Raw genomic sequence first — 62,254 nt, forward strand, 5'->3', positions numbered from 1 at the left:
TCTTAGAGTGTATGATAGGACCGTCAAGCATAAACCAAGGACACTTCATCAATAAACACAAAGAAATCAATAAGATCTTTTTTCTTAACCCTAATTCCTCTCTCTCTGAGACTTTGAGGTCCTTTATAAAGGATGCCTCCTTCGACAATGAATGGCCCATTCTTATGGGATGGAATGAAACTTACCCTGAGGACAACAGGTCACGGGCGATGAAAGCTCTGTCCTGAGGAATCCGTGCCTCTAGCCCCAACGTCACCTGACCCAACCTGCGGGCCCTAGGTTATTCGTGAGGGACGAGGAGGATTGCAACCTGGAAGAACGGGCGAGAGAGAATGGACTCAAGGAAGCAGATGCTTGTCAAGAGTCATGTATTTGGGCACCAAGTGCTTATTTATAATACATTTCTCAAAGGGAGGGGTAAGAGGGATCCAGGTGATGGGAAAGTACAGAATCTTCTTGGCCTGCGCCCTGAAACAATGGCGGTCCAACTGCCTACTTCAAAAGATACGGTACACTGCTTTACATCTAAAAATCTATTTGTAACTATCAAGCAGAACCTTGTGGTTGCTAGGGAGATGAAGCTGCAGGAGACATTGTGCAGGTGGGGAGAAGTAGGGGGTGAGGGTAAGAGGCAAGGGTCCTGGCTTCTGACAAAATCTTACTCTTTTTTTTTTTTTTTTAAGACTAATATCTTGATATGTAGTCCAGGCTAGTCTTGTACTCCCTATAGACTTCAGGCTGACCATCTCTTGGCAGTCCTCCTGCCTCAACCTCAAGTTCTAGAATTACAGGTTTGTGTCACAAAGCCCACCTTCGGAGTTTTTTTTAAAAAAGGCATTAGTATATATGAGCGGTTTGTTTGTCCACATATATGTATGTTATGTCTGTGCTCGGTGCAGTTAGAGGTCAAAAGAGGGTATCAGATACCCTGGACTGGAGTTATAGACACTTGGGAACCACCGTGTATGGTGGGACTAGAACTCAGGTCCTTTGCAAAAGTAACAAATGCTCTTAACTTATCTCTCTAGTCCCCATCTCCAGGTCTTATTTTCAATTCTGGTGCAAAAAGATTTAAGAAATGTTTACTGAGTGCCTGTTACATATCAGGTATTGGTACGGGCCCATGCCACAAGTGGCTTCATTTTCTAAAAATAACTACACTACAAATCCACTGGTGGAGGCTCCAGTCAGCGGCCACAGAGAGGCGCTACAACAGAGAGGCGCTACAGAGCAGGAGGGGGTGAGCTGGTCAGGTGCTGTTCATGAGGAGTGGGAAGAATCATCCGTGCGTGTCTTTGCTTTGTTTTGCAGTATGATAGTGCAAACCCAAGGCCTTGCTCTACCGTGGAAGGATACTTCCATGTCCAACTTTGCTCTTTTTTTTTAAAAAATCATTGTCAGAATATTCTGCAGAACCACAGAACATCCACTTTGTTCTTCACTCCACATGATTCCTTTTTTTCTTTTTTTTCTTCTTTCTTTTTTCTTAATTTTTATTTTATTTATTTATTTATTTATTTATTTATTTATTTATTTTGGTTTTTTTGAGACAGGGTTTCTAAGTGTAGCTCCTGGCTGTCCTGGAACTCACTCAGTAGACCAGGCTGGCCTCAAACTCAGAAATCCGCCTGCCTCTGCTGGGATCAAAAGCGTGCGCCGCCACCACCACCCGGTCGACACCACAAGATTCTTATGTCACTTCACTGCTCTTTTCAAACTAAAATGCCTGATAGTAGGAGTTAGCAGGAACCCTCATGGGCTCTGTACAACCCACTAGCCAAGACAAGTTTTTTCGTTTTTAAGTGGTTAGGAAAAAATAATCATGACACATGAAAATTACCTGAGGGTACAATTTTTAGTGTTCCTTAGTAAATTTTTACTGTGATGTGGCCACACCCATTCATTTACATAGTGTCCACTCTGAAGATTGCTACAATAGCAGAATTGAATACTGGCTTCCTGGCCCCCATTGCTTGCCTTAGCTAAATATTTACTCTCTTGCTCTTTATAGAAAGCTTGCCAACCTCTGCTACAGAGTAAACACATTGATACAAGCCTTTGAAAGCTTAAAGTTTTATCGTTTGTCACAAACGAATAGTAAACTAGAAAAGATAATTTTAAAACCAAAGTACAAATAAGTAGTGACTAGGAAAGATAATTTTAAAAGGAAAGTAAACCATTGGTACATCCTTTAGTGGGGCCTAAAGAGGCACTGCCAAGCACATTGGCTAGGTAAACTCCTTTATTCTGGCTGATAATGAGAGCTGCAATAAAGTAGTTCATAGTCTAATGTGAACAAGGTTCAGGGCTTTACATACTAGGTGCTGTCCTAGCCTCCAGACGCTTGACTGATACAGCTTGCTCAAAGTCACACCAGTGGAAAAAAGACACCTTCAGGATATTTACCAGGTTTTGGAATTTCAGGACTATGGCAATTTAAACATTAACCCACCATAATTTGACACACTGTGTGGTACCAAGCCAAAAAGCCCAGTCCTTAATCTGTTCTCAGAAGAACTCATGGACAGGTTCTAGGCAGAGAGTGAACATACACAGAGTCCTGCTGTACTGTGATCCATCCGTGCAAGCTAAGCAGGAAAGATATGACGCCATCTAGGGGTGCACTAACAGGTTTATTTTCTCTCCCAATTAAAGAACTAAATCTTGGGGAGCCCTGGCAGAGCCATCACATGGTACTGGGGAAAATCCCCTCTTAAGGTTCTTGGTCTCAAGAAAGAAAGAAAGAAAGAAAGAAAGAAAGAAAGAAAGAAAGAAAGAAAGAAAGAAAGGAAGGAAGGATGGATTCAAACATAAGCCTGCGAACAGTTTATTAGAGTTTAGAAGAAAAGTCTCAAGGCAGGCAAGCAGTAAATCTCACAGAATATGGAGATGCTAAGCCAGTTTGGGAGCAGCTACATGGCTGCAGGAAGCCACACAGCCAGGAAGGGAGCTCAAGAGAAAAAGAAAAGAAATCCACGGATACACCTCCATCTTATCGTGCTGACACACCACAGGCTCAACACTCAACCAGTCTTAGAGGGGAGCCTACAAAAGGGCTCTTTAGTTTAAAAGCATATGTAAGTTCCCACCAGCATCGGAAACAAAAAGAAAAAAGAATAGTTATGCCCTTCTGAATTAGTACTCAGGAAGACAGGCCAACCCAGCTGAACAGTATAGATAAGCAGAAGACCTGGGTATACCATCACTTAGGAGGCCGAGGGAGGAAACACAGAAGTTCAAGAGTGGCCTGAGTTATATAAAGAGTTTCAAGCTGCCTTAGGTTACATGGCAAGACTCAGTCTCAACAAACAAACAAACACCAAACCCAAATAACCAAAACCTTCCTTCCATCAGGTTGCTTCTGTCGAGTAGTTCATCGCAGTAATTCAAAAGTAAATAGGATGACTTATTTGTCAGGAAGGCAGTTTTTCTCTACCACCCACTTCTCTTTTTAGAGTCAATCCAAAAAGAACATTTGCAAAAAAATTTTCCCTAGCTCTTGTGTGTTACACCTGGTACTAATGTCCTCTCTCTCTCTCTCTCTCTCTCTCTCTCTCTCTCTCTCTCTCTCTCTCTCTCTGTGTGTGTGTGTGTGTGTGTGTGTGTGTGTGTGTGTGTCCTCCTTATTTTTGGATGGATACAAGAAACACAATTTGGCCAGCATCACCTCACTTTTGTTCTTGTTTACCTTTTGATTAGATATAAGGATTCTTTAGATAGCTTGCCTAGGATAGCAAGCATCCCGCCTCAGCCTCTGAGAATTGTGATTGCAGGCACATGCCCTGTATCTAGATATTTCTTCTCTTTAAATGTCTACACATCTTTTCTCTGTACCTGAATGGTATAGAAACTATGACTTCCATGAGTTTTGTTTCAGCACAGTGTTTTCATTTAAAAAAGAAAAGCAGTCAAGTGTGGAGGAGGGGCAGGGGATAAGACTTCATGCCAGAACTCCAAAGGTCATTTCAGATTGCTCAGTGATGTGCATGCAGTGTTTGCGCTGTGGCCGGGATTAGGACACACAGAAAAGCCCCTGATGTGACCATACTATGCTGGACAGCCAGTGCTCAGGGATGGTCCTCCATGCTTTCAGAGACAGTTCCTTGCCTTTTCATTTTGACTTGAGCCACTGCCTTGAAATGTGTGCCCATTTCTTGTCACTTCAAATTCTTATTTTCTAGTCCTTAAAGGGAGGCTGCAGGATAAAGACAGACTAGAAATAGAAACCCAGATGTCATGTGTTGGGGATATCTACGACTCAAGTTTTTGTTGTTGTTTGTAAGTTTGTTTATTTTGTTTTCATGGTACTGTGGCTGGAATCCATAGCTTCTCTCATGCTCACAGGGACTGCTACCTGTTATGCCTCTAGAAGCCAGGATTCTGTTGTTTTCCTTGCTTTACTACTTTGTTTTCTCCCTTTCTTTTTCTTTTGGTTTTCTTCCCCTTCCTTCCTTCTTTTCCTTCCTTTCTCTCTCTCTCTCTCTCTCTCTCTCTCTCTCTCTCTCTCTCTCTCTATATTTATATCTTTATATCTACCTATCTTTTTGAAACACAGTTTCTCTATATAGTCCTGATGTCCTAGAACTCACTGTATAAAACAGGCTGTCCTTGAACTCAGGAAGAAAAATCTGCCTGCTTCTGCCTCCCACATTTGCTGGAACTACAGATGTACACCACTAAGTGGTTCTTTCTCTTTGTTTAGTCTAGTTTTTTTTTTTTTTAAAGGCCTGGGTGTGTAGCTAGTTCTTGATTCTTTGTTTCTAGCTGTTTCACAATTACTTTTTAAAAAGAGAGTATCTCAAGCAGCCCAATGCTGACCTCAAAATCACAAAAGTAGCTGAGGGTGATCTTGAACTCTGTTCTTCCTGACTCTACCTCCCAAGTGCTGAGATTACAGGAGTGGAATACCGCAGCCAATTAAATGTTTTTCTAAACACAGAGAAATTAGTGGGCCCCCATGCCAGGTTTATGTGTTCCTGTTTCTTACCAGTAGCAAAATCTCCTCCTGATTACTTCCACCCAATAAAATTAAATTTAGTAGAAAAACAGATATTTACATAAATAGATTGGAACTATTTCATCACCCCTGACATAGCAAGATTTTGACCAAACGAAACAAGCAAAGAATTCGGTTACAGAGCCTGGAGAGATAGCACAATCATTAAGATCACTGGCTGCTCCTACAGAGGACCCAGGTTTGGTTCCCAGAATTTACAAGTTGACTCACAACCACTTGTAACTCAGGTTCAGGGAAGCTGATGCCGTCTTCTGGCTTCTGTGGGTACTGCATGCACATGGTGCACACACATTCAGGCAAATACACAAAAACATAAAACAAACAAAAATAAATTTAAAAAGAAGAGAAAGGAGCCGGCTATGGTAGTATATGCCTGTAATTCCAGCACTTGGGAGGCAGAAGCAGAAAGATGAAGAGTTAAGGGCTGGATAGATGGCTCAGTGGTTAAGAGCACTGACTGCTCTTCCGGAGGTCCTGAGTTCAATTCCCAGCAACCACATGGTAGCTCACAACCATCTGCAATTAGATCTTACGCCCTCTTCTGGCTTGCCTGAAGACAACTACAGTGTACTCATATATGTAAAATAAATAAATAAAATCTTTAAAAAAAAAAAAAAGATGAAGAGTTAAGTCCAACCTCAACTACACAGGGTGTTTGAGGTTAGCCTGACTACTTGAGACTGTCTCAAAATCAAAAATAGAAACGAAAGTGTAGAACAGCCCTTGCCACTAAGCTCTACATTCAGAACTGAAGGAGGGACAGATTCATTCTGTCAGATTCATAACAGTCCTTTGCTAGCATGGGAAGTGGGGTAAGGCCCGAGAGCCATGCGTGTGCAGTGTGTTCCAGCCTGAGGCATGAGGGTTTTAAAAGCCCAGAGTAGGTCCAAGTCTTATTAAGGAAAGTCTTCAGTTTAGCTCCTTCCACCCCACCCCTGCTTTTTCCTTCAGTGCTGAAGCTTGAACTAGGTTCTTGTGCTTGCTATGGAAGGCTCTACCACTGAGTTATAGCCCAGCCCAGAACTCTTCAAATAACTCTTTGTGTGACCTTTCTAGAACTGTGTTAACCCCCCCCCCCCATGAAAAGAGTGCAAGATCTGAAGAGTCCCAGTTTCCCCTGGGTATTAGGAGATGAGGCAGGACGTTATGCCCTTGGCATCCTTCAGGAGCTTGGACTGGCAGGCAGACACAAAGGGCCTTGAACTCAATGCAAGGATGTGGTGGAATCCAGGTGCTGAGTGGAAAAGAAATCAATACTGTGCCCTCTGGATTCCTGGCTGGGCCAGCACAAGAGTCCATTTAGAGTCCATTAAACTAACTGACACGGGCCCGCTGGGTGCTCCCAGTAGGGTACAGTTTCTCAGTTCTCTCCTGGGGAGGCTCACAGAAAGCCTCTCTTCATCCTAAGCAAGTGGGTCACAGGGACCCACAGAGATTAGAGTCAAGTGAGATCTGGGAGCTGGCAGAGAGAGAGAGTCAGATGGGGCAAATACCTTATACTCTGAGTTTCTCTCTCTATGAAACGAGGGAACTTCCCTGGCCCCGATTCTGTGTGTACAAGCACGTCTTCGTGGGGTAGGACGTCTAGAAAGATTCGAAGCAAGCCAACTTATGTCACCACAGTCATGATACTGCAGGTGCCATACTCTTTTCCCCATTCCATAATTAAGGAAATGTGTTCAGGAAATGTCACATGCTTCACCAAGGCCACTGTGGTTGAATGGTGATATTGAGATCTGTTGTCCCTCCCCCCCTTTTATTTTATGTGCATGTGTGGTTTTGCCTGCTTATATGCTGGGATGCCTCCACTGTCATGTAATCAGCTGCAAATGTGACTATCACTTGGCTCTGGGCTTGGAGAACAGATGGGAGAAAGTCCGGATGTTCTGCCACTGGTAGCTTTTTAATAAAGCTCTACCTCTGTTCAAGGGTCTCATGTCTTCCAGACTTCCATTAATCTATAGAGTAGCCAATTAGCCTGCAGATGAGGTCATATGCCAAACCCTTTATACTTCCCAACAAGTCACATCATGCCCAGTTCCGAGAACATACTTTTGCACGCTCATGCTGCCAGCACCTAGGGCCAGCAGCAGCCCTGAAGCCCACATGACTTAGCATCACAGTGTCTATAAGCTCCACACTACAATGATCTCATCGCTGTCTCCCCATCTTTAGAAGAGGGAGGACAATCTGGAGCCTCATCCTGCACTTTGTGCCCCCTTGTGGGTGCATATTGCTGCCCACTCTGTGGTGCTCCTGTGGAAATGAATTCTCTTCCACAACCCTGGCAGAGTAGCCTGCCACTAGTGAGGGATTTCTGCTCTCATGGGACAGAACGTAATAACTGTGCCTACTTAGTTGTATGGTAAAGCAATTTTGAACACTAAAAATAAAATGTAATTCATTATAATGTCAAAAATAAATCCTAATATCATATTCCCTTTCCCCTGTTTTATAAAGAAATTAGTGTCACCTAGGCATTTTATTCTGGAGGGAATCCATAATTGGACTGAGGTAGAAAGAAAAGAGAAGTTTGTTAAAAACTCAATCAGAGAAGGAAGTGTAGCTTACTGGTGAGTGGGTGTATTTAACATAAGCCTGGGAGTGTTTAACACCACCACCCTCAGCAAACCAAATTCATTCATTCCTGTCTATCTACCTGCCTACCTATTTATGTTACCTATATCAAATACATAGGCACACAAATGCACACACACAAACAAACAGCGTACAGGTGTAGCTCTGGGCTAGTGCACTTACCCAGCACTACAGAAAAGCACTGGCCACTTGCTGAGAAGGTGGCTGGCACACCGATGGAATTAAAACAGAGCTAAGTTTGTAGAAGAGGTGGAATTTAAGGCCTGGACACAGGAAGCTGGAGAAGGTGGAGAACAGGAACAGGAAATGGTCTGAGGGACCTGCTTTGGGGACACAGAGAAGTGGGTGCATCTGGAGAAGATGGCGTTGAAGCTGGAACCATGACCTGGAGTAAAATCAGGATGTGGCTGTGGGGAAACTTTGAACTAGACAAATATCCAGTGTATCCCGTGGAGTGTGGGCTCTAGGTACCTGCTGGAGAAGGCAGGCCACACAAGGTGACACAAGAAGAACAGGAACATGTTGGAGGGTTGACAGTCACAACAGAGGCAAAGGAGATGGAGAAAGGAAAGAGACCAGAGGGAATCCACCGGGGAAATTGTGTTCCCCTTTGCCCTGGTTGTGGAGAGACACGTGGGAGTGGCAGAAGGCCTCTGCCATCTTGTGTCAGAACAGCTACTTGGCAAGGGTATAGCCTCCACCCAAAGACTTTGTCCCGCCTTCCGAAAAGATCTGAGGGACGCAAAGGTGAGTCATGGGGTTGAAGATGTTAAATATGAGAAGCGTTTGTGTCCCTGGGTCTAATCGGATCTCACGTTAATACTATTAGGATCTGAGGTTCTTTCAGATTGGGCACCTTGAATTTTTCTGTCCCACAAGAGAAAAATCAGAGCCCCACCTTCCAGTCCTCCTTTCTTTTTTAAAAATACTACTTTAGGGGCTGGAGAGATGGCTCAGTGGTTAAGAGCACTGACTACTCTTCCAGAGGTCCTGAGTTCAATTCCCAGCAACCACATGGTGGCTTATAACCATCTGTAATGCTTTCTTCTGGTGTGTCTGAAGACAGCTACGGTGTACTCACATACATAAAATAAATAAACCTTTAAAAAAAATACTACTTTAAAGGACCAGGGTGGTCTAGAACCTAGGGCCTTTCTGCACCCATCTCTCAAATGCTGGGATTACAGGTGTCCACCACCACACATGCCTCTTCCTTTTCTGTTTTGTTTTAAGATTTAAAAAACAATGTATATGAGCATTTTGCCTTTATGTATGTGCCCAGTGACTTTAGAGGCCAGGAAAGAGTGTTGGAGCTCCAGAATTGGAGTTACAGTTATCAGATGTCATGTGGATGCTAGAAAAGGAACCTGGGTCCTCTGAAAGAGCAGCAAGTATCCTTAACCACTGAGCCACCTCTCTGACCCTCTTCCTTCTTTGAATAAAAACAAATGGACAAGTCTGTTTGCTAGGTGAAACTTTTGAGAACCTTGCCAGGCAAAACCTTTGTACTGGCATACAATAAGCAGACTTCTCATTCCATTCTACCAAAGGTGACACTCGTCCTGAGTCCACACTTGCTGCAAGGAGGCTTGTTTGTCTATCACCTTTGACAATCAGCTCCGTGACTCCACCTCTTAAGTACCCAACAAGCACCAACTCATCAGAAGTAGGCCAAGGGTCATGGTGCACACTCTTAAGCAATCGTGAGTCCAGGGCAGGGCAGCCAGGTGCTTGTGTCCTCTGCCTTCAGCATTCCTGCCTCAGATCTTCCTCAGGCACAGGTGAGGTGACCTTGGGGTCTTTCAGAATTCAAGGGTGGGTAACACCTAGGAAGGGGGCTTTGCCCTTGAACTCATAGTGTGAACCAGGAGCCTTCCTGATTGTAGTCCTGCCCCTGCCTTGGCATTCATGTAAGAATCCACTGACATTTCTCCATACCTCTTACTTGCTAATTACAGAGGTTTTGTCCACACACGTGACCAACCTCCTCTGCCAACTCTGAGGCAGCCTCTGCTAATGGAAATACTTTGAGGTAGCCAGGGTAAGGATATCATTGCACAATCCTTACCTCAGCCAATTTTTTTTTCCACTAAAAACCAATTGTTACTTAGCAACCAAGGCAATTTGGCCCGGCTCAGAAAATTATCCATCCCTAAATAGTACACTAAGGTAGCCTATACTCACTATCTCTGTCTGGGGGGCTTGGAATGTGGGTTCCTTAGAATGAAGCATTGCTTATAATCCTTGACAATTTTGCTAAAGTGGGATTAGGCAACAAACAGATAAAGAAATGTATTGTTGACTAATGAAGGTGTCTGGTTGTCTGAGAAAGAGTGGATGGGGTGTTCTGAGAGCCAGTTAAACATCATTCCTCATTTCCAAGCCCCATTGTGCATTGCTAATCACAAAAATCCTGGATCAGACAAGTGGGCATCTCGAGAAGGGGTAACACTTAACACCTCTCCCTCTACCCAGTGGTGGCCCTGAGGTAGTAGTTGTCGTGGTTGTATTCCCGAGAGACAGCAGGTAGATTGGGCAGCCTTCTGAACTTGTTCCAGGACTTCCTCTCAACACCCACACTGGCTGGAATCATTTCTCACATCCTTTGAAGCCTTGTCAAATGCTATGCTCCTATTTGGTTTTGAGCGTAATTGCTAGCCAGGTGTCGTCAGTGTAGTAGTGTGCTCTCAAATCCTTAGCAGACTGGAGCAGGAGGAGCAGAACAGTGAATTCAAAGCCTGCCTAGGCAACTTAGTTGATCCTGACTCAAACTAAAAAAAGGGTAGTGTGGAGCTGAGGGTGTAGGTTAGTTGGTGAAGTGCTTGCGTGTATGGAACCCTAGGTCAAGTCTCTGCACCACATAAAACTGATAGCACAGGCCTATTTTCATCACTCAAGAGATGGAAGCAGGAAGGCCAGAAGTGCGAGGTCATTTTCTACCAGGGGGGTTACAGGAGCCCCTGTCTCCAGATAGATAGATGATAGATGATAGATAGATAGATAGATAGATAGATAGATAGATAGATAGATAGCTGAGGATGTAGCTCAGTGGTAGAGCACCTCCCTAGCATTTGCAAGGCCTTGGGCTCAATTGCCAGAACAGAAGAAAAAAAATTAAACTAGGATTCACCTAGTCTGAGAAGCTTGACAGTACGTAGAAGAGGGTTGGTGAAGATGAAGATGTTGAAGATCTTACTACCTTCCTGCTAGGAGTTGTAGACAAGGTTGGTGGGTGCCATTTGGGAAGTAGGCAAGGAGATGGAAAAGAAACTGGTTCTTTCTGATGAAGACGTCCAGGCAGAACCAAGCACAGGCGAGATAGATGAGCAGAAGTGTCAGAGTCCAAGAGGAGGTGTGTGAGATGACACCAGATGGGGACAAGATCAGGACAATCCTCTAAGTCATGCCACAGAGCTTCTATTTTATCTCATAGCTGTTGGGGAGCCAGAAAGAGTCTAAACAAACAAGTAGCTAGGTTTGTGTCAGGACAAGACCATTCTAGTCACCAAGTTCTAGAGGGCTGGAGAGAGGCCAAAGAGGCTTCAGGGAGCCAGAGACAGGCTGTTGCAGTGACTCATGCATGAGCCAGTCTTTGCTTTGCTCATGATCTGGGTGTAGAAGAAGGGGAAAGCTGTGGAACAAACTATGAACTGGATAGAGAGGTAAGAACTCAGAACAGATCAAAAGACCCTGGGGCGGGAGGATGGCTCAGATAGTAAAACATGAGCCCACAAGTATGGGGCTCTGTGTTTGGATCCCCAGAAGTCTCATAAAGAGGAGCAGCTGGGCAGGTGGTACATGCCTTTAATCCCAGCACTCGGGAGGTAGGGGCAGGCAGATCTCTTGAGTTCGATGCCAGCCTGGTCCATTGAGCAAATTTCAGGATAGCCAGGGGTACACAAAGAAACCCTGTCTAAGGAAGGAAGGAAGGAAGGAAGGAAGGAAGGAAGGAAGGAAGGAAGGAAGGAAGGAAGCAAGCAAGCTAAGTGCTGATGAGAGGCAGAGAGAGGGGAAGAGGATATTCTGGAGCTCACTGGCCAACTAGCCAAACCTACTTGGTGGAATTCCAGGCCATCCAAGCCTAATCTCAAGCAAAACAGAGTGTACCTTAGCTTGTACTGACTTCTATATGAAATTATGTCATACCTGCACATGTAATTCCCACACATGCTTATATGCATGCATCCCCACACATCCACATATATGCACTCCTTACATGTAGATACACATATATTCATGGACACCCCTTCTCACATACACATATACAACACAATGTTTTATTTGAGCACCAGCTGAAGGCCATGGTCCTCATTGACATGTGTAATGAACTGAATTAGCCTCCTCCAAATGTATAGGTTGAAAATCTGCTTCTTAATGAGACATTTAAGAGATGCAGTCTTTGGGAGGTGACTAGGTCCTGAGGGTGGAACACTCGCAAAGATTGATTCAAGCCCTCACTAACCCTCTTCTTCACAAGTGAGGATACAATGGTAACTTGTCAGTTATCCGCTACCCAGAAGAGGGCCCTCACCAGAACCCAGCCCTGCTGGCACCCTGATCGTGGCCTTCTAGCGTTCAAGAACTGTGAGAAATAGGTTTGTTGTTTACAAGCCACCCGCTTCGTGGCCCTTCACCATAACAACTCAGTGAAAGAGACATGGTAAAACCTAGACATGTGTGCTCAGGACGGAGTTGGAAAACAAACCAACAATAAAGTTTGAAATGCTTGTAAGAAGTTTGTAGAACTCCTATACATGCTGAAGGGAAGCTCTGAGAGTAACTTCAAAAGAAGGTAGACCCAGTCGTGTTCTCCGACTTAGTACCTTCTGTGGTTCCCACTTGCCCACGGCACTGGCTTAACCTGGCTGTGCTCTTGAATCACTGGGGAGTCCCATCCCTCCTCTTCTCCAGCCTGTGACTTAAGGCCCAGGGCTTCTGCAAGACTTACACAGTGTCAACCCTAGTGAACTGATTCCGCATAGATTTTCAGACTGTTTGTAACTTTACATTCTTTTGTTTGGACAGCTGATATTTGTACGTAGTAAAAATTCAAATACAGAGATATAACATAACAATAACTTCCCATAGAAAATCATCAAAGCAGAAAGCCAGTGCCTCTCCCTCTGACAGGCTTCTTAACCAGGTGGCACTGCTAAGCACATCTAGGATCCTGGAGTTGTGTGTCCTTCCCCAGGAAGCTCTAGATCACCAGCAAGCTACTTAGCTGGCGAGTTCTCCTCCCTTATGAATCACTTAGGAGAAAATTAAGATGGCCTGAAGTTCCAAGAAGGTATAGAAGCCCCAGCTTCTGGAGAAAGGAGCTCGCCCCAGGCAACCAGCCAAGCCTGCAGTGTGCTGGGACACTAGCCAAGGCCTACCTCCAAGGCTAAAGGCACAGCCAGAGCTGGGAAAGGAGACTGCAGCTACTCTGTCTTTTTCGATTTCTCAAAACTAGCAGGATATGGCGGCTCACCCATAATCCTAGCACAGGAGGGGTTAGGCAGGAGAGCTACTATGAGTTCCAGGCTAACCCCGGCTGCCCAGTAACACTATCAAATGTGGTGGCGCATGCCCATAATCCTAGCACTTAGTTCAGTAAGGCAAGGGAATAGAAAATCCAACCAGTCTAGGCTCCATAATGAGTTACAAGCCAGGTCAGGCTCCATAATAAAATCCATGTTAAAACAGCAAATAAAAACCATCTCAGGCCAGCAAGACAGTTCAGCAGTTAAAACACTTGTTACCAAGCTTGGTGACCAGTGTTAGATCTCTGGAACCCACACAGCAGAAGGAGAGAATTGACTCCTGAAAGTTGACCTCTGACCTCTTCCTGTGCACTGAGGTACATGTATGTGTGCACACATTCACATACACAAAATAAGTGTAAAAAGGAAATCACTTCGAAAAGCCAGCACCTCTGTCATGATTAGACCATACATACCCACAATAAAAATAAACAAAACTCCCTTTTCAAAGTATCTGCAAGGAAAGGAGATTCTTTTGTCCTGGTAAGGCCAACTGTTAAGGGGTGATTAGACTATAAAGATACGGTCTTAATCTTTGGGTTGATTTGATAGCCTTGTCGGGAGGTGGTGACGACTTCCAGAGGTGTGCCCAGTTTGAGGAAGAAGCTTGTTTTAGAGGGCTAATTTTTATTATCCTAGGCCCCTTTCTCATCTTCGCTGCTTCCTGTGTGTGTGTGGTATGCAGTTCTGTTCTGTTTCTCCCTTCTGCCATGATACCATCCCTCGTCACAGGCCCAGAAACAATAGAACCCAATGACCATGGATTAAACACTCCAAAACCACCAACCAAAACAAACCCTTCCTCCTTTTAAATTGTTCATGTCGGGAACAACAGGCTAACCAACACAGAGTTCAGCAAAATTTCTGCCAACAGCTAGGTAGGAAGAAATCTGTGAATATGGGCCAGGCCTGGCTCTATTGTAATCACTCAGACTGGCTCTCATAGCACAAGCAGTCACACACAATGTGTAAACCACTCGAGTTGTCCTTAGATGACACTGACATAGCGCCATGGAAATGGCCTCCCCTGGAGTCATGCAACACTCAGGCCATGCCTGGGGGTGACATCAAGCAGGCTTCCTCAGAATATTTATTTCATTTTAGTTATCTGAGACTGTGTCTAGCTCTGTGGTCCAGGCTGGCCTCAAACTTGATATGGTCTTGCTTCAGCCTCAACCCGCTAAGATTACAGGTGTGTGCTACCACACCCAGCTAGAAGATTCTTATTGCACTAGAACTTAAAGGGTAAATGTCAACCAGGTAGACATCTAAAGAAAGGGACTGTATTAATCAGGATTCTCTAGAGTCACAGAACTTATGGGTAGTCTCTAGATAGTAAGGGAATTTGTTGATGACTTACAGTCTGTAGTCCAACTCCCCAACAATGGTCAGCAGCAGCTGTGACTGGAAGTCCAAGGATCTAGCAGTTGCTCAGTCCCACAAGGCAAGCAGGCGAGGAAGAGTCTTCCTTCTTCCAGTGTCCTTATGTAGGTCTCCAGCAGAAGGTGTGGCCCAGATTAAAGATGTGCCTGGATCTGGAACTTGCTTTGTCCCAGATGACCTTGAACTCAAAAAAATCTCCTTGCCTTGATCTCCTGGGATTATTCATAGGCACTATGCCTCAAGATATCCATGCCAAGATCCAGGTCAGAAACTTGTATATCCCAGCCTCAAGATCAGGATCACAGGTGAGCCTTCCAATTCTGGTTTGTAGTTCATTCCAGATAGAGACAAGCTGACAACCAGGAATAGCCACTACAGGGACTTTAGGCAGAAGGAGATGGATAGGCAAAGGCACGGGGTTGAGGATCTCATACCTCATGTCAGAAGTAGACACTCTGTCCTGTGGGCAATAGGGAGCCATTTGAGGCCAAAAATGACCGCCTAAGACGGTATTCCAGGGAACAGAAACAAGATGGAGAGATGTCTTTAGAGGCTACACACCAGGCAGAGGAGAAATGGTGAGGGCCCAGGCTACACCGGCAAGAGAGTTAGAAAGGAGACAGAACGTGAGATGTTCGGCATCATCAGTTATTAGAAAACTGTCAATCATGACTACCATGCTAGTCAACACAAAACACACAGGGATGGTTACAGTTAAGAAGACAATCATTGCTGGCCAGGGATCAGAGCAATTGGAAGCCTCCTTCACTGCTGTGGAGAGTAGGCGGTGGTACAGCTACTCTGGAAGCCATTCTGGTAGTTCCTGGTAGTCAGCTGCTACATGACCTAGCAATTCACCCGCTAAGTACGTACCAAGAGGACTGAGGACACATGTGCACATGCTTGTGGATGCTGGTGGAAACATTGTTCATAATAGCCAGAAAGTGGTAAACCCATCAGCTGATGTAGAGATAAAATGTGGTCCACCCATGCAATGGGATATTATTCATCAACCGAAAAGAACACAGTGCTGTCACACTTGGGGGCGCAGATAAACTCTGGAGACACTCTGCTGAGGGAAGAAGCTGGTCACAAAATACCACATTCATGACTCTGTTATGTGAAAAGCCCCTAGTCAGCAGATCTGCAACAGGAATTAGCGGTGGCCTAGGCTGGGGGAGGGGAGTTGTACTGGGGACTGAGGGGTCACGCTAAAGCACCTAGAATTTCTTATAAGGATAAATAAAAAGGTTTTGAGTTGGCTGTGATGATGGTATCAGAACTTTCAGAATATGCTAAAAACTCTGGAACTATATTCCCTGAAGGGGTGACATGTGTAATGTGTGACTCAGGCCCCAGTACAGCTGTTTAACAAGATTACATTAACATAGCTCAAGCACTGCAATTTTCTCTTGGCATCTCCTTAAATAAATCATGGAAGCCAGTTGTCTTTTGGTTGTAAAATACACGCAGGTTTTTGTAATTTAGAGTTTTGTGTCTTGCTCATTGAATTTGATGCACATGTTTTTTTGTTTTTTTTTTTTTTGGTTGTTTTTTTTTAATCTTAGGAATGCTAGTCCAAAAATCACTTTTTAAAAATTTTAAAAACTACTTTAGGACAAGGAGATGACTCAGTGGGTGAGGCAGAACAGGAGACCTGCCACTGCACCCAACAACCTGAGATACATTCCTGGGACCCACACAGTTGAAGAAGAGAACTGACACATGAATACATACAAAACACCAAACCAAACCAACCCAAAATGTAATAGAAAATGTTTAAGTCTAGACTACTCTAGACTATAAGATATACATGCACCAGAACACAGCCAAAAATACTCTCAGCCTTCAGTTTCCCATAACCTTTATACCCAGCCAGCCTCAGAAACTTTATAAAAACACTTATTGCCCGGCAGTGGTGGTGCACGCCTTTAATCTCAGCACTTGGGAGGCAGAGGCACGTGGATTTCTGAGTTCAAGGCCAGTCTGGTCTACAGAGTGAGTTCCAGGACAGCCAGGGTGACACAGAGAAACCCTGTCTTGAAAAACAAACAAACAAAAAAACCCACTTATTTATTTGTTTATTTATTTATTTATTTATTTATTTTTGGTTTTTCAAGACAGGGTTTCTCTGTATATCCTTGGCTGTCCTGGAACTCACTCTGTAGACCAGGCTGGCCTTGAACTCAGAAATCCGCCTGCCTCTGCCTCCCAAGTGCTGGGATTAAAGGTGTGCACCACCACCGCCCGACCCTGTTTGTTTATTTTTAATGTGTGTGCTGTGTGTGGGCACACAGACCACAGTGCGTGTGTGAAGGTCATTGCTCTCTTTCTGCCTTCATATGGGTTCTGGGGTTGGGACTCAGGCTGTCAGATTTGTACAGTAAGTACTTTACACACTGAGTCACCTCACTGGGCTCCAAAGACCTAGTCTGCTGTCTTAGTGAGGGTTTTACTGCTGTGAACAGACACCATGGCAAAGGCAACTCTCATAAGGATAACATTGGGGCTGGCTTACATACTCAGGTTCAGTCCATTATCATCAAGGCAGAGGAGTATGGCAGTACCCAGGCAGGCATGGTGCTGCAGGAAAGAGCTGAGAGTTCTATATCTTCATCTAGAAGGCCACTAGAAGACTGGTTTTCACGTGTGTAGAAGGAGGGTCTCATTGCCCACCCCCAAAGTGACACACTTCCTCCAAGGCCACACCCACTCCAACAAGGCCACTCCCACTCCGAGGCCACACCTCCTAATGGTGCCACACACACTCAAACTGGGCCAAGCACATTCAAACTACCATATCTGCTAACTTTTTTTTTGATCTTGTTTCTTTAGTGGTAATAGCTTCACTGATATAATTTGCATAGCCTTGTACAGTGTTCAACCAACTGGCTTTTGATATGCTCACAGAGTTCTGTCTGGCCCTCACAATCTTGTTCGTAACAACTGGAAGACACTAATGCACATCAGTAGTCCCATTCCTTCTCTCCTCCCTCCCCAAGCCCCAGGCAACCACCAATCTGCTATCTGCCCATGTCTTTAGGGTTTTTTTTTTTCCCATCACACAATATTTTCAACGTTCTTAACTGTTGTACCATGTATCAGGACCTCATCCTCTGTTAAGATAAATCATATTTTGTTGTATATCCACACCACATTCTATCCTGTCCATTAACTGATGGTCTTTCCCACTTTGTGGTTACTATTTGTAGGGCTGATCTAGAGTAGAACTGGAATTGGTGAGTCAAGTGTAATCATGTTGCTGGCTCATAATAATGATGTTACGTTAGACATTCAACTGAAATGGACCTCTGAGTTCATTAACTCCAGAGAGAATGTGAACTCTCTTTCCTGCCAGGACTCAACCATCAGAAACCCTTCATCCTTATCTAAGGAACACACAGAAAGGCTGATGAAGTAACACTCATACTGCTATCATTTGAAACCAGAGACAAATGACCAGCGTGAAAACGTGTGTGTGTGTGTGTGTGTGTGTGTGTGTGTGTGTGAGAGAGAGAGAGAGAAAGAGAGAGAGAGAGAGAGAGGAGAGAAAGCCATGTATACCATGCAAGGCTTCACTCCTTTACTTCTGTCTCTGTTTTCTTTCTTCCTTTTTTTTAGACACCATGACCATGGCAATTTTTTAAAAATATTTTTATATTATATATATTTATATGTGAGTACACTGTCACTCTCTTCAGACACACCAGAAAGGGCATCAGATCCCATTACAGATGGTTGTGAGCCACCATGTGACTGCTGGGAATTGAACTCAGGACCTCTAGAAGAACAGTCAGTGCTCTTAACCACTGAACCGTCTCTCCTGCCCCCTTTCTTCCTTTTTTATTGTTATTTTTATATGTTTGTTTTGTTTTGTTTGAGATAAAGTCTCGAATGGTCCAGGCTGGTCTCAAACTGAGGCTGAGAATGACCTTGAATTCCAGACTCTCCTGAGAATGACCTTGAATTCCAGACTCTCCTGTCCTGGCTCCCTGATGATTATAGTTTATGTGCTACCACACCTGGATCTCACCTCTTTGTTTGTTTGTTTGTTTGTTTGTTTGTTTGTTTGTTTGTTTTTCGAGACAGGGTTTCTCTGTGTAGCCCTGGCTGTCCTGGAACTCACTCTGTAGACCAGGCTGGCCTCGAACTCAGAAATCCGCCTGCCTCTGCCTCCCAAGTGCTGGGATTAAAGGCGTGTGTCACCACTGCCCGGCTACCTCTTTTTATTTTAATTTTTACCTTGAAACATGGTTTTCCTAAGTTGCCCAGGCTAGTCTTGAACTCATCACCATTTGACTTCAGCTTTTGAGGAGCTGGGATCACATTCTTATGCAGCCACACCCAGCTCATTAACAAGACTTAAAGGGAAACTTGCCACACCACATGATGATCTCCTCTTAGCTTCTCATTCCACTTCACAATAATTACAGGTTGAGAAGTGTGCAGGCAAGCATGTCCTTCCTTCTTTGCAAGCTTGCTTGCCTCTAATCTGGCACAAACAGAACCAAATACAGGGTCACTGTAGCATACCTGCCACCTACAAGTGGCCGTCTACTGCTGCCCTGTGCTGCAGTACACCCAAACTCCCCAGGGCTCTTTCTTCAAGCATTTTTGGTCAAATATATAGAAACAATATGATATATAACTTTCAAGTGCACAAGTTAGTGGCATTAGTTACGTTCGTAATACTGCACAACTGTCATCAGCATTGTGTATTTCCAAAATTTTTCCATTATCATGTACAGAAACTCCAATTTTCTTCTTTTTCTTTTTTTTCCCTTTTTGGTTTTTCAAGACAGGGTTTCTTTGTGTAGTCCTGGCTGTCCTGGAACTCACTCTGTAGACCAGGCTGGCCTAGAACTCAGAAATCGGCCTGCCTCTGCCTCCCAAGGGCTGGGATTAAAGGCGTGTGCCACCAATGCCCGGCTCCAATTTTCTTAAAAAACAAAACAACAACAACAAAAAACCCCGTCATTTCTTCAGTCCTGTCCCTGGTGACCTCTAATCTACTTTGATGAGTCCCCTGTGCTAGACATACCACGTAAGTGGACTGTATGACATTTCTCCTTTATATCTGGCTTGTCTTGCATGGCATAGCTCCTCAAGGTCTGTCACCCATCCAGTGACACGGAAAATCCTGGTGGTATGTATGAGTCCCTCTCTTCAGTTCTCTGTGTCCTGGGGGTGGAGTGCTGGTTCAGATGGCCATGGTGTGTTTAACTTTTTTGAAGAAACCCCACACTTTTCAAGGCAGACACACCATTTTACATTCCTACGACAACCCGTACGGGTCGGTCCAGTCTCGGTCACACCTACATCAATACTTATTTCTTACATTATAAAATCCTTATTCTAATTGGGTGTGCCAGTGCATGTCTTTAATCTCAGTGTTGGGAAGCCGAGGCAGGTAGATCTCTATGAATTTGTGTCTAGCTTAGTCTTCAGAGTGAGTTCTAGGACAACCAGAACTACAAAGTGAGACCTTGTCTCAAAATCCTTATTCTTTTTTTTTTTTTTTTTTTAACAGAGCATCTTAGTTAGGGTTTCATTGCTGTGAAGAGACACCATGACCAAGGCAACTTTTATAAGGACAAACACTTAATTGGGGCTGGCTTGCAGTTTCAGAGGTTTAGTCCATTACCATGACGGCAGGAAGCATGGCGGAGTGCAGGCAGACATGGTCTTGGAGGAGCCAAGAGCTCTACATCTTGAGCCAAAGGCAGCCAGGAGAAGAGTCTCCTCTAAACTGGGCGGAGCTTGAGCTCTAGGACACCTCAAAGCCCGCCTCCATAGTGACACACTTCCTCCAACAAGTACACACCTCCTAATAGTGCTATTCTCTGTGGATCAAGCATTTAAACACATGAGTCTATGGAGACCAAACCTATTTAAACCACCACACAGGGTTTCTCTGTGGAGCCCTGGCTATCCTAGAACTCGCTCTGTAGACCAGGCTAGCTTCAAACTCAGAGATTTGCCTGTCTGTCTTTAAGTGATGGGATTAAAGGCATGCAACACCATGCCTAGCTAAATACATTCTTATTCTAAAAGTATGAGATGTGCACGGTGGACTGATTTGCCTTTTCAGGTGACTAATTTCATGTGTGAAGCCTCTTTCATGTGCCTGTGGCCAACCCTGTATCTTCGAATAAATGTTTATCAATTCCTTTGTTCTCTCTCCACATCCTCTCTTCCTCTGTGCGTGTGCGTGTGTGTGTGTGTGTGTGTGTGTGTGTGTGTGTGTGTGTACACACGCACACGCACGCACATGTGCAGGTGTGCCTGCGCATGTATGCATGTATGTTATACATATGTCTACACATGGGAGTGGGTCTGCATACCTGTGTATGCGTCTGTCTCTGCTTCCCCACCCCTGTCTGTCAGAGCTGAAATTAGATATGTACACTGCATTTATGGCTTTCTTTATTGATTCTGGGGCATCTGGACTCATGTCCTCAACATTTGTATAGCAAGGACTCTAACCAGTGAGCCACCACCCCATTTCCTTCGCCCACTTTTAATTGGCCTATTTTTATTATTTTTGTTATTTTTTTCTTCTATTGAGCTCTTTATATAGTCTGAATCCCAAACCTCAGGGTTTGAAATCTATAATTTTTCCATAATTTACTATGTATTATTTCTCATTCTCTAGGTTATCTTCTCACTTTTTTGATACTGTCCTTTGATGCACAAAAGCTTTTCACTTTCATTAAGTCCAGTTTATCTATTTGCTTGCAACTTTGTTGCTATGAGGGCTTTTTGCCACCTTCAGACTCTCCTGCAGGAGAGCCAGGCCACATAGATAGACCGCAAAAGAGTAAACAGTTTATTTAATAGCTTTCTATGTAGAAACACTTGGAAAGCTATGTGTTTACACCATTGGCTAAAACATTTCAGTAGATACTTTCCCCATTTGACAAGGTCATTTCTTATTTCATTAACTATTTAGTTCCCATCACAGTGGGCAGCTCAAAGAGTGTTTGCCTGATCCAGAAAACATTATTCTTTCTAAAAGACCTACCCACACATTGTACTCTCCCACAAGGGGGAGATTGTCTCTGGAAGCCCTATCTGTACCTCATGATCCTGTGCCTAGCCAGTCTCCAAGCTGAACAACTTTTTTCTTTTTTCTTCTTTCTTCTTTCTTCTTCTCTTCTCTTCTCTTCTCTTCTCTTCTCTTCTCTTCTCTTCTCTTCTTTCTCTTTTTTCTTTTTGGTTTTTCAAGACAGGATTTCTCTGTGTATCTCTGGCTGTCCTGGAACTCTCTCTATAGACCAGGCTGGCCTTGAACTGAGAAATTTGTTTCTTCCGTGAAAATCAATATTTGAGAGGAAAGTTTTCCTGTTGCTTCCTGCAGGGGTCTTGTCCTGCAGCTTCTGCTTCACCGTCTGCCCACAGGACCACATGAGACCCACAGTTCTCTCCAGTAACTTTCTTCTTTCCAGGTCTACCTCAGCTCACTGCACACCAGTGTAATCCTCTGAAGCAATGCTTATTCTGTTTCTTTATTTCTGTTTCTTTATTGTTTTCTCTTCTGCAACCAGAAAAGCTGAGAAACAAACTGCAGGGGAGGTGGCTTAGTGGAAACCATAGCCACACAGGAGTGAGCATGAAGTATCTGCTTTCCCCACAAGAGACAGACAAGAAGGGGTCTGGAGGTAGTGCAAGAAGGTAGGTGCTTCCCGTCTCCCTGATGCTGTATTCCAGTGAAAACAGGCAATGCGTGTGATGGAGGCGAAAGGCTTATGATCTTACACAGGATCTAAGGGAGGCTGCTGGCCCAGAGGGTGACTGATTCTACTCTCTGATGTGGCCTAGTTTTAAAATGCACTTTCTTTTCTAAAGTCAGTGTGTGAAAGCATGAGTCTTGTTATGATATACTCACACACACACACGTGCTGCTTCACACGTATTCACTCCATAACTTTCACCTTCACACCCCATAATTCTGCACATCTGATTTTTGTCTTTCTAAAGCTGGCTGATTTTTCTTAACATAACAAGCTCTAGTTCTATTGCTCCCCTTAGGGTAACATGATTTCATTCATCCCTACATTCCTGACTAACTCCCCTCCCTGGTGTGTGTGTGTGTGTGTGTGTGTGCGCGCTCGTGTGTGCTCTCGCACTCGCGCGTGCCTGTCTGTCTGTCTCTTTCTCTGCCTCTCTCTCTGTATCTGTCTGTCTGTCTCGTTCTCTGTGTCTGTTTCTATCTCTGTGTGTGTGTGAGTGCATATGTGTGTGCGTGTTTTGTCTATCTGTCTCACTCTGTCTGCCTGTCTCTGTCTGTCTCTTTCTTTCTCTGCGTGTGTGTTACTGTGTGACTGTTTCTGTCTGTTTCTCTCTCTCTCTCTCTCTCTCTCTCTCTCTCTCTCTCTCTCTGTGTGTGTGTGTGTGTGTGTGAGTACGCGCACGTGCCACATTTTCTCTATCCATTGATACACATCCAGGCTGGTTCTATAATTTGTCTGTTCTGAAAAAGGTTCAATGACTTAGATTCATTTCAATGTGACATAGGAGAGGTGGCAAAATATGGCATCAAAGGTAGCTACAAAAGACAATCTAATGAACCACCTTGGCTCTCTGAACGTTTGGGGACTCTGTTGTTTCCCTGTGTCCCAGTGAGAAGCCTCAGAGAAACTGTGAACCGGCAAAGGCCTGGGTTGAGTAAAGACACACTGAGTTAGGGATCATGGCATAGGCATTAGAGACCAGAATAACAGTCATACGTCAGTGGGCACAATCTGAAGGGCTGCTGGAGGACATATTTAGCTTCAAATTAGTGAGCACCTGTAGGGTTCACCATATTGGAGTGAACCTACTGTCTCTCACAAAACCCAATAACTTGTTGAACCAAAGAACCATCTTGGAAGAGAAAGAGCGCCCTAGAAAGGGACTGTGAATCTCTGCACAGTTTCCTACTTGGAGAGTACAGGGGTCCTGCTTTCTTGATTTCTCTTGCAGAGCATATATTCATAGTGCACTGAAAATTAAAAACATAATTTTTTTCTTTGTACACCTGCTCTGTGAACTTACTGTGATGGTTCATTGTGACAACATTTGTAATCACTTAGGAGACACACCTCTGAGCATGTCTCTGAGGATGCTTATTCAGAAGACATGTTGAAGAGGAAAGATCCACCCTGAATGTGGACAGCACCATCCTACAGGCTTCGGTCCAGGGCTGAATGTATGGAAGTATCACCTGTCAATAAACTGCTGTTGGCCTATTAGCTTCAGCAGAAAATAGGGAGGCGGAACTTCCAGTACACAGAGAGGTTTTCTGAGATAAAAGTGTGTGTGGGTGTGGGTGGGGTGGGGAGTGGATTTGTCCCAAACTCTGAGGAAGATGGTCACATGAAACTGAGAGAGAGGCAACTAGCCACGTGGCATAACTTAGGCTAGTTTAAACAGGAGAATTGAATTATGAGCTGGTGAAATGAGCCAAAGCTATTGGTCTAGGTATTTATTCACAGATAAGAGTCTCAGAGTCGTTATTTTGGGGAACTTGAGCATGGGTGGAAAAGCCTGAGGTTATACACACACAGACTCACACACACACACACACACACACTGAGACAGAGGTACAGACAGACACACACACACACAATGATTGGGGTATCACAAAGTAGAAAGGGGTAAACCCAATGACACACACACAGAGGGAGACACATACGTACACACAGATGAGAGAGAGAGAGAGAGAGAGAGAGAAAGAGAGAGGATATTTGTTGCTTTTTATGCTGTTAAGATTGGTTCTGAGTCATTTTCTCCATTTCGATTTGGAGGTAAGAGTGGTCTTCAAGAGCTGGGCCATTCTAGAATGAGCCACCATGTGGTGGTTTGAATGAGAATGTCTTCCCAGAGGCTCAAGTACTTGATCCCCAGTGGGCACTGTTTGGGGGTAGGCTATAGAATCTTTAGGAGGCTTGCTAGAGGAAGTATGTTACTGGGGGCAGGCTTTAAGAGTCTGTAGCCTCATTTTGCTTCCAGTTCTTTCTCTATGCTTTATGTCTGTGGCTGAAGATGTGATCTCTCAGCTTCCTGTTACAGGTTAGTCACGGTGCTTTATCACAGCAACGGAAAAGAAACTGGCATCCACTGTGAAAGAAAGACCATCAGAGAAAACATCCTCATTCTCTGCTTTTCCTTCAACCTCGTTCTGGCAAATCTACATAGAACTCCTTTTGGGGGAACTTAGAAATGCAGCCTTTTGTGATACAGAGCGGAGCAGGAAGAGGAAACTGACTTCCGTGCCTCTCCTACAAACTAAGGCTGCTAGATGAAGTCACTGGGAAATTGGAGACCTTCATAGAGACAGACAGCCCTGGGGGTTGGACCTTGTTTAGAGACTCACAGCATCAAGTCCCAAAGCACTGAACACATGGTTGAGCTGCCCAGGGAGCATTGAAGACAGTAGCAAGCAGACCAGGCAGAACATTGAGTAACAACAGTTCACCGGTGAGTGACCGACCAGTCCTTCTCAAATCTTTGTACTCATCCGGAAAATGACAACTGCTGGCTGTGTTTGTCCGGAAAGGCTCATTGCTGGAAACTCAGTTTCTGATGTGAGCACCCTTAGGCGGTAGACCATCCAAGGTGTAGCACTAGCATGGGTAGTGAGGTTCCAAGGACATGGATGAGTCTAGCTTCCTACAGTGAGTTTGTTCTGGTGACAGCAGCTTGTTGGACAGCAGAGCCATTCGGTTTGCCCACATGTGCACAGCCAAGGGAACCCTGACTAGATGGGACAGGTGCCCACCCGTGTGCCCAGAGAGTAGGGACAGAAAAAAAGTACCTCACAATTAACACATGAAGGAAGCTAGTTGGCAAAAGAACAAAACATTCCTCCACCACAGCTGCAAGTAACTAACAAAGTATGCACTAGAAAAGCCTGCAAGCTACAAACACCCATGAGGAGGGTGCCACGAAAATGACCTATAAAACACCATGAACCTTGAAGGCCTGTGCTTTTCAGTAGATACCCTTTCCTTGCCCGTTAGTGTTGGGGTACACTGTGTGAAGGTGTGTCTCTGTATGTTCAATTGTTAATTCTGTACCTGCAGAGAGATAAATGCTGGCAGGATCTTGGTATTGTTATTTTTATGGCCCATCACCGGCTTCACATTTTGTAAATATTCATCCTTCCTCACTACAGTCTAGAATTGTCTCTGATTGGCTGTAATAAAGATCTGATGGCCAGTAGCTGGGCAGGAAGTGGAGGACAGAACTTGAGACCCAGACAGAGATGGAGACACACATACATACAGACAGACTGAGAGAGAGACACAGAGACAGAGAGAGGGAGGGAGACACACATACACAGACAGACTGAGAGAGACAGAGAGACAGAGACACACACAGAGAGGGAGACACACATACACACACAGACTGAGAGAGACAGAGACACACAGAGAGAGGGAGACACACATACACAGACAGACTGAGAGAGACAGAGAGACAGAGACACACACAGAGAGGGAGACACACATACACAGACAGACTGAGAGAGACAGAGAGACAGAGACACACACAGAGAGGGAGACACACATACACACACAGACTGAGAGAGACAGAGAGACAGAGACACACACAGAGAGGGAGACACACATACACACACAGACTGAGAGAGACAGAGAGACAGAGACACACACAGAGAGGGAGACACACATACACACACAGACTGAGAGAGACAGAGACACACACAGAGAGGGAGATACACATACACACACAGACTGAGAGAGACAGAGAGACAGAGACACACACACAGAGGGAGACACACATACACAGACAGACTGAGAGAGACAGAGACACACAGAGAGAGGGAGACACACATACACAGACAGACTGAGAGAGACAGAGAGACAGAGGCACACAGAGAGAGGGAGACACACATACACAGATAGACTGAGAGAGACAGAGAGACAGAGACACACACACAGAGAGACACACATACACAGACAGACTGAGAGAGACAGAGACACACAGAGAGAGGGAGACACACATACACAGACTGAGAGAGGCAGAGAGACAGAGACACACAGAGAGAGGGAGACACACATACACAGACAGACTGAGAGAGACAGAGAGACAGAGACACACACAGAGAGGGAGACACACATACACAGACTGAGAGAGGCAGAGAGACAGAGACACACACAGAGAGGGAGACACACATACACAGACAGACTGAGAGAGACAGAGAGACAGAGACATACAGAGAGAGGGAGACATACATACACAGACTGAGAGAGACAGAGAGACAGAGACACACAGAGAGAGGGAGACACACATACACAGACAGACTGAGAGAGACAGAGAGACAGAGACACACACAGAGAGGGAGACACACATACACAGACAGACTGAGAGAGACAGAGACACACAGAGAGAGGGAGACACACATACACACACAGACTAAGAGAGACAGAGACACACACACAGAGGGAGACACATACGTACACACAGATGTGTGTGTGTGTGTGTGTGAGAGAGAGAGAAAGAGAGAGAGAGAGAGAGAGAGAGAGAGAGAGAGAGAGAGAGAGAGGATATTTACCAGTGGACCTGGAGATTAAATGGACCAGGGTTGACCAGAGAGCTGGAGCTGGCCATGTGGTGGGACACAGTGCCAGGATTAGTTGGGTTAAGCTAGATAGATGGTTGAGAGGTTGCCCTAGCTAAAAGATCTAAGCTTTAAAATATTAAAAAGCCTCTGTGTCATTATTTATATCCATGGTGAGTCTGAGAACGTCCCGCTATATATTAGCCCACTCTGATTCTCAGGAATTCACAGAATTGCACCTGTAACATCCAGGCTGGGACCTTCAGTTTCCCAGTGTACAGGCTGATCAAAAACTCTGTCTTCTTTTCTAATTGTTTAGTTATTTAGTTTAAATAGATGTGCATTTGTTCTAGTTTATGTGTATATGTGTTTGGGTGTATGTATGTCTACCACTCAAGTACAAGATCCAGAAGAAATGCCTCATCCTCCAGAACTGGAGTTACAGAGTTGTGAGCCACTATGGAAGTGCTGGGAATCGAACCTGGGTCCTCTGCACAAATAGCCAGTGTTTGTAATTACTGAGATTTCAGCCCTTAAAAATATATTTAATTTTAAATAATAATAATTATTAGTATTAGTGTGTGCACGCATGCTCAGAGGCCAGAGATGGTATCAGATCCCTCAGAACTAGATTTACTGGTATCTATACAACTACTAGCTTGTTAAGTGAGTATTGGGGTTTGAACTCTGGTCTTCACAATTCACAGCAAATGTTCTTAACCATTGACCCACCTGCCCAGCTCTGGCCTTAAACACACACACACGCACACACACACACACACACACACACACACACACGCACATGCACATGCGCGAGCACACACACACACCACCCTACCCCAACAAAAGGGAAGTGTAAAAAGGCAGAAGTTACCAAGAGGGTGGCAAAGAAAATGTCTTCTGCTCACCTCTAAGCTAGATGTGTGCTTGAATACAACAGAGGGACAGGTAACTGTGGCAAAGCCCTCAAGGACTGCTCAGCCCAGAGTCTTTCTCTGCTTGGGGCTTTCAACATCCAAGTTTGTCTGCCTCTCACCTCTGTCTCTGACTCTTTGATGGAGGGTGAAGCTGAACAGGTTGGATACTGAAGCAAAGCCTGTTTCATTGTGTGTGAGCTTGTTCACGAGTCCTGTAACCATTACCTGGGCATGCACTCCACCAGTCCTACTGCATCAGGGTAAATGTCTTCCTGCAAAGAAGCACCCGTCCTGGTGTTTGTTTTGTATCTTATGAATGCAAATGGAAATGAGACAATGATGTCAAAAATAGATGAGAAAGTCCCAGGGAGCTGTCTGCTGAGGCCACAGTACCCAAGCAGCCTGTTCCTCCCTGGTTCCCCTCCCCCTTTGCTCCGGCAGGCTCTGCTTCTGCTGAAGACACCAGCATGCTCTACAGTCCATTTGGCTGCTCTAGGGAGAAGTATCTGGACTGGATTCTTTTCATCTTTCTCCCCTTTGGGCTGTCTCATTTCAAGAATAGAGAGTAAACAATTGTGTGGCTGTAGAAAATTTATCACTGGTGAATATTCCTAAGAGGTTTGTTTCTTTCTTTCTGCTACTAGGGATTGAACCTACAACCTAGTGTGTGCTTAGCACGTTCTGTAGTGCCGACCTATGTCCTGCTCTCATCAGTAAATACTAATGGAGAGTAATGGACAAGCAGCGCTCTGGTCACTCTGTAAATTAAGTGCACAATTGACTGTAAGTTTATTGCTCAGTATACTGTCAAACATTTACAGAACACAGTGTCCTTTCCCTGTCTGCATATCATGCTCTCTCCACTCATTTACTTAGTACATCTCCTGCTAAACCCATGAGTGCAGCACAGATCGCTGGAAGAATGAAAAGTGGCCCAGGTCCCTCTGAAATATTGCCTTTAAGAAAGGACAAGGGCACTGTCCTGTATCAGTTCTTGTCAAGTCTGGATGTCTATTTCTGGATGCAGGTATGTGGCCTGTCCTCGTCCTCAAGGCGCTCACAACCTGTGCACACCCGGATTCCATCCCTAGCTCTGTCATCAGTAAGTCACTCAACTGTCCACCAGTAAGAAGGACTATATGTTGATGGGCAAAATGGCTAAGAAAATAGAGCAGCTGGCAGCTGTGGCGGCTCATGCCTGTAAATGCCAGCACTTGGGAGGCAAAGGCAGGGGGAGGGCAAGTTGAAAGCCTGTCTGGATTATATAATAAGACCTTGTCACAAAACAAATACCAACAAACAAACAAAAAAGAAACTGGAGCAACTGACTTCCCTGCCTGGTAGCCAGAAGGCAGGCAGGCCCCACAGGCTCGAAAAAGGCCCAGGCTGACCAGCTCAGCTACCATCCAGGCCCAGATCCAGAGCTTTGAGTTGGTCCACCCCAACATCCACTCTGTCTTTGACCTGCTGAAGTGTATGAAGGAGCCAGTCCTGCAGAACAAGAGTCACAGAATCACCACGACTCCAGGCAACAGCAGGATATCCAAGGAGAGTCTTCTTGATGGTCCAGTATTAATGGTGTGTCTGAAACCAGGAACCTTGAACCAGACCAATGAGCATAGATAGATAGATAGATAGATAGATAGATAGATAGATGATAGATAGATAGATAGATAGATAGATAGATAGATAGATAGAAGCCTCCAATGCTATAATACCACTATGATGAACAAATATGAGATGAAGAGATGAAGAGGTGGGAAGGGTGGAGGACTGGAGCGGTGCATATTTGGTGGAGAGAGGTAGAATTAGAGAGATGACCGATGTGGAGGGAAGGATGCAATAAATGGAGGAACATGGCCTTGCCCAGGAGGGTCAGCAGGTTGGTGTGCAGCAGCCTGGAGCTTTCAAGAACTGACCCCCAACAAGCTGCCCAGCCACACAGCTCTGGCTCTGATCCGTGACAGAATGTACGAGGAGAAAGATGAAGAATGGTTCATTTCCTGGATTAGACCTCCTTGAAAGACCTCCACGGTCTGTACTTCCCCCAAAGGCCGTGGTGGTATCTATGGTCAATATTGCTGCCCCAGGCCATGATGAAGCCTAAAGACCATGTGGATGTCCATAGTCCATGCTGCTGCTGAGGGCTGAGCTTAGGCCAGTGGTCCTGATGTAGCTGGGGGCTGTGTTCATGTCCATGGCCTGTGTTACTACCTAAGACCGTACAATGTCTGTGGTCTGTGCACCATCTGAAGCCATGTGGATATCCGTGGTTCGTGCCATCCCTGTGCTTCTGCAGAGGGTTGTGTCCATGGTCATGTTCAGTGCTGTCACCAGACCATGTTGTTCACAGGTGGTCACCCTTGGTGAATGCTGATACTGGAGGCCATTTGGAGATTTATGGTCCATGTTGTTGCCAGAAACCATGTGGAGGCCCATGATCCATGTTCCCACTGACTGTGAAGGGCAAGAAAGTTACTTTTGCAGTGGCATTGATGACTGCAGACTCACAGTTGAGAAAGAGGGACACAGAAGGCTTCTGTGTCAACGTCTACCCCTACCCCTACCCCATGCCCCTCCAGAAAAAAGCAACAGCCTAGAAAGAAAGCCATCAAAGAGAACTATTAAAAATTGTGATGAAGGGGGCTGGAGAGATGGCTCAGTGGTTAAGAGCACTGACTGCTCTTCCAGAGGTCCTGAGTTCAATTTCCAGCAACCACATGGTGGCTCACAACCATCTGCAATGGGATCCAATGTCCTCTTCTGCTGTGTCTGAAGATAGAAACCATGTTCTCATATGCATTAAATAAATAAATAAATAAATAAATCTTTTTAAAAATTGTGATAAGGATGCTGAAATATAGCTCTCCACAGCTGATGTCTTCTGGCAGGGGTCCAGGTGGAGAAGGACTCAGTTTTTTTTTAAGGGGCTGGCCAGTGGGAGTTTGACCATGTACATGGAGTACTCCAGTGAGTCCATGGGCAACACAAATTGGACTTATTTTTTGTCATTTTTCTTGGAGGTGGGGGAGACCATAAGGCTGAGCGTGTGAGCATGGTGGCACTGGAAAGTGAGTGTGGTCAAGGCATGTGATGTGAAATTCCCAAATAATCAATAAGAATATTATGTTAGGGAAAAAGAAAAGGCCAAAGAAAAGAAAAAGAAACTGGAGCAACTATCACAATGCCCCATCGTCTCGGTGGCAGCTTGTGCCGCTTCCTCACGTCCATCCAGTTCACAGTGTTTAGTAGCAGTGACTACACGTGTGATCCAGACCAGCATCCAACACAGCATAGGTGCGCAATCGTGGTCTGACACCCACCGTTTTCTGGAGACAGGGCTTTGTGGTGGGCTGGGAAGTAAGTCTCAGGGATCGTGGTGCTGGTGTGACCAGTTACTAGCATTTACCATACTGCCTCGTGAATCATCAGGGTGGCAGTGGTGGCAGACACAGTGGTAGTGTTATATATCACTGCTGCTGCTGAGAACAGACCCAGGTCTAGACTTTTGAGGGACGTTTTTCTTACTTTCCTGTCAAAGTAGCCTGAGGCCCAGGAGCTGGCAGGGAGTCCAAAGGCCCAACTGATGTCCAAGGGACTTGGTGAAGCCTCTGGAAGCCAGCCTTATGAGGTCTTTCTCTGGGTGGCCAAGGAAGGCTATGGGACCATTAAAGATTTCCTCTTACTCGGCTAGGCCTCAGCACCCTCTCCTGGTCCCTCTGTTGGTAGACAAGACTCTGATTACTTCAGAGTAATGAAGATTACTCTTCTGATTACTTTAGAGTGGCTGTGCTGGGTGGGTGGAGACATGGGATGAGACTCCAGCATCCTTTGCTGGCAGCAGAGGGGAAGAGGCTCATTGTTTTGCAGGATGAGAGAACTTGGCGGCAATACTGTTATTTATAGGTTAAGTGATGTCACCCTGCTTCCTTCCTACAGCCTGAAATCCCCAGAGCTCCTGTCTAGTCTCCAGCCCTCCTTTCCTCCCCAAGCATCCTTGTTTGTTTGTTTAAAATTTTTATTTCTATTTTATATGTATGAGTATTACCCTACATATATGAATCCATGCAATATACATGCGTGGTGCCTATGGAAGCCAGGAGAGGTGGTATCAGATCCCCTGGAATTGCAGTTACAGAAAGTTGGTGAATGTCACTGTCAGGAACCAAACATGGGTCTTTGCAAGAGCAGCAAGCGCTCTTAATTACTGAGCCATCTCTCTAGCCTTGTTATTTATTTGTTTGTTTTTGTTTTGTTCTTTTGTTTGTTTTTGAGTTGTTTTTGAGACAGGGTCTCTCAGTGTAGTGCATGCTGGCTTTAAACTGTAAGAACTCTGCTTCCCTCTGCCTCCCAAGGGCTGTGATTAAATGTGTGCCACCATTCTCAGCTGTTGTTTTAACAATAAAATATTGATTTCCTTAGTACCAGATTCCTCAGAAATTCAAAAGGGCCACTGAGAAGTAATAATTCAGCCACCTAACAAGTCATTTTTTTTTTTTTTTTTTATTTTTTGATTCTGTAGCCCAGGCTAGCCTTAAACACACTAAGCACCCAGGCTGGCTTCATACCTGAAATTCATTCGGCCACCTAATAATCCAAGGCAACATTTATGGGGCTAACTGTGCACAGGACCAAGTGTGCACCTAGTTCTTTCTCTCTGTTACTGCTGTGGTCCATCCAAGCCGGCATTCTTCTCCCCACTTTGCAGGTGAGAAAACTGAGGCCTAGCAAGCAGAAATCTCCTTCCCAGGGCCATGTAAGGGGCATAAAAAGCAGAACCCGGTCCCTCCTCCACAGGCAGACAGCTCAGAAAGCAGCTCCTGTGTCTGGGTGTGGGATGGTTTGTGGCTGGTGGCTGACTATTCGATGCAATGATTGTCAATGGCTGCAGAAAGTAAGTTTGTTTTGCTTTGTTTTACTGTTAAAAGTGAACCTGAGGAACTAGCTCATTTCTGCCTCTAATTACAAGCAAGATAGCTTTTCCTGCTGGTCATCTCCCATCACTTCTGGGCACGGAAGCCAGGTCACGGCCAAGGAAACACAACTCCTGGAACTTATAGTGTTTGAAGGAAGAGAGTGAGAGCAATGGAGGCTGACCTGAAAGCTCACTCCTGTCCCACTGGACCCCTTCCCAGTCATGGGGCAGCCAGGCCATGTGGGGAGAAGCCAACGTGCAGTCGCATGGGCTGTGGGGCCAGGGCTGCCGCAGTCTGTGGTTAGAGTCGCTTGCTTGTTTTTGTTAGAGGGAGTTGAGTTTGCTTTTCTGGCTTCGTTTCATCATCAGGAAAATATCCAGACCGAACCGAGGTGCTTTTGACCTCATTCAGGCAACTGAGCCCAGAATTCCTGATGCCTGAGGGGAAACAATGAAAGTGTGTGTGTGTGTGTGTGTGTGTGTGTGTGTGTGTGTGTGAGAGAGAGAGAGAGAGAGAGAGAGAGAGAGAGAGAGAGAGAGAGAGAGAGAAGGGGGGACACACAGAGAGAGAGAAGGGGGGACAGAGAGAGAGAAAAGAGAGACAGAGAGACAGAGAGACAGAGGGAGAATTCTTTTCTTGGCTTTTGCACTTCAAGGCCTACGCTCTTGTGCAAGCATTAAGGATTGTTTTATTGCTTAACACAGGGGGCACAGAGGCCCTGAAGTAGAGAACTGTGAGAGAGGAGACCTTTGACCCCCATACCTCATTTAAGCCTCAGGTTAGAAGCAATCACAAAGCTTCCTAGGATGGGGAGCAGAGGGGTCCTGCTGGGCACTCTCATGTTCCGAGGACTGTCCTCAGCAGCAAGCTCTGAGGACAGCTGGGTCATTGTGTCCTTGATAACAATCATGTGATAACAACTCCCCCACCACCAAGAAATCATAGGCAACCCTGAGAAAGAGGTGGGTACCCAAAGTTGCCCTACATGGTGTGCTTGTCAAATAACATGTCCAGAAAAACGAAACAAAACAAGACAAAAAACCCCACGTCTGTGTTGAAGATTCCATAGGTTGATTGGCTGATTAGAACTTTCCTGGCCGGAGGGTTGGAATGTTGCAGATCTAGAGCCGAGTTATCTCTTGTCTTGCTCCCAGCTGTTCATTTCTGACCTCTATGTCTGCTCTAATATCCTTTCTACTATCAGTTAAAAATCTTTGAACTGTACTAACCTACAGGTCACTAGCTTCCACCAACTCCAAAGCTAAGAATGTCATCAGATAGCATCTGAGACCACAGCTGAGAGTTCCTACTTTGCTCCACCGTGCTTGCCTGTGGCATTCATCAGTGTATCTGGTTGTCATTAATGCACTGACTTACGACTTTCCTTTTAGTGACTGATGAAAGCTCACATAACTATGTCCATGTCACACTTGCTTTTTGAGGCAACCTGAATCTATGTCCCCTAGCCATAGTCAGCTTGGAATAAATGACCTTTTATTCTATGTAGGCTGAGAGCAGTGTCTGTGTCAACATGAAAAGCTAACTTGCGTGTTAGGGGAACAGGTTCCTCTCCCCTAAGACACTACGGAGATATGCAGACAGGCAGCCTAGTTTGCTGTCACTGGGCATGGTGACATGGTGACATTTCTCTAGAGAACATACCATTGCTTTGAGGAACTGGGGTGGTTCAGAATAACCACAGAGTCTAGGGAGGAACGGCCTGTGTCCACCCAGCACAAGGGAGCTTCCCGAGGGAGCCTCCACACCACAGCCTCTTCTGAAATGCATTCTCATCTTGCAGCATCCTGTCTGCCCACTCCCTGTGTTCAGGTTGGAGAGCCACACCCCAAAGAGCAGACACCGGCAGCTGAGGGCATCCGTTCTGGTGTGTGGGACTCAGGGCTCATCCTCGTGTTATCTGGCCTTCTCCAGTTGTTCCCATACCATTGTCTGCCAGAACTTCTGTCCCACTTGGCACTCTGATACCACCTTTACAAAACTCTCCGTGAGTGTGCTGACACACCCTGCCCTCACCTGCCCTGTCTTCATCTTCCACGTCCTTCCATGTATCTCCCAGATGCCATACCCTGATGGTTCAAAGTTTAGCTGAAAAGTCAGCTCTTTTGTGACGTTCTCAGATAGACCTTTGACTTGTGTCCTCACTGTGCCAAGTTCAGATAGTTACCATAGTTCCGCATCACTGTGAAACTGGCCTGTTTTTATGTTTGTTCCTTCCATCACAAGGCTTTCAGGCTTGGGGACCAGAGAAGACCTCTAACTATTTTGCCATGACATGAATGTTTGTGGACAGGTCATGACTTTTGCACTGAAGATGGCCTTTCAAAGAAGGGAATTCTGCCATGTTTTACTTTTAAATACAGAATCATCATCTTTGTATTCCTCGTGTGCCCCCAGGACATGGAGATCTCGCTTTATAACCTCAATGGCCTCTGACTCACAATTCTCTTGTCTCTACCTCTGGGTTGCTGGGATCACAAGTGTGTAGCGCTACCTTCAGCCAGGAGACAGACTTTTAAGATGCTCTGACTTAGGATGTGAGCTCCAGCAGGGATGCCTGGTGGCCCTTGAGATCATACTCCTGTAGCCACGGTTACCCTGGCAATCAGAACTCCAGGGACACACTACAGATACTTTCCCTCCCTTCTAGCTTTGGTTTAAGTACTGTCCCTCGTGGAAGCCATTTGAGCTAATAGCATCATCAGGAGACTCCCTGTGTGCAGGGTTGGCTTCAGTTTACACAGGGTTTTCTCAGCTGGTAAATTCCACTGGGTTTTGGGACCTCATCTTTGAAAGCTCCTGAGAACAGACTTTGGCTCTAATATGGCCTCCTCAGGGTTGGCTCAAGGTCTATGAGAAGAAAGGCTTCTGAATCTCACTCAAGGGCCAAGGAAAGCAGGATTGGGGTTCACAGCTGAAATCATGACTGCCTGTCAGCAGAAGTTCTCAACCCAGGTCCCCCTACACTGACTCCTCCCACAGCTTGACATAATTGCTAATGACCCACTTTATAACAAATACTTTGAAATTCCTTTATTGTTCTGAAATCAAACATACGTAACTGAGCTACTGGAGACGTAAACCTGTTTTTCCTCTGAAATCACAACACAGAACACTTTTATTAAATCCCAAGATGTAGGGCCTGGGATGAGATCCAGGGGTAGGAGAAGGCCTGAGTTCAATCTCAACACTACAGAAAAGGTGGGACTCCTTCCTACTCTCAGCCTCCTTGATCCCAGTCAGTTCTGGCTCTATTCACCTGGAGATGGGGACATCTCACAGGTTCAGAACTCAACACTTGATTCCCCATCTCCTGCTACTAAGACTACAAGCCCCCTTTGATGATAAGTCTCTAAACTCCATTCCTCTAACCCTCCTCAGAGCTAATCAATTTGCTTGCATGGCTCATGGAGCCCAGGGAGATACATCTACTACTTTATTGTAAAGAAGAGAGATGAAGAAGTACCAGGGCACAGCAGGTGGGAGGGACACAGCACCCAGGCCCTTTGGGAACGCCAAAGACTTCCATGTGCCTAGCAATCCCAACTTGCTCTGTTGTGGGTTTTTGAAAAGTTAATTACACTTATCCGTACACTTATGTGTATACGGATATGTTTCGTACATCTACATGGAGGTCAGAGGACAACTCAAAGGAGTTTGATCTCTCCTTTCACCGTGTGGTCTCTGGGTTTTTACTCAGATTGTCAAGGCTTGGTAGCAAGTGCTTTATCCCTTGAGCCATCTCAACAGCCCTGTAAGGATTAAGGAGGCTTCTTTGTGTAGGCTGACTGCTTATGTTATTAGCTACTGGTGAATGGCTCTACCTTCAGTTCCTCCCATCTCTCAGGGTTTAAAGTCCTAAACTGTCAATCATGCTTAGCTCTTTCGGGTGACCCCTCCTACCCTGAAGCTGTATGCACAGGGCTAATTCCAAAAATAAAAAAACAAAGCACCAATCTACACCATAGTATCACACAGACATAAAAACAACCCATTATAACATTACACAAAATAACATGTGTTTAATCTGTAAATGCCCTGGCCCAACACTATAATGGGACCTGTAGAGTCAGTTCGTGCATCTCTGTGCAGTTATTCTAAATGTGCATGTTCCTCTGTTATGTAATTTCTCTTTTCTTTCTTCTTTCTTTCTTCTGCGTCCATTGTTTCTTTTGTTCTTCCATGGTAGGATCTTACTGTGTATCTCTGGCTGGCACAGGCCTCGCTTAGAGTCTAGGCTGTCCTTGAGTTCCAGGTCCTCCTTCTTCAGTCTACAAAGTGCTGGGCTTATAGTTGTGTGCCCTGACCCTGGCCTAGCTTCCTTTAGAAAAAATATTTTTTGTAACTAGAAAATAAAAATTACTTATGTTTGTCATGTACAGTGTGGTTCAAAATATATGCATACTGTGGCACTTATAAATCTGGATAACTAATATGTACTTTACCTCATGCCATTTCTTTGTTGTGACATAACTTTTTTCTTTCTTATTTGAAACAGGGTCTTGATACATAGCTCAAGTTGGTCTTAAACTCTTGGTAACCATTCTATCTTAGCCTATTGCCTGATGATACATCAAATATCATGAGCTGAGCCCATAATCCCAACAGTCAAAGGCAGAAACAGGAAGATGAAGAATTTGAGGGCAGCCTTGGTTAATAGCAAGTTCCAAACCAGCCTGGGCTATATGATGAGTCCTTGTGTCAAAAAACACAAACAAAACCAACCAACGAACCAACCAAAACCCCAAGGAAAAACAAAACAACCAACAAAATTATCATAAACTGTTGTCATTGATTTAATTTTCTAATATCTTACAAAGTACTGAGCCAAACATATGTCAGTGACCCTCTGTTGAAGGGTCACCAGTACAACCCTCTGCACCCACAGACTCTACATCCAAGAGGAGCAGAGTGTGCTGGCACAGGCTTGTACAAGCACCCAACACTGGGAGGCTGAGGCAGGAGGATCTTGAGTTTGGGGTGAGCCTGGAATACAATAGGAAGACCCCATTTTTAAAAAATCAAAAACACGCATCACAAGAGCTGGAGTTGGAAGTGTAGTTCATTGGCAGAGGATTCAAAGCATGAGAGTTGAGTGTCCTGGTGCCACAAGAAAAATATACAAAAGGGAGACTGTGTGGAAATGTTTGCAAATTCTGTTCCATTTTATACAGGGGACTCAAGCACCTTTGGATTTTGAGAGCTGCAGAAGGTCTCAGTGCCAACCTTCACTCCCAAGCCCCAGGATGCCAAGAGATAGCTGCACATTTGTCCTGATTTATAGATAATAACAGTCCTTAAAACGCAGTACAGGCCAGTACTGTAAAATATTTGGTGCTTATATGTAACATAGAATTACATAAAATGGATCATCAAACAATCATTTTTTTTTACATCATTTATTTATTTTATGTGAGTACACTGTATCTGTCTTCAGACACACCAGAAGAGGGCATCAGATCCCATGAAAGATGGTTGTGAGCCACCATGTGGTTGCTGGGAATTGAACTCAGGACCTCTGGAAGAGCTGTCAGTGCTCTTAACTGCTGAGCCATCTCTCCAGCCCCCAAACAATCATTTTTTAAAAACAATTTACTTATTTTTATTCTATGTGTGCTGGTGTTTTGCCTACATGTATGTCTGTATGAGGGTGTCAGATCCTCTGGAACTGGAGTAACAGACAGTTGTAAGTCGCCATTTTGGTACTGGGACTTGAACCTGTCAGTGCTCTTTACTATTGAGCCATCTCTCCAGTCCCAGTCAAACCCATGTATTAAGATGTACATAATCTGAGGAGGTTAGGAGAAGCAGTCAAAAGTCTGACAGGGAGAAATCTTTCAGTAAACTTTCTGGGCGGGTGTGCAGCTCACAGGTGGGGTGCAGTTCACAGGTGAGCTGCTTGCCTGGCAGCTATGAGATGGCAAAACAAAGACAAAAAGTGTCATCATGGTGACAAGCCAGATTTGTCCCTGCTACCTACCCAACAGCGTTTTCAACCCTCCTACGGGTGGATAGCTTGTGGAGAAACAGGCAGAAAGAGAAAGTAACCGCCCAAGGCTGACTCTGCAACACCTATGCATAACTTGTGCCATGGCCTGTACCCAGCTCAGTGCCTTCCTGAACTGCCTCTGTTCTGTGGAGCTTAGTGGCCCCTGCTTCCCCTAAGGCCTCTCTCAAACATCAAAGTTTGGCTGTATACCATTTCACTGTTTTATTTTGTTAAAAAGCCAGAGTAATAAGCATTTGGGAGGCACTTACTGTGAACCAAGCAAGGCTTACAGAGAGCACACCAAGGCCCATAACCAACAACCAGTATCCCTCCCACAGAAATGAAGGCTGAAGAACCTCCTGAAGCCCCAGGGCTCAGCTTTCTCTTTCTGCACCGGAATTCCACCTGCTCTGCCTGTTCACACCTCAAGTGCACCTCTCTCCACTTCCCTCTGGCGATTTCTTTGAAAAAGGATTTTTGCTGGGAAACCACAACCCAGCCTGAGGGAGGCCACCTCAGCAGGGACTCAGTCATTTGGCCCAGAGGAATAGGGCTAAGACCAGAGTTGAGTAACTGCCTGGATGAGTGGCCTGCCAGGATGTTCTACAAAAGACACCCAAGCGATCAACCATTGGAAGAAAAGGGAAAATGCAGATAAGCAAAAGTAAGTAAGTAAATAAATAAATAAATAAGAAAAACTACTGCAGCCACTATAGGAATCCATATGGAAGCTCCTCAAACCACTAAAATTAGAACTACCATATGAGCCACTTCCTGGGTATACATACACTTGAAAGAGTCTAAGCTGCCCATTCTCAACCTGAGGGCTGAACAACTCTTTCACAGGGGTCATCTATCAGATATCTTCCACATCAGATATCTGCATATAACAGTAGTAAAATTACAGCTATGATGAAGCAACAAAATAATTTTATGATTGGGGGGTCATCGCAACATGAGAAACTTTATTAAAGGGCCGCAGCATTTGGAAGGCCAAGAACCACTAAGTATATCATCCAGTCCTAAATGGTACATCTCCATCAGGGGTCTCCCCTCAGGCCTCAGGAAACACCTTGCAAGAGGAGGAGGAAAGACTATAGGAGCCAGTGGGGATGGAAGACACCAGGGAAACAAGACCTTCTGGATACAATAGGACTGACACACATGTGAACTCAGACTGTGTTAGCATGCTCAGGGCATGCACAGGTCTAAGCCAGATGGGGTCCCAGCACCCAGAGAGAAAGTGGACATAAGCCCCCATCCCTAACCCAGAAGCTATCACCAATTGCTAACTGCCCATAAAGGAAATACTAGTTTTCTTCAATGGAGTCACCGGGTATAGAGCCCTCTCTTAAGGATAGGCCTCATACCTTGCTGTAGATGGCCAAGATAAAAACAAACCCAGTGATATTTTCGGAGGTTTTTAATGCCCCCCCTTTACACCTTATAGGTCCTTTGCTTATATATTATGGCTTCTGATTTTCTGTTTGTGTGAATACGTGTGTCTCTGCATTTGTATGTGTTTCTTGTGGTTTATATTTGACTTTGTCTATTTGTTTTCTTTTTTTGTCCTACTCTGATTTGTTTGTCTTTTAAATTAATTAATTAATTAATTTTATTCCAAGACAAGGTACTATGTTGCTCTGGCTGTCCTGGAACTCATCGTGTAGACCAGGCTGACCTTGAACTCACAGAGATCCGCCTGCCTCTTCCTCCCAAGTGCTGGCGTTAAAGGCATGCACCACTATACTCAGCTAATTAATTAATTTTATAGATACCTGCTTTTAATGAAAGAAAGAACAAAAAAAAGGGTGTGGATTTTGGTTGGAGGGGTGATAGGAATGATCTGGAGGAAGGAAAACCATGATCAGATTACTGTATAAAAAATCTATTTTTAATAGAAAAGTATATTATATACATTATTGCAATCATGCGTGAAATACAATATAATTGATATATGCTAATAAAAGAAATTTCTATTAAAAGGTACCTACCCATAATCTTCTATTGATGAAATTATTAACAAATTATGAATAGCTGCAAATTGTATTTGAAACAAATTTACTTACACAGTATACATGCTTGTGCTGATTGTATTTAATAAAAAGTATATTATGGAAAATATCCTATATTTTGTTATAATTTGCTAGTATACACACATATGTGCAAGAATGTCATGAGAATTCACACTAGATATTATTTGTAAATCTTGTTTGGTCAAGCAGTGTGTCTTCCCTTTCTTAGTTCATTCATCTTTTTATCCATTTGCCCTTTTGAAACAGGGTCTCCCTGTGTATCCCAGATTGGCCTGGAACTATCGATCCAAACACTGAGATTACAAATGTGCACTGTCATGTCTGGCTCTCCAGTTCTCTTACTGATTGTGACAGTGACTGGTGTGGGACTCTGCCAGCAATACGCTGAGATCTCTTCAGGTATTGTTGTAATTTTCATAATTTTGTGAGTGGGGTGATGGTGGTGAATGTGTCATGGCACGTCTGTGGAGGTCAGAGGACAACTTTGTGGAACTGAATCTCTCTTCTACCCATTTGTTGGTTCCCAGGATCAGACTCAGATCTCCAAGTTTGTGTGGCAAGCACCTTCACATGCTGAGCCACCCACTGGCCCTTTACTGGTTTAATTCCTAGCCATCACACTGGGAGGCCAGCCAGCTGGTAATTGGATATCCCCATTTTATTGAGAAGAAAGTCTATGTTCAAAGAGGTCCCTCAAGCCTTCTCCTCTCTGAGGATGGCTGGGCACAGTCCACACACTCCAAGCAAGTGGTTTCTCAGAGCAGCCACAGGCTGAGACCTCTGGCTCCAGAAGAGAGACAAGGATGTGGGCAGAGCCCCAGACAGCTGTTGGGGCTCGATTCTGTGCGGCACCCTGGGGATCCCCTTCTGTGGCGCCTGTAAGCCTGCCTGGTCTCTTAGCAACTGTTGGTGGCATAAACAATAAAGGGGTTTTGAGAGCCAGGCTGTATAGCATTTCAGAGCTTCTGCGTCTTCAGAAGAGATTAGCTTTTTCTCTTGCCAGCAGATGCCCTTGAACCCAAGGTGGGTCTTGTGGAGCACAGGCAGGTGCTGGTCTCTGTTGCATTCTTCCGCTTCCCTGGTCTTAGTGGATTCTGTCCTGTTTCTAAGATTGAGCTCTGAGCACACAGAGAGAGTGGGCTGTCACAACCCCCTTTCCCAAGCAGCAGGGCTGGAGGTGTTGGATCTCGGGCATTCTTGGCATTTTGATCCACCAAGTATGCCGGCAGGTGCCAAGTTTCTACTATCAGGGGAAGTGACCTCAGAGCTTGGATGTGTCTGCAAAGCCATCATCCAGACTTAAAGGTCCCATTACAGGCACCTGTCACCCACGCTGGAAAGTCTCCATCCTTCCTTGCGTCAGACCTTCCAGAAAGGGGCTGAGGCTTATGGAAAAGCAGACACAAGTCTGAGGATGGGATATACATTGGCTATATTTTTGTCAGCTTGACACAAGCTAGATTCACTGGAGAAGAAACCTTAACTGAGAAAATGCCTTACAGAGATTGGCCTGTAGGCAAGCCCATTGGGTGTCTCCTTGATTAATGATTGATTTGGGCAGGTCTAGCCCATTGTGGGCCAGGGAAACCCCTGGCAAGGTGGTTCCAGAGTGCTTAAGAATGCAAACTGAGCAAGCTATGGGTAGTAAGTCAGTAAGCAGTGTTTTTCCATGGCCTCTACTTCAGTAGTTGTTATGACTTCCTTTCTTGGTGGACAGTGGGCTGTAAAATGAAATTAAACCCTCTTCTCCCCAGCCAGGTACTACATAGCTTGGTTCTGAAAACCTTTCTTAGGTGATGTGGGAACGAGGAAATGACAGACACAAGACAAACAAGAGATACATGTAACCATGGACTTCTTACCTCACGCCCCAGTTCCCGAAATAATGACTCTAAGATTTAATTATAAATGAATAGATGCCTAGGTCATAAGCTTGGGCTTGTTCTCCCAGTAGCTCATAACTTAATTAACCCCTCTATTCTGTTCTATGAGGGCCACCTGGCTGGTTACCTCTTCTCAGCTTCTTGTGACTGCCTCCTCTGAGTTGGGCATGAATCTCTTTCCTCACCTGACTCTAACCCAGAGTTCCTCTCTTCCTACCGGAATTCCCACCTCCTATTTTCTGCCTCAGCACATTGGCCAATTGGCTTTTTATTGACAGGTGATGCCTCCATACCGTACACAAGAGATTTGCTCTACAGATACACACACACAGAAAGGCTGAGATCCGGTGGGCTGTGCTCATGATGAATGAAGAGTCCCTATCACACCCCAGAACTCGGTATGTTTACTGTGTACAGTACAAGGAGGAGAGGCTAGCTAGTCTATGTAGAAGGTCTTGGTAACAGAGGAGTCCAAGCCGCTGGCACCAGGAGAAGGAAGATGTGTTGCTAGTGTCTGCACACAATCAGCCAATCATTTATAAACACTCAGACCAGGAGTGTAAACTCTTACTTGTGCCATTTCTCTGCTCCTTACCTGGGAAAGGTTTTGCCATTTCTGTGAGTCTGATACATTGGGATTCTTTACATGGCTCTGCTTGTGGCAACAATACATATCTACTGAGGGCTTCATCAGCTCCCCATGCCCTCCAAGTTTCTTCTAGTCATGGTGTTTATTCCCACAGCAGAGACCTAACTTAGATAGGACAAGACACCAGAATCCCAAAGTCTCCTTCTTGAGCGTTTTACTCACTGGAATCTGAAAACACAGCTTAGGTAGAATGGGGAAAGGCCAGCTGGTACAACCTGAATCAGGGTCTGGAAGAGATGCTATCCCGCCCCCCAGAGGCTGCTGATTCACAGGGAAAGTGAAATAGATCCAATATGAAGCATTGGTGTCACACTCAGCTTCTTACGTGTATGCTGGGAATTCACAGTCAAGTCCTTACGCTTGTACAATGAGTGTTCTTACCCACCGAGCCACTTCTGTAGCCTTGGCCTGTGTTTCAAAATACTTCTCATCCTGAGTCTCTCTCCCTGTGCTCTGCTTCTTGCGTTCATAAGATGGACAGCTTCCTCCATCCCGGTCTTCTGCCACCAGGATTCTCTGCCTAAGCACACAGGGCCAAGCAATGACTCAACCTCCTGAAACACTGAGCCAGAATAAATTCTCCCTGTGTTAGCGACAAACTAACTGACAACCTCCCACACCCCCTCTCCGCCAAAAAACCTTAAGGAAGAAAGAGTTTATTACAATTCAAGGCTACACATCAATCATGCCAGAGGAGTGGCCAGCTGCCACCTCTTTCTTCTGTGTCTCTGTTTTCTTCTGAGAAAATGGAAGTGGTTGTCATATTCGCTTTGAGGGATGGTATCGAGAGTAAATGAGCTAAGTGCTGTTCTCCCACACAGATCGGTTCATATTGACTCGATTGCTATTAGAGGCCACACTGGCTCAGTCAGCATAAACTCCACCACTCTCCTCAGCATATCTCCCTTTAGATCCTGCTTGTTGTCACAGATCTTTCAGATCTAAGTTTCTCAATAAATTGGTTGCTAAGCAATAGTCCAATTTTCTATACTGACTAAACATTTTTAAATTACTTTTTGTTGTTATGTGTGTGGGTGTTTTTGTCTGCACATATGTTTGTGTACTGTATGTGTACCTGGTACCCATGGAAGCCAGAAGAGATTGTCAGATCCCTTGGAATTAGAGTTACAGCTTGTTGTGAGCTGCCATGTGGTATTATTGGGAATCAAACCCAGGTCTTCTGAAAGGGTAACTAGTGCTCTTAACCACTGAGCCATCTCTCCAGCCTCTAAGTATTTCTAAATATGTCAGTACAATAATGGAAGAAGAACAACCCCAGGCCTGAAAGGCTGTTCTTTTAACTCCTTGTTCTGAAGCACTACCTGTTTCTTCCTCTTCCTCCTCCTCTCCTTCTTCCTCCTCCTCTTCCTCCTCCCCTTCCTCCTCCTCTTCCTCTTCCTCTTCCTCTCCTTCTCTTCCTCCTCTTCCTTTCCCTCTTCTTCCTTCCCTTCCTCCTCCTCCTTCTCTTCCTCCTCTTCCTTTCCCTCTTCTTCCTTCCCTTCCTCCTCCTCCTTCTCTTCCTCCTCTTCCTTTCCCTCTTCTTCCTTTTCTTCTTCCTCCTCCTTCTCTTCCTCCTTTTCTTCCTCTTTCTCCTCCTTCTTGTTCATGTTTGGTCTGGCGCTTGGAGGGTCTAGAGCTGCCCAGTACCTAGAGGGCAGCAGGCAGCCATGTCTGAGAATGCTGATACATTTGAAATCAACAAGTTCAAGGGTAACTGAAGCCCCAAACACACATTAACACAAGACATCGTGTTATGAAGAAGCACAGAACAATCTCTGCAGCATGATTAGCTGTTAACTCACTGGCCACTTGCTTTGTTTCTGTCAAAGAGATTAACCATGTATTGCTGAGATATAGTAGATCCTCCAACCCAGTAGAGACAGCAGCAACCATGAAGAATGAAATGTGGGTTGAATTCTGCAGTTTTTCAGCTCTGAGCAGCGGCTCATGGTCCTGCTGCATCTCCCACCGTGTGTAGGATCTTGGGCATCAGACTTCTTCTGATGATTCTTCAGGCTGCAAGATGAAAGGACAATTGAATGTTAACTGAACATTGTTAAGAAACTTGAGCATGTGATACTTGTACACAAAGCTTGTGTCACAGACACATGCTGGAAGCTGCATATACATGACTTCATCTTCTCTCCCAGAAGTATATGACATCACTGCTGCCTTGGACCAGGCTATGCTCTGGCTGCTAATGACTGAATCTGTCCCTGGCATTTGCTCTCACTCTTCTTTCTAAAATATATTGGTTTGCTTTTCCTTGTACACGCTTGTAGGAAATAAAAACAGCAACCACCAGTGTCTGTTATTTGCCACTTTATTCACTTATTTTCGAGTCAATATTTAGCAATGTGGCCCAGGCTAGCCTTGAACTTATGACCTTCCTGTCTTTGCCTTCTGAGTGCTGGGCTCACAGGCTTGTACCGCCAAACCCTGTAACATGTTCTCTTCCATGCAATTTCTCCAGTTCTCCTTTCACTTTTATTTTGTTTCAATTTTGGGTCCCAGCTGCTGGTCATCCCATTATGATTCAAAAGGCGCTAGTCAGACTCGGTGTGAGAAGCCATTTCTTTGTAACAAGCAAAAAAGTCCTGGCAAAGTCAATTTTGGTGGGAATCATGCAGCCGGAAGAATCCAGGACAAGACTGCCTCTGCAACCTAGCTGAGATGGGAGGCGAGCACCAGAGACAGGAAATGCCTATCATGGTTTCAAACAAAAGATATCAGTGGGCCAGTGGAAACACTGTTCCTTCCTGTTATCTTCTGGGAAAACATTTTTTTCTTCCCAAGGCAGAGTCTCACTATGGAGCCCAGACCGATCCCAGTCCTCCTGCCTCAGCCTTCTAAGGGTTGCTCCAACACTCCTTAATCTAAAAGCCTGCCTTCTTTGTTGTCCTGGGGAGATAAGCTGACAAAAGCTAAGTGTGTGCTGAGTGAGTCATGGGGAGCGAGCCAGAAAGCACCATTCCTTCATGGCTTTTCCTTCAGCCCCTGCCTCTAGGTTCTTCCACTCTTGTGGTTCTGGCTTTGACTTCTTTCTAGTGATGGACTATTTCTTTCAGATAAAAGAAGCACTTTCTTCCCCAAGCTGCTTTTGGTTATGGTGTTTTATCACAGCAACAGAAATCCCAAGGAAACGCCAAAATCAATACTAGATCTCCTAGGGATGTCTGTGGCTTAACCCTTGACCAGCCGATATATTCTGATCATGAATTGTCCCTTACTGGCTGTCTGGTTATGCTTGTAACCCCAGCACCTGGGAGACAGAGGCCAGAGATCTAAGCAAGTTCCAGAGAGGGCTGGTCTATATGGGGACTTCTTGATGCTGTCGATACATAAGAGCGAGTTTCAAGTAAACCAAACCCCAGAAACCTGTTTGAATTGCAACCCTGCAGAAATTCAGACGTTTCCTACTCAAGTAGCTTGAATATATTTAATGACCTGTAGGGTAATAATTAGCCTTATACCTTGTTTGAACAAAATCATTATAGAAAACTTTAATCTGTATATGGCATTTTCTCTAATAAATCACACTGAATAACATTCCTGTTGCAGAACTTAAGAATGTTTCTGATTCAGCTCCTTCAAAACTACTGAAATGGGAGCTGGAGAGATGGCTCAGAGGTTAAGAGTACTTGCTGCTCTTGCAGAGCTCCCAGGTTCAGTTCCCAGCATGATATGGTAGCTCACAACCCTCTGTAACCCCAGCTCCAAGGGATCTGATGCCCTTTTCTGACCTCCATGGGTATTAATTGTGCATATGGTACACATGCATACATACATGCAGATAAAACACACATAAAGTAACATGAATACATCAAATACATTTAAAATCCTACTAAGGACTTTTCTTAACTCCTGGTGGGAGTTTCCCACAGATAAGCCTGCTTCCTATTCTCAGAGGAACCCCTTTAAGAATGCCCTGGCTCCCTAGCTGTAAGGTATGTCAGGTTCCACTGCTTCCCTTACCCGGAGTCCCACCCCACCCATCAGGTTCTCGTGTTCCTTTTGATGATGAGTGAACAGAGCTCTGGTGTTAAATTTTCATCCACAAATCAACTTAAAGGAGAAATCTTCACTCCATCTCAGGGCTTCAGTGCACAGCATGATGGCTCTACTATTTTTAGGCTTATAGCAAGTGAAGGACCACCTGGAAGAAGATATGGAAGGGGGAAGTTGAAGATGTACCCATCAGAGAAACAACCCATAGGCCCACTTTCTCCAACTAATTGCCCTAATAGCCCAAACAGTGCTATTCACCAATGGGTTATCCATGGAGGGGCCAACACCCACACAAGTCAGACACCTCTCAGTGGTGCCACCAGCTCGAGACCAAGCCTTTGGCATGTTGTTGACAGTCAGGGGCTTCAGTAAACCACATCGTCCCCATCATTTTTCATGCAAGCGGTTTAAATGGGGTGATTAGCTCTCTGATATGTGTGTGTATATATGTATCTATACAGCTTTGACTGTGCATGCCTGGTTAGACAATAACAATGACAGCACAATTAATTAACAACAATTAATTTTTTTAATTTAATTTTTTGTGTATGCATGTTTGTCTGTGTACCATGTGTGTGCTAGGTGCCCAGGGAAGTCAGAAGAGGGTGTCAGATCTCCAGGAACTGAAATTATACAATTCTGAGCTACTATGTAGGGCCTGGAAATTGAAACCAGGTCCTCAGAAAGAGCAGCTAATGCTCTCAACTGCTGAGCCATCTGTCTAGCCTATAACTCATCATATATGGTTTCTTTCAAGTATGAGCTAGAATGACATTTACCATATGAATCACATGCATATGCATTCACGGGCAGGGCTCATGGTTCAACTATTGAACATTAGTGGACTGTTTGCCCAGGTGCTTGAGTTAGCTTCCCTATTTTTCTCAATGCTTTAAAAATGGTTTTCAGAGAGAGGGGTGACATGCACCTGTGATCCCAGGACTCAGGACACAGAAGCAGGAGGTTCATTAGTTCTTTGAGCTCATTTATAGTTATGTCTTCAAAAGAGATGTCTACAGTGCAATCTCCAGTTCGTGAACTCCCTTTGTCTATTAAACAAACTCTGGGGCATCACCAGTCTCAACCATTCCCACAGAACTAGTGACCCGACTGTGGCCACCACCCAGCCCTCTGGCACTCACTTATCTGTGGCAAGCATGCACCAGCAGCTCCGCCCTCATTCCTCTCTCTCTTTTCTTTTCCTTTCGTTTCTTTCCTTTTCTTTTTCTTCCTTCTTTCTTTCCTTTGTTTTCTTTTTTCTCTTTTTTCCTTTCTTAAATTTTTTGGTCTTGTTTGAGACAATGTTGCATGTAACCCAGGCTGACCTTGAACTCTTTGAGTCTTTTGTCTCCACATCCCAGGACAGGCTTCTCTCCCTCATTGTTGCAAAGCTCTCTTCCCTGGACTTCCCAAACACTGAATCTCAGGATCTGTCCCTTTCTCCTTCTGTCCCTGTTCAGACTCTTTTGTTCATTGTTATCTTCTCCAATTCCTGAGCCTCAGAACATCCCAGGCCTTGGTCTTCAGGATGCGTCTACTCCACTGGAAATTACAATTCGTTTCATGATTTTGAATATAAACTGTCTTTAAATGTCACTTGCCCACATATTCTGTCTCCAGTACAGGCTAGATGTTATCAGAGTTCCCGATCCACTACCTTGACTCTGACACTTAACAAATACTTCAGAGTTGAAACCTTCCACTCAGAGGAACACTCTTGATTTCCTCTTCAATGCAGTTTCCCTTTTCAGCCAACCTTTTCCTAAACTGGAAGAGTCAGCGCTGATACAAAGCTAGGCTGCACTGTGCCTCCTCTTTCTCCCTCTCCTCATCCCCCCATCTTAAAAAAAAAAAAAAAAAAAAAAAAAAAAAAGAATCAGCTGGGCAGTGGTAGTGTATGCTTTAATTCTAGCACTCAGGAGGCAAAAGCAGGCAGATCTCTGAATTTGAGACCACCCTGCTCTACAGAGAGAGTTCACGGACAGCCAGGAATACACAGAAAAACCCTGCTTTGGAAAAAAAAAAAAGAAGAAGAAGCAAAGCAAAGCAAAGCAAAGCAAAACAAAACAAAACAAAACAAAACAACAAACAAGAACCAACACTCACTTATTATTAGTATGGTGTGTGTTGTGTGTGTGTGTGTGTGTGTGTGTGCACAGTCCATGCTGACCAACATACCTGCTGAGCTAGGATATTGTTAGCTTCCATGTGTGCATCCCAGGTTCTATCTGTGGTTATATTCTGATCGAATAGGGTTCCAAGGGTGAATGGGCAGCCAGGATTGCCCCTTCTTGGATCTCTTGGATTGCTTGACTCCTGGTGTGAGGCAGAGATTGCTTTGAAATGTCTGCGGATAGAGATGGTGGGATTTCTGGCCACCAGGTACATGTACTGCACTTCCCCTTGTGAGACCAGACTTCCCCTCAAGCTCCTTCTATCTCTTCCTGCTGTCGGTCTGACCACTGCATTCAGTGTCAGCTGTCACCAGACTCCTCAGTGAGAAGCTGTCTCTTTTATAAAGTGTTACACGTCCCTGCTTGGATAGTAACCAGTCACTAAGCCACTGTATTTCAAATAGCCAGAGCTTTGGACATACACATAGAATTAAAGCCTTTATACACAATGCAGGCAAAGCCTGTGACTTAGACAACTAGAAAGGCGCCAGCCCCTCCTTCCTGTGTTTCCTCTGCGTGTGTCCCTTTCCTGAGCACCCACTGAAGCTGCCAGCTCAGCGGCAAGTGATGACCTAGCATAGCATCTGGGCTGTTTTCCTGGACAGTCTCACCAATGACTTGGTTTAGTTTAGTTTAGTTTAGTTTAGTTTTTGAACAGGTAACAGGCAGCAAGGGAACAGAATGGCAGGTCTCAATGCCACACATCAGACCCAGGAGCTGCTTGTGATAAAATGGAATTTTATTTATTTCAGAATTGAAAGTAAATGGGCAAACGGAATTAACACATGAACTTTCCCAATAGCTAACAGGTAAGAACAACTCAAATGCCTATCCGTGAATGAGTGGACTAATACTGAACTGGGGTAGACAGCCATCCATACAATGGAGAATTAGCCACAAAAAGAGGTCTGGTACTGACACATGCCACCTCAATGTCAGTATGCTGAGTGGAAACAAAGGCACAGTGTGACACTATCGTATCCTACTGATGTGAAATGCCATCAACAGGAAAATCTAAACAGACAAAAGGCCAAGGGATTGGGAACTGGCTACTTCCTATGTGTGGCTTGCTCTTAGTCTGATAAGAACATTCTAGAGCTAGGCAGTGGTTGCACGAGAAAGTGTCAGGTGTCAGCGATGGTACAATTTCTGTGAGATACATTTTACCACAAAAAGTCTTCCTAGAAATCAAAAGAAAAACAATTTTCAGGAATATGTGGGCACTATCTCCAATTAATATTCACCTCAACTTCCCAAAGAGAAAATTAACCAAGTAAAATGTTAATTGTACAAGTATCTCTATGTTTGTTGGAACTCTTTGAATTGTACTTAAGAGTCGTAACATTCCACTAAATTTAACCTCAGTTAAAAACTGGTTGATCAGTGCTTGAGTTGGCCTCACAGACCCTCAAACCTGAACGATTAGTGTGACCCTTGGGCAGAGATGACAGGAAAAGTTCCACATTCTAAAACAGAAAGAAAAAAAAATGGCAGCTGATCAAGAGACACAAAGAACAAAGGAAAAACTCTGAATCTGTGGAACTGTGGTCTTATTTGCCCACAGGAATGCTTGATTGACACACAGACAGGTCCCCTGTCGCCTGTGCTTGGTCAGCTCTGAGAAGCACATCACAGTCACTTAAACCCCGACGGAATTCCAGAGGGATTCGGATATGAAATTAAAACTGGGACGGATGTTCTGTGACAGAGGTCAGGGTGTGCTCCCATCATGCTGTGTCCGTATGTTCATGTTGTCTAGGACTTACTCCCAGCCAAAGGAAGCTGGAACATAATTTCACTTAACAATTTTTAAGCCATGTTGAGTGGCAGAGGCAGGAGGAGTGCCAGTTTGAGATCAACCTGGGCTCTGGAATGAGACACCATCTCACCCCTCCCTTCTACCCAAGCCCTCTATAATCGGCTGTTGGGCAGCCGGTAATAACAAATACCCGTTGTCACTCAATGTGTTTAGAGGCACAGATGGGAGAGACAGATGATAGCATTGACTGGACACACACCATCAGATACGTGCTACCACTATCGCTGCATATAGCTGCACAAAACCTGCATGGAAACTGAATATAGCTGCATTTAAACTTTATGTAGCTGCATGTAAAGCACTGTATGTTTGACAAGGAAAGATTTTTCTACTTAAACTAGAAGTTGGTTGCTCCAGGGATGAGAAACAGAAGCTTCTATTAAGAATATTCCCTAACTGATGCAAACATTTAACAACCTTCACTGTATTGACTGACTGGTTGATTTAGTAAGAGGCATAGAATGATAGATAGTCTTAGAAAAATCTACTTTATATTCGTAATTTGAATCAGCTAATTTCTTCAGGTATTTCCCACCCCCCACTGAATTGGAGTGACAAGTCTCCCAATTCATAAGTTTCTATAACTTCCTTACTCTTTCATACCATATAGAATGGAGCTGGAGGAACAAAATGTCCAAAGCAAGCAGTGAAGTGGGAATGTGATTTGAAGCTCCAGAAAAAGAAATTGTTATTTTTTTAAAGTAATTTAAATTCATTCTATGTCTCTACAGTGAATGCCTATGTTATCATAATATTATAAATGCTAGTTGTTGAATTTCCACCTTTGGGATCTATAGTATGGCTGGAATTCAGTTGTAGAGAACTTGCCTACCATGTCTAAGGCCCTGAATTTGATCCACGGCACTGCATAAAACTGGGCATGATGGTTCATACCTGTAATCCTAGCACTTGGGAGACAGAGGCAGGAAGATTAGAAGTTCAAGGTCATACTCAGCTACACAGTGACTTGAGGTTACTTTGGATTCACAAGACCCTGCTTTGAAGACCACCCCCTAAAAAAGAGAAAAAGAAAGACTCAAACCTATACCCCTAACACACTAAATAATGCGCTTTTTTTTTTTTTAATGAAACCAGGAGATGATTCAATGTGTTAAGTGTGAGAACCTGAGTTTGGAACCTCAGAACGCACATAAAGCCAGCTATGTAAGCACGCATGCGTAACCCCATCATTACTACAGCAAAAACAGGAGGTGAAGTCAATAGAACCACGAAGCTCACTAGCCAACTAACCTGGCTTACTCAGGGAAAAACAGACCCTGTCTCAAACAGGTGGAAGATGAGGATCAATACCCAAGATTGTCTTCTGACAGCCACTTGAGTTCTCTAGCACGCATGTCCACTCCCCTACACACACACACACACACACACACACACACACACGTATACACATACACACATATATACATATATACACACATACATAGACATATACATACATGCATACATATACACATACATAGACATACACACATACATATACATATACACATGCATGCACATGCATACATGTACACACACATACACACATATACACACATACATGTACCTGCTCACATATATACACAGAAACACATACACTTACATATACTCATACATACACATGCACACATACAGCCGCACATATAAACTCAACATACACACATACATATGAACACACATACATACACAAAAACACATATACATATATTTTTAAAATCTACCTAATTTGTTAAATCACCCTTGAATGAGAGCTGCCAGGCTAGGATAATACCATGTACAAGTCAGTACATTTAAAATAGCTCTAGAAGACACAGCAAGGGGTGAGGGTCTGTGGTCTGAGTCGACGGTGTCAGTCACTATTTCATACATGTTTCTTGGCTTCCCTTGGAGCCATGTGTGGTCATTCGACTTAAACAAGATTGAAGTGCGATTTTGCTTGGGGTTGGTGGGAGGGAATCTGAAAAGCTTATAATTAAAAAAAAACCTTGTCAATATTTATTTATTTTATATTATGTGATGAGTTTTTTTTTTTTTTTTTTTTTTTTTTCTGTATGTCTGTTCACCACAAGCATGCCTAGTGAGAGGTCAGAAGAGAGCATCATATCCCATGGAACTGGAGTTACATGGTTATAAACCATGTTACATTGTTATAAACCACCCTGTGTGTGCTGGGAATGGAATCTGGGTCCTCTGCAAGAGCAGCCAGTGCCCTTAACCACTGAGCCATCTCTCCAGGCCCCAGCTCACAAAGTGACATGCATCCTGTTTTTTTCCCATTTCCTTCTTCCTCTCTGGTGTGTTGAAGTGATGTCTGGAGCTGCAGCAGCTTTGTTTGTTTGTTTGTAATAGAAAGAAGATACCCATGTCCGTAAAAGCTGATCCGTTAAGACCAGTAGAGGGAAGAGAGTGCGCCTGGGTCCTTCTTGGCAGTTTTTGACAGCTGGACTAACAATAAAAGGATTTACTAAATGACAAAAACAGGTCCTGTGTAAAGCTCTGTGGTCAGGCTTCTGTAATTTGAGAGTAATGACAATCACAACTACTAATGTTACAAGCGTAATGGAAGAGGAAGTTAAAATAGGTACTGTATCCTGAGTTGTGTGCTGGTTAGTGTCGTTGTCAGCCTGATACAATCTCACACAGACCCTAGAAGAGGGAACTTCAGTTGAGGAATTCTGTTGCATTCTGGTGTGCATGGGTTTAAAGACCCTCGGGGGAGGGGGAGGTAGCCCTTCTGCCCCACCCCCCGGGGTCGGGAGGGGGGGAGAGGCCAGGGGGGCTGTAGGGAGTAGGTCAGGAGGACTCTCTTCGCTCAGCTCCCTCAGACTCACGACCCCTTCCGCAGCCGCTCCGAAGCTGCGGTTTGGGGGTCCAGAGCCCCCTCTGGGAGCCCGTGGGGCATTCCCAGCCTCTGCTTCCTGCTTCAACATTCTTTACCCAGCCCCTCGACAGGTGTAGCTAGCTCAGGGATCTGGTTCAGAACCCACTGACCACTCCCCAGAGCATCAGGTTTTCCATCTAGAAGGCACACAGACTCACAGTGCAGGTGCTGGGGCTGAGCCCCGGGAGGACTACGGTCTCACTTTTCACACCAGCCTTCAGAATAAGGGGCCAAGAAGCGAACACCGAGTACTGTCTGTGAGCAGCTGCCAGTAGGCAGACTCATCTGTCCATTTGCCAGCGTCTGCAACAATCAGTTTCCCTTTCCCACAATTCAAAGCAACCGCCTTAGAACTGAAGCCACGGCCTGGCATAAGTCAAGTGCCCATCCCTGCCTTGGAGATGGTTGCCAAAAGATGGCTGCAATACACCAGGCTTTTCACACACCTGCCTGAAGTACCGGACTGACTGTGGGGCAGGAAACTCAGGGTTGTCCTGGTCCAAAGAAGGCATGAGCTGGGCCTCCCACCTGCTTGAGAGACTGAGAGAGGAAGCTCACAAGTTCAAGGGCCACATGATTAATTTTGTGACACCCTGTCTCAAAGTGAAAAGCAAAATGGGCTGGGATAGAGAGTGCTGGCCTTAGGTGAGAGGTCCCAGCCTCTCACGTATCTGAGGTGCTCTTTAGGTTTTTATCAATTTGAGACAAGCTGGAGTCATCTGATCCTCAACGGAGAGAACGCCTCCATCAGATGGTGTTTTCTTGATTAGTGATTGATATGAGAGGGTCCAGTCCACTGTGGGCGGTGCCACTCTTAGGCAGGTGGCCTGGGATGTATAAGGAAGTCAACTGAGCAAGCCGTAAGGATCAAAGCCAGTGAGAAGAGTTCCTCTGCCTTCTCTGCTTCAGTTTCTGCCTCCGGATTCGTACCTTGGTTTCCCCTGATGATGGACTACTAAGTCCAAATAAATCCTTTCCTCCTGAGTATCTTTTGGTCATGAGGTTTTAACACAAGTTACAGAAAACTAAGACAGCTGGTGAGGAACAAGGGATGTTCCTGTCTGCCTTATTGATATGTCACTTCACCTAGAGAAAAGGCCAGGCTCAGGGGATGTAAAAAGTATTATCAAGAACACATCCAGGGGGCGGATGTCTCAGCAGTTAAGGACATTCATTGGCTAGATCCTCTTCCAGAGGACTCAGGTTTCATCTTCAGCACCCACATGGCAGATCAAAACTCCTGACACCTTCTCACCTCCATGGGTACCAAGCATACCTGAGGTGCACAGACATAACACCCATACAAACCTTAAAAACAGAAGGAACATACGGTTCAGCTCAGCTCTGTCTTATGAACATTCTGTACAACATACATGTCTTAGCCTGCAGCCCACAGTGGGCTGGGCCCTCCCACATCAATCATGGATGACACATACACCCCACAGACATGTCTACAGGGCAGTCTGGAGGAGGCGGTTCCTCATCTGAGCCTCCCTCTTCCTAGGTGACTCTAGTTTGTATCGAGTTGACAAGTTAACCAGCATATCTCCCCGCTTCCCCCAACAAGCCGAGCTAGAATCATCTATCCTGCATGACCAAGAGTGTTTTCCTGACTAGGTAGCTCCTTTAGAGAAAGCAGGCACCCTATGGATGAGGGGTATTGTCTCAGGATGGGGCGTGTCTTTTTTGGCCAGACATCCGCCAGCCATTTGGTCGGGGGTTTTCCAGGTAACTTCCTCACTGTCTGGTCTGGTCTCACTGACTCACTCTCTGAACATGGTACTGTGGCCACCTCCTCAGGGCAGGTGCTGGGAAATCACCCCACCGTATTCCTTTTCGGGACAGAAATGCCAAACCTCTTATTTGGTTTCCATTCTGTAAGTGGGGACTAAGCCCCTTTCCAGTTAGGCCTCCCACCCCTCAGGACCCTGGGAAACTGTATCCTCCATTACAGTTGGCCAGGTGGGGAGTGGGTTGGCTTCCGGGAATTCAGGCCTCCTCCCATGACTCTCCAACCTTACTGAGGTCTTCTCATTGCCATTCCTTGACATTTCATGTAAAGGGTGGTCCCACAGTCAGCAGAGGTGGCTGTTCCAGCAAGGCCTGGGGATGCTGAAACGTGAAGAACTGGATGCCTCAATCCAGCTTCTCCAGCACAGGCATTCCAAATGCTGTCTGTTCTGCAAGTCTGAGAATATCACATGACACAGGTATAAGACTGCATAGCACTTTGCTTCATGGAGGTATCAAACACCTCGTATAGGAGCCATCTCGAGCTAAGCCTATCAGGTGTGTATGAAACAGAAGGCAATTCCATGTTTTCACTCAAACTCTCCCTCAAGATACCTCATCATATGTATGTTGAATATTTCACATATAAAACTGGAAGCACTTCTGGTCCTAAGCATTTGAATAAGGGATCCTCAGCTCAGGTATCTTCCTGTTTCCTCTAAGATATTTGAGACCATCACATTAACTTAAACAAATAGGACTGGCTAAGAAATGCTTTTTGAGCACCTACTATGTGCCAAAGAATCCTGCTCTTGATTCCATTTGGGGACAAGAGATATGTGGAGGATGGGCTTGTTCTCATAGTCCTTCCTGGGCCTCCCAGCCTAGCCTCATACTACAGCCAAAGAGATTTCTAATGGGCCATAGCCATATTTTACTCAATGGCCTTCAATGGATCCCCACTTAATTAGGCCACAGTCCAATCAGTTTGCATGAGCTAGCAGCTCTTCCAATCATGTTGACCCTTGAGAGTGTAGTTCCTTCTGCAGAGTTTCCTCCCCAAGTGTGTCCTGAGATGCTCTGACGCCTAGTCTTTTCCTATATGTGGCAATGACAACAGGGAAGCTCAGCTATGAGATCTCATAGGCTCCTGGGAGTCAGCCAGCCAGATTCCTTTTGGATTATGCAAGGGATCAAAGGCATAAGGGGGTGTTGGTGGGTGAACTGGGGTGGCTGGTGAAGGAGGTTTTCTGTCCCAACCTGCAGCTTATGTCAGAGGCAGGGAGGAGGAAGTAGGTGGCACAGGTGGCAACAAGGGTTTATTAGGATCAGACACCCATAACTAGTACGTGATACTAGCACCTCTTGATCCATGTACAGTCTGGCAGCATCCACACGCACCCCGACCCCTCACGCAGTTGCAGGCTCAGGCAGTGGCCCATCTTCCCCTCCAGAAGCCTGTTCAGGGGCCATAGGATGCTGAGTAGAAGGATGAAGCCTATGGAGACTTGCAGGGAAGTGAGTATGGATGCTTCCAGGAATAGCTAAGGTCAGAGTCCTCAGTGGGAGTGATGGGGACCAGGCCTCCACTGACACAGACTTAGATTCCTACAAGACCCTAGATGTAGTCCTTGAGTGGGAAATAGAAGGCTCTGGATCTCCAAAGCTGTGGCACCTCAGACTTCTTGTGTGAGCACAGAGGTTTAGTTGAAAGGACCCATGGGCTCAGGGTAGATATTGTCCAGGACACTGCAGGAAGCATAGCTGATTTGAACCTGAGCCAGATGCTCGTAGGACTGCTGGGTTGTTGGTGAACTCTCAGCCTCTCTGAGCCATAGTGCACTCATCTGTAAAACAGGAATAAGAACAAGCAGCCCAGAGGGTGAGTGTACCAATTAATGAATCATTCTTTTTTAGCAATGACTAATTGAAAGCATTGGTAGGTGGGGCTAGCTACTCTCTCATTCGTGGAAATAAATCCTCCAATTTTAATTGGGAATATACCCACCCTAGAGTAGGTATTCTTTATCCATTTTTAGGGCATCTGTGGTGGTTAATGGTTAGGGGGTTTGAGCGGACGATGCTGCTGTTGAAACCTTCAACACTTCTCTTAAGTCTGTACAAAGTGTCCCTTGGGTGGTATCTGCCTTACCTCATACATGTAACACCACCATTTTCTGACCCTGTGATGCATGAGAGTTGTGAGGTTTGAGTATACACACACAGGCCACTGGCTGTTTCTCTTCCTTTCTGCTCTCTCTCTCTGCTTCACAAATATCCCCAAACCCTATCCTCAGACTCAAGGCAACTTTGAAACCTGATCTCCTCTGATCTCCAAGTCTGGCTGTTGTAATGATTCATCTTGATTGTCAATGTGATTGGAGAGAGGCCTACGAGGTCCATGAAGCACCCCTCTGTGTGTCTCTGAAGGTGTTTTTAGAGATGATTGACATGTCAGACAGTACCAGCCATGGAAGACCCAGGCTGAATGTGCGCGGTGCCATCTGACAGCATGGGAACTGGGACAGAATGGATGTGAAAGAGGAGAAAGCCAGCACACGCAAGCTCTGCTCTTCCATAGAGAGTGCATCTACAACTGCTGCTGTTGCCCATAGATGTCACTTTTAGCTTCTCCAGCCTCTGAGCACAGGCCCATGGCAGTGGTTCTCCAAAAGATTCCAGCCTTCATCTTCTGGGTCGGGCTGCATCACTGATTGCTCTTGTCCTGATGCTTCTTGAGCAGAGAGAGCAGCTACTAGATTCTCTGGCTTTCCAGCCTGCCAGACAAGCAGGAGACTATCAAGCAGCCTATGCTTATACATGCTACCCTAATCAATCCTATTTTGTAACTGGAGGATTTGAAGGGAACAAAAAAGAAGGAGAAGGAGAAGAAGGAGAAGGAGAAGAAGAGGAGGAGGAGGAGGAAGAGGAGGAAGAAATGGAAGCAGAAGAAAAGGAGGAGGAAGAGGAAGACAGAAGAAGGAGAAAAAGAAGAAGCCCATAATGACAACTTTTATTTGAGGAACTTCCCTCTCTCAGGAAGGACAATGCACAAAGAAACAATGAGACACCATAGGTGGTGGTGAGAGCCAGGCGGGGGGGGGGGGGGGGGGGGGGGGGGGGGGGGGGGGGAGGGGGGTGGCTGGAGAGATGGCTTGGTGGGTAAGAGTGCTTGTTGCTCTTGCAAAAACTCAGTTTTCAGGACCCACATGGAAACTCACTACTGTCTGCAACTCCATTTCCATGGGGTCGAAGGCCTTCTTCTGGCCTCCCAGGCACTGCACACACACAGTGCACACACATACAGTGCACACACACAGTGCACACACATACAGTGCAGACACAGTGCACACACATACAGTACACACACATACAGTGTGCACACACATACAGGTAGGTAGACACTCATACACATGAAAATTGAAGGAGAGACAGATGGAGAGAGAACAGAGAGAGAATAGCTACTTGGAAATGGGAGAGAAGAGAGAAGAAAGGAAAGAGGAGAGGGGGCGGGGCTAGGGTAGCTGTGGTAAGAGAGAGGACTTGATTTGAGACAAGACAGGGCTGGACCAAACAAGCTACGATGAATGCAGCCTTGTTGCTGAGTGGGCGCTGGGGAGGCTTAGGCAGCTGCTCAGAACAGGTGCTGTAGGGTTATAGGCAGCCTTGCTTCCTGCCCTGTCTCTGCTTTCTGATCTGCAGAGATGTAAGCAAGCAAGCAGCCTTGGGAGCCTCCCAACATGGACAAGCTAGCCACACTGCCATGTCTTTTCTGTCATGATGGGCTTTATCTCCTGAATCATCAGCCAGAATCACACACACACACACACACACACACACACACACACACTGACACAGTGGGCCAACCTGTGTTGGGGTTGGAGAATGAAGGACTCAGGGAGTCCTGGTTGTCTACTACTACAAGACTGTTCCCCAAGACGGTGCCCAGGATGTCCTGTGTCTATGCAGATGCCATGAGTATTTGTTTGTTTCTGGACTTTATGTCTGTTTCTTGTTTCCTTTTCCTCCCTTCCCATCTGCCTCCTTCCTCTCTTTTATTTTATTTAAACATTTTAAAGAAAATTCCTTTTTATTATTCTTTATGTGCATTATGTCTTGTAATCTATTACCTGGATGTGTCTGTATGAGTGTCAGATCCCTTGAAACTGGAGTTATAGACGGTTGTAAGCTGTCATGTTGGTGCTGGGAATTGAACCAGGGCCCTCTGGAAAAGCAGCCAGTGCTCTTAACCACCGAGGCCATCTCTCTAGCCCCCCTTTTATTTTATTTTTAATTATGTGTTTGTGTGTGGGTATATGCAGGTGTATCCTGCTGGACTTACGGGTGGTACTGTTAGGAAAGCTTGGGGAACATTAGGGACTGACGTGAGTACTGGAGACTGAACTCTGAGAACAGTCACTCTTCCCACAGAGCCATCTCGCCTTCTTTCTCCCTTCTTTTTTTAAGTTTAAATTTTTACACTTGTATTCAATAGCCAAAAGAACAAGTGGTTTTTGTTTGTTTGGTTTTGATTTTGGCATAAAAGTAAAAACCTCTGGAGGCTGGAGAAATGGCTTGGTGGTTGAAAACACTTGCTACTCTTGCAGAGGACCCAGGTTCAATTTCCAGCTCTCTGAAGGCAGCTCACAGCCATCTGTAACTCCAATTCTAGGTAATCAAAAGCCTTCTTCTGATCTCCTTGGGTACAAGGCATATGCGTGGTGTGCATACATCCATGAAGGCAAAATACTTATAAACATAAAATAATGTTTAAAAATATTTTTAAAAAGGAAAAAACTCTAAGGAAATCAAAACACAAACCTCTTAAGCTGACACTATCCCTGAAACAACAGCCTTTCAGTGATCACTAGTTTTTTCAAAATGTACATTCTTAAAGTAGATATTTTGCTTTTGAGGTGACATTTAGATCTGCAGGACATTGCTTAGCTAGCACGGGTTGCCATGAGCTCTCTCACACTCACTTTCCTGTTCGAAATGAGGTTCACCGTCAATGAACCTGTACAGGCTTCCCAGAGGCTCTTCTGTTCAAGGATGCTGCGGTACATTTAGATAGCATGTGTCTTACAGCTTGCCATGACTGTTGGCCATATGACACCCCCACCCCAAGTGTGTTTAAGTTGTTTGAAACAGGTCTTGCTTTGTAGCTCAGGATGGCCTTGAACTCTGTATCACCTTGGCTTAGCGTCTGGGCCACCACGACCTTTCACTTTGCTCTTTAGTTTTGCTCAACTTTGACACAAACTAGAGTCATCTGGGAAGAGGAAACCTCCCTTGAGAAAATGTCTCCATCAAATTGGCTTGTAGGCAAGTATCTTAGGCTTTCTATTGAAGAGACACCATACCATGACCATGGCAACTCTTATAAAGGAAAGCATTTAGTTGGGGCTGGCTTACACTTCAGAGGTTTAGTCCATTACCATCATGGTGGGAAGCATGGCAGTGTGCAGGCAGGCATGGTGCTGGAGAAGGAGCTGAGAGTTCTACATTTTGATCAGCAGGCAGCAAGAAGAGAAAGAGAAAGACACTGGGCCTGGCATCTGAAACCTCAAAGCCCACCCCCCAGTGACACACCTCCTCTAGCAGGGCTACACCCATGCTAACAAAGCCACACCTCCTAATAGTGCCACTCCCTATGAGTCTATAGGGGCCATTTTTATTCACACCACCACAGCAATTCTGTGGGGACATTTTCTTGATTAATAATTAGTGTGGGAAGGTCCATACCACTGTGGGCAGTGCCACCCCTGGGCAGATGGTCCTGGGTTGTATAAGAGAATAGGCTAAGAGAGGTAGGGAAAGTAAACCAGTAAATATGGCTTCTGCTTCAGTTCCTGCCCTGACTCCACTTCACGATGAACTGTAATCTCTAAGTTGCCCCAAGTCTTTTTTGGTCATGGTGTTTATCACAACACTAGAAAGTAACTAATACGCCCTTGCTTGTTTTGGTGATCTTGCTCTCCCTGGAGAGAGGGCTTACTGTCCCACCCCACCTCCTAGACCTGGCAGTGTCCCAGGATAGCAGAGCTACCAGGAAAGGTATCTTGTCAAATAGGAGTACCTGTGCATAGCCGCTCCTCTCAGGCATCTTTCTTAAACGATTCAAGTTCATGGCTGATCATGGCTGATC

The 62,254-nt window shown here is 45.1% G+C and overlaps 1 long non-coding RNA gene across 1 annotated transcript; it reads left to right on the top strand.

The window, feature by feature from the left end:
• The first annotated feature begins 9,324 nt into the window (after positions 1-9,324).
• LOC143434936 (uncharacterized) lies at positions 9,325-30,770 on the top strand. The gene is made up of 3 exons (XR_013104809.1): positions 9,325-9,396; positions 22,071-22,197; positions 24,577-30,770. It is a non-coding gene; the product is annotated as an uncharacterized LOC143434936 (long non-coding RNA).
• The last annotated feature ends 31,484 nt before the right edge of the window (positions 30,771-62,254 follow it).

Source organism: Arvicanthis niloticus, chromosome 18, assembly GCF_011762505.2.
Source record: "Arvicanthis niloticus isolate mArvNil1 chromosome 18, mArvNil1.pat.X, whole genome shotgun sequence".
Lineage (NCBI taxonomy): Eukaryota > Metazoa > Chordata > Mammalia > Rodentia > Muridae > Arvicanthis > Arvicanthis niloticus.